Here is a 63224-nt window from a genome sequence, read left to right on the forward strand (position 1 = left end):
TTTCTTTTTCCTTTTTATTTAAATAGAGATTTCCTTGTAACTTGCTCAGATGGCATACTCAGTGCCTCAGGCAAGCCTGTGCAGCTGGCTCTACAGCTTGCAAAAGACTTGGCTGCATTACAAGTGTCATATTTTCTCACAGATAAATTGTTCTTGAATAACATTGCCTAAGTAATGGGATTTCCATCAGTATTACTTTGCATACCTCCTTCCCCTTTTTCGCCCCACTTTTATTGTACAGATGCTTAACTGTGACCACTGCAAAGAAGCTCTATTTACGCTTTATTTCTCCCAAGTCCCTCTTGCCATCAACAAGGGAATGGATGGCATATGGGATCATGTTCCATATTCCACCCTCATGTCTTTTTTTAGCACCTGCTTTAAAAAAATCCAGGGCCACGGTGCAATGGACAAGGTTTAGTGAGTATCCACAGCAGTTGTTATACAGTAGGCTAGTGACTGAAAAGAACTGTCCTCAGCCAGCATTCCCACTTCCAGGATCCATTCTTGCAAGTCCCAGGACTTGTGAGGACTCACTGGAGGCAAGGGGGTGGTGTTTGTGCATGCGTGAGTGAGAAAGGTGTCGGTTTGCAAATTCCCAGGAAGGAATTGACTTCAACATACCAACAGAAATACAGCTATTTTTGTTTATCTAAATAATCTCTCTTAGTTCACATTAAATATTTAATACGCATCCTTTCCTTTGCAGTGCTGAAAAGGGACAGTGTGACACTAATATATAGCCATTATTATCCTGAAGGAATTCTATCCTCCTAATTAAAATCTCTTACTTGGCCCAAATAGTCCCCCTGATGACACAAATTACTCATGGCATGAATGGCAGGACATCAGACTGTGTAACCTCCTGAAGACCATGGGAACAGCACAAAGCGGACATGCAAGGTTATTATTACATTTACGGACAGTCCACCCCACTCCCTGTTCCTAAACCTGCCTAAACAAAAGATTTCAAACTTGCATGATGAAAACAACACTTAAAATCCACTGCACCCTTGTCTGCAAGTAGGCAGCCCCTCTCTGTTCTCCGTAGCCACTCCTCATCCCGTGTGCCCCGCAGCCTGAGCTACCCTGCTCAGAGCTGCATCAGCAGAAGTTGCAGCTACTATTAAACCAGTAGCATGGCGGTCTTCCTCACCAGCCGTCAAAGCTGGACACTGAGAAACCTGAGGGATCCAGACACTGTATTTGATCTCTTTTTTAGGATAAATTTTGAATAAAAGGCAGACGTCTGCTGTTGGATGGGGGTAGAAGGGTTTGCTGTCCTACCCACACTTTCAACAAAAATTAATCTATGCTCTACCAGGAGAAGCGACAGGGAGAGCAACATGAGCTCAGGCTAATACTTATAGTATTTGCAGTACTGTGTCATCCAGCTGAAGACAGTAAGATGACACCGGATAAAATGCCAACAGCTTGTTCAAATTTTTCTGTGTTTCTGCTCCCAGCATTGTTACCACTGATGGGGGCTAAAGCGAAGGCAACAACCAGAGGAAATTTTAGCTAATGTTCAGTAACGTGGCTGCAGCCCAACTCACCATCCAGAATGTAATTCCACTCCTCTGAAGACTCAGCAGGGCTCATTGCAGCAGATAAACAAGTCACTCTGTTACCCTGAGGCATGACAAATACCACTGCAAAGCTGCCTGGATAGAGAAGGGATTGAGCTCAAGATCCAAGTGCACACTCCTACCTGGGAAGGTTGAAGAAAAAAAAAAATCTTAGCTTTCTGCTAGGTGCTGTCTTTTCACAAGCAGAGCACATATCCCATTTCTGATGCTGGGGCACCAAGGCAGGACTTGAAACAGAATGCAGCTTTCTCTCTTCTTGCCTAGGCAGAAAATGTTGAGGGTGCAGGCAGGGCCGTTCAGGTTCACTCCGCTGCAGTGCCATGGACATTAGACAAATCACTTTGGGTATGCCTGTATTAAAAGGGTAAAGATGTGGAAACCCTCTCCACTTTTCTGGGGTCCCTTTAGGCCTAGAAAGAGAAGTAATAGAGAAGCAAAGCACATACTGGCTGCCCTGCTAGAGTGCAGGAGCAGGACACCCTTCTGACACAAGAGCTCTGCACAGTTCTGCATCAACACTTTTGTATTTTTCCAGCCCCAGGCAGTCATACCCCTGCAACACCATTCAAATTTGCCTATTTGAACAAAAGAAGGAAAAAGAAAAAAAGAAAGAAAAACCCAAACAACTCAAACCAGTCAAACAAACAAACCTTTTGATGTGCTGAGGTAGGAAGCAACATGAAAGCCCCAAAGAAATATCTTGTATGTCATGATAACCAGTGAACTCTGCCTGAGCCTGTGACATATGCCTTCCATTAATACTCTTGGAAAATCAATGAAACTTGTGCTCCTAAGGAACTTAAGTATTCTTTTTTTTCCACAAACTGGAGACACAGGACTCCCAAAAGGTATCAGCAGCATCCCTGCACAGAAGAAATTTAATTTGTCAGACAACAACATTGTGAAATATTTCACAGCTGAAATTATATTGACTTGACAGAAATGCAAGCCAGTTAACACCTCTTATTAGAATTTTACTTAAGAATAATGTTTGGGCAAGATGTTCTTAGTCAAAAAAAGCATGTTTAACTTCTAACATTTCCTGAACCAACATAAATTTTACTGACTGCCTTTTTGCCCTAACATGTTCCCTGCCTCTTGAGAAAACGCAAAACCACGAGTGAAGATTTAAGCCTCTCTCTGACCACCACAGTTCAAGGCATCGACCAACTATACCATGCACCAAAACACAACACATATGGACTACCTGCAGTCATACGCTCAGCAGACAATGCTCCTCTTGGACTATTTATAATTCCATCTCGTGGGGAGATAAAACATCATAGAGATTAATGTGTGATCAGATTCTGCCACAGAAATCCGTAGTCATGCCTCTAGTTTGTTCCTAAGGCCCTACCTGATTTGGATTGAACAACAACAAATGTGCAGAAAGCTGCATATTACTTGTAAAAAGCTCATAAGCTGAAGAAGCAGCTAAATTCACAGCAAATCTCAAGCGCTGTGAATTATTCATTCAGTTTAGTTACTCTATGTGACACTCATCAGAAGAATTTTACTGGCAATTAAATGTTCTCCTCAAACAGTTACTTGCTGAAAAATAAACACTGTACAGTCAGTTAAGATGTAGTTGATATGTGTTTGGGGACTCCTGTGCAGCTCAATCCTATGCAGACTTTGGTCAGCTAACTGGAGTGCTATGCAGAGGAGCTATTAAAGCTCTAGTATTTACATTATCACTACCAACACTTTGGTTAATTCTTGCTTTTTGCTACATTTCTACTTAAAAGACCAGTCAAAAAATCAAAGTTTTGCAGCTTGTTTTGTTCAAACTGCAGATGGTAACTGCTGTTTTGTTGGTGCTGCCTGCTTCTTCACCAAGACATTACAAAGTCCTTTTACTTGAAAACAGCAGATATCAAATGAGACAGTGTCCAAGGTCGCTTCACGCTGTCCCAAATGCTTTCTCTCCTCACCTAGACTATCACATCTGCCTGTGTGTCCGGCACTCTGCTTCTGCCCAGTGTGTGCAGCCCTTAGAAGCACCAGATGTACAGCCGCTATATGGACACATTATATGGCATAGCATGTACACAGTGAGTCCATCACGTGTGGGATGGACAGGAACCACTGCCCCAGGGCTGCACAACCAGTCAGACACATCTGTGGTGCTATAGACATGAGCTGGGAAGTGATACTCAACAACTTGTTGTCTAGGATTTCTGTGTGTAAAACAGCCCAGATGGAGTTGCTCTTGCAGGAGCTCTGAGCAGAGCAAAGGAATTGAATCTGCTCCTCCTGAGCCCTGGGAAGGTGCCTCAACATTAGCCTTTGTACCTTGTACTTCCCACATGCTCACTGATGACCCGTATGTAAACTATTTGTGACACTAGCAACAGGACAAATCCCAAATCCTAAAAGAACTGTCACTTGAAGCTGTGACAAACCACAGCCATAGCTCTGAACACCCTCACGCCACCTCAGCCCACAGGGAAGGATGTGCAGGGGTGGATGGGCAGCAACACAAACCAGATGTTGGAACAGATCCTCCCCATACTTTTTGTTACTCTTCACTGGGACCTCAAAGAGTCTTTTTTGCAAGCAGCTGAGAATGGTTGCATCCATGTATCACTTTTCCCTTGCCAGGATGCTACCTGAAATGTAAAGACCTTCTTTAGCCACTTCCCATGGATCTGCATGGTGGATCCATGCAACAGTGAAGCAAGGGCGTTGACAGATGAAACCTGGCAAGTCTCCCTGAGCCATTTCAGGATTTCTGACCTCAGAGGCTTGCTCTGTCAGAGATAACCATCCCGCGGCAGAGTCAGCAAAAGAGATGTGCCTCGGCTTCTGCAGCTGGTGCCAGTGCAGCATTGCGGAGTGAAAAGGGCTGTCAGGCCCTAAGCAGACAGACCTTAAAGGCTTTGCCACAGTCAGTTTGTTGCTATTCTTTTGCCACCTCCCTGCAGAATTGCTTTTACTTCATTACGTACTTGTCTGCTAATAAAAAATTTCATTTTCTCACTGGACTAAGGATTGCTTCTTCTTACATATGCTGTTTACTCATGCGCAAAGAAACTGGGTATAGCGACCCACCTTTCAGTATACACTCTGTTCTTGCTACCAGGCACTCTGCCAAATAATTACTGAACTTTTAAATGAACAGGCAATAAAATGTAAGAGGGAAATGCAGGTGAATTTCACATTCACTTACCCTTAACAGTGATGTTATTATGAGCAATATACCGGTGTCAGACACAAAAGAAATGCTACGCTCAACACGCCTTTGAATTACACCTCCAGTCTTGTGTAACAAGGTTACTAATCCCCTTTGCAATTTAAGTTCCCTGCCTTTCCCCCCCACACCACACTTTAACCCATTGCTGGTGTAGTCCTGATACAAACACAGGAGCAACAGTGGACCATGAATGCCTGTACATCCCAATATATCAAAGTGAACCACTCCATCTCAGAAAGCAGCAACTGTCCTTACACGCAGAAGCTGAGAGGCTTAAACAGCAAGATGTAATGTTTTAGTAATTGCCGGTTTTCTCAGCCACATCAGGTGGAGGGAAACATTTGTCGCTGACTTGGAGACATCCCCAGCAATCAAAACCACTGACTGACAGTACTTGAGAGGTTGCAGTGGAGTCAGCTCTAGCCAGTTACTCCTACTAATGAGCAAACACTTGCTGTAAAGAGAGCTGGGAAGCAGCTTTTCCAGAACACTTTCAGGCAGTCTGCTTTCTTGCCAAACACCGAAGGACTGTAGAGCTTCTTTTTAGAAGGGAAAGGAAGCTATCCACTGAAATCCACTGAGCAGCTTTGGAATTAGCATATTTGACTCAGTAACTAGCTAGTGGTGAAACCCTTTTCTTTGAAAACCTAGCCCCTTCCATCTTCCCTTTTGTTCATATGAAGCAAGCAAAGTCAGGCAAGGCAGCCAGGACTTGTGTTGTGATTTGTAATTGTAGGACTGAGAATCTATTTTCATTGACTGGACAACAGACAGAAATGGTGACTCTGCAGCTGACTCCCAGGACAGTATGTAAGACATGCATGGCATGCTGTAAGCTTTGTAGTCTCCTTGGCAGAGGAAAATTCCCTAGATAAGGACAAGGGTAGGGAAGGGAAGGAGGAACTGACAGAAAAATCTTACAGCAGCAGAAGCCCTCAGGAAAAGCTAAGAGGTTTGGATTAGGATCTTCTCTTTCATTGATAAGAATACTTTTTTCTAAGCTAAAACAAGAGAAAGAGCAATAACATCTGCACTTGAATAATAGTGCCTAAAGTAAACTCTTACAAGCACAAATGCAAACAACCTTACTTCACCCCAGTCTTTCTGGATCAAGGCATGTCTTGAGGCAGATCTTCTAGCACCTACAGAAACAGTGACAGACAAAGAAAAGGCGGAAACTTTAACTCTTATCTGAAAGACTTAGATGACTTTTTTCTCATCCTCAAAGGCCAGAAGACAGCTCTTTCTCTTTAAAAATAATTAGTATTGTTAATTAAGAAATGTCTAAATCCCCAGTGATTTACACGTATCTTATGCTATGTATGGTATATTGATCTCATGCCTAAACTGAATAACCTTCAGTAATCAGAGACTCATTAGCTGAAGGAAGCAATATGCTGGTTTTCTCTTTCTCTGCCAGTTTTTCACCTGTGCCACACACCAAAATGTTATGGCCTGTTTGGATATCTCAGTTTAGAGGACAACATACTCGGCACATTAAACTTTATTTCAGGAGTTCATTAAGTTTAAAAAAAAAAAATCAAATGTGGCTCAATGCCCTTTGTGCAGACTAGTGTAACACATGAATTCTCTAATTCATCACTTAATTCATAAATTCTCCAGCTCACAAACTCGCAGATCTACAGGCAAAGCAGCTCCTAACGGATGATGAGCGTGCTTGCCCTTCCTCCCGCCTCGCAGTGCGGGCGTCCTTGTGCCACACCGGGGAGCACTCAGGAGCCTCAGCGGTCTGGCTGCTAACAGAGCCACTTTGGAGGCTTTTTTGGTAAGCTGGTCTGTTTCTACCTTCCAGCTTGGGAGGCTGGTCTATACATTTCCATAGTTAGTGGATTCTGAAGAAACCAACAGAGGACTCCTCTGCAGGAGATGGGAGCTGCAGGGGAGAGCAGGCAGCAGGCGACAATATCTGCAGTCACCCTTATCTCTTCTTCCCGCTGTGTCCTGCCCAAATGATGCTTTTGCTGTGCCCCAATGGCTACTCCACTACACATCAGGCTGTGGCACAAGCTGTGTGTTGGGCCAAAACCGGAGCTGAGCAGACAGTCACACTTTCCCCTGGGCATAGAGCAAACACACAGTGAAACTACTGCCTAGGCGAGTGGAGGTGCTGTCAGTCCTCTTGCCTCGGCGGGGGTGAGGGCAGGGGGAAGATATGGGCACTCACTTAAACCCAAATCGGGTAACAACTGGTGAGGCACGCTTTCAACACAACAAGATATGTGATAGATATAGATATAAAAACATATTAATAGCAAAACTAATAAAATACAGCACAATAATACAATGATCATAGGATGTAACATAAGATGTGATATGCCATTTGCAGATGGCACATATCTCATAAAACGTCATACCAATGATGTCCAGCAGTTTGTTCTATTTCTGTTGCAATTCTGACAATCCAGCCAGTATCATGTTTGATAGCAATGGTCACCTGCTTTTGACAAATAAAAGCCTTTTCATATTTGGTGCTTAAAGTTTCCAGTTCCTCAATTTGAGAATACACTGTGTCCCATATAAGTCCTAAGGGACCAACTGGGTGCAAGCTGTAGGCCAATGTTCCACCAGCACTGACATGAGGTTACCTTTACGGTCTCTGTAAAGTTGTCCACAGGTCTCTGGTGACATCGCATTGCACCAGCACTCTTGGACAGGAATGATGGCTTTATTCCGGTCATCCCATAACAAAGTTCAGAGCAGACATCATGTACTATCTAGATGGGTAGTACATCCATCTGTAGTATATAGGTTGAATGATGATTTTAGCTTGTTCATCCAGGAGGTCAGCAGTTCCTAGGGAGGAACAAAGAAGACTTAGGTCTTGGACCATATCCAAGCTATTATTAATTTCACTCCCACAGTATCAAGTTTCCCATATTCCTTTCCCTCAAAAGTGCTGCAAAGTAACACAGTGTCTTCCAAGTGATGAGCATCAAATTCTTAACTGCTCTCCTTGATACCACACTAAGGTGTTTAAAGCATCCTGGTGGTGTTGGTTCAGCACAGGGCATTCTTGAAAAAACTCTGTATAATGGACTACCGGTAGGAGTCTGCTGGGATTTCAGCGCTCGCACATCCTGCCATTAGGTTTCTTCCCTAGCCAGCATCGCCATTTCACCATTTGAGTTGCTGTTTAAGCAACACATTCCATCTTTTCTGATATATCATTACTCTAAGGTTGACAGAGTAAGTGGGAAGTCTGCTTAACACTATGCTTGAGTTATCATTCTTGTGCTATTTTATTTTTGATGACACACATTATCTGACTGTAACACTTGTGGCGTTGGCTGCTGTGTGTTGGGTTTATATGGCAAGGTTTTGGTAGTAGGGGGACTACAGAGGTGGCTTCTGGGAGAAGCTGCTGGAAGCTTCCTCTGTGTCTAACGGAGCCAGTGCCAGCCGGTGCCAAGACGGACCCACTGCTGGCCAAGACCAAGCCCATCAGTGACAGCGGTAGCACTTCTGGGATAATATATTTAAGAAGCTGAGAAAAAAACTTTGGCACAGAACCAGGGCTGAAGAGAGGAGTGAGAACATGTGAGAGAAGCAACTCTGCAGACACCCAGGTCAGTGCAGAAGGAGGCAGGAGGGGCTCCAGGGCCGGAGCAGAGGTTCCCCTGCAGCCCATGGTGAAGCCCATGGTGAGACAGGTTGTGCCCTGCAGCCCATTGAAGTCCATGGTGAAGCAGATACTCACCTGCAGCCCGTGGAGGACCCCACACCAGAGCAGGTGGATGTCCAATGGATGCTGTGACCCTGTGGGCAGCCCGTGCTGAAGCAGGGTGCTGGCAGGTCCTGTGACCCGGTGGGGGACCCATGCTGGAGCCAGCTGTTCCTGAAGGACTACAACCCTGTGGAAGGGACCCACGCTGGAGCAGGGGGGAGTGTGAGGAGCCTCCCCGAGGAGGAAGGAGCAGCAGAGACAGCGTGGGAGGGACTGACCGTAACCCCCATTCCCTGTCCCCCTGCGCTGCTGGTGGGGAGGAGGGGGAGAAATCGGGAGGGAAGTTGTGCCTGGGAAGAAGGGAGGGGTGGGGGGAAGGTGTGTTTAACATTTGGTTTTATTTCTCAGTATCCTACTCTGATTTTATTACTAACAAATTAAACTAATTTCCCCAAGTTCAGTCTGTTTTGCCCATGACAGTAATAGCTGAGGGATCTCCCTGTCCTTATCTCGACCCAGGAGCCTTTTGTTGTTTTTTCTGTCCCCTGTCCAGCCGAGGAGGGGAGCGACAGAGCGGCTTTGGGGGCACCTGGCATCCAGCCAGGGTCAACCCACCACTGCTGCATAACAAGTCCTTGGTTTAAACCTGCCACAGGATTAAACCCAATCTGGATGTGGTGAAGGTTAACAAACATTACCCAAACTGCTCACTACTTCAACCCCAATTATAACGAATTTCTGTCCTTCAGAGGTATGAACCATAGGTCCAATACAGCAAACACCCCAAAGGACTTTTTGTTTCCTAAGGTTTGCTTGCTGTTGAATTTGGACAATGTAATCCTTTTTTTTTTTCATTACAAAATCCACAAAAAAAAAAAAAAGCTGAGCTACTTCCTTGCAAGTCAAGTCATTAAGAGTACCAATGATCCTTCCTACAGAAGTAATTTAGTGTCTCCTGAGTGAACTGCACAGCTACTCTAGCAAGGAAATCTGGACTTGAGTCCACTCTAAGGCTGTAGATTTCACTACATTCTCCTTTTTTCCTTCAGCTTTCATCACTCAACAAATAGTCCATCCCAGTCAAATCACTTTTCTTCTGTCATGTGTGTATAAACCTAAGCAAAGCTTTATATACATAAGCGATGGAGGAATATTATTTTGTGGAACCCCTTTCTTCAGGTTTGACTTAAATTCATATTCCACGGAGTAGGCAGAAAAATGTGAAACACTTCAGTAAGATATAAGATCAAGAGTCTCATCACTGCTGGCTATTAAATAGATAGGGTAATGTCCTGTAAATGAAATGCTAACCTGGTAAGTCTAATAAACCACCTTCTCTCTTTGTTATGTTTTGCTAGCACCAACACCTTCACTGTTCAACAATTAACATTTTGTCACTAGCACTGCTATACAGTATTTTCTGAATTCTGTGAAAAGCTGCTTTACATTTTGTAGAGTAAAGGTTTCCTATTTGCTGAACAGTCTCCAAATTTGAAGCCCCATGCAACCCACAAGCCTGTAATTCTTTATTTCTTGGCACACAAGTTAGAATAAATACTGCATTCAGTTTTAACACTGACCTGTAGAGATGTAAAGCCTCAATTAAAAGAAAGCTGTTCAGGAATTCCTTTAGAGAAAGAATACATATAAAAGTCCAGGGGGACTACAAGGTACTGAAGTCTCATCATTCAAATAAATATTCAGTCCTGTTGGGTTACCTGTTACTCTGTTGTTCTGAGGAGACTCATCCAGCTAGTCAGGGCAGAGTTCAGTTCCTGTGCCTGGTCCGGTGTGGCCAGGGTGTTCTCCCAGGACAGCTTTCTGGTCTGCCAAACGTGCTTGAGACTGCTGACTCCCCAGTTCAGCAACCTAAGAAATGAAATTGTGATCTCCATGCTCTGCAGCTCTCTTTGCATGGCCATCATATGTAACCAGGTTCCCAGTGAAACCCCTTTCAGAACAGCCTGACTGGAGACCTAGCAGAAGAATTTCACATTTGTGGACGTCAGCTCCAGCAGGAGCATCACCCCCTGTTCTCCTGCCACATCCTAAAGCAGGCTTACGCTTGGCAGCCACATTCCCCCAGTAACACAGGGTGCCTTTAGCAGCAAATCTGAAGGACCACTCTCAGTCACAACTGACAGCAGTGGCAGCAGAAAGTTATCATCCTCAAACTAAAGACATCACCTTGGAAAATCACTGGGGTTTATGGAACTTCTTTTTCCAGATTCTTTGAACAAACATTCAGCTGTTCTCGGCACTTCAGTGAAGAATATGGGGATGCTTCCCTCATTGCATGGGATGTACAGACACTCTACAGCTGTAACAGGAATATCCTTGAAGTCCCACACCTGCTCATTAGCAATTACATAGCTTATTAGCACACAGGTGAGTGTGGTATTTCAAAGCTAGGAAATGAAAAGTTCTATTGCTGTAGGAATACTATTAGAATACTTTCTGCAGAAGTGTAAGTTTAGATTAATTTTTAATAATTTAAAAAAACTGTCCAAGCTCGGTTGTGTCAAATGGCTTCACTGTAGCTGCTGGAAAATCTTTCTGGCTCTAAGTAAAGTTAATGGGTTTGTATCAACTTCCACCACATGGAATTTTTCCAACAGTTGTAAAACAATAGAAAAAGGTGTGTTAATTCTTCAGTTTTGAACAGACCATGACCAATAAAACCAGACGTAGGAGCCAATTCTGAGAACCTCTAACAATGTGCATGCTCAAACAGACTGGCCTCATATTATCACCAGATTTTTCAACACTCTGAATGTTATAATACTCTAAGCTGTGTCTTAACACCTCTTAACACAAGGTACAGCTTGCAAGGAGAAATAACTTGTGCCAATTTTCCCCATGTCAGAAGTGTTTGGGATTTTCTTATGTATCTGCTTTTCATGACATTCAGAAAAGATTCAGGTGACCTTTTCTCTTTATGGATGACATCCACATCTGTGCAGAAGGGAAATGGAAGATATAGTGAGGGTCATCAGAACAAAAATGGCTTCCTCCCTAATAAACTCCATGTATTCATGCTGTAAGTGTAGTTGCAGTCCTGACAGAAATGGGGAGAGTGAAGGGAACACATTCAGCAAGGTGATTACACCAGGCTGTGCAGGAGTTTGAACTGCATCAGTTAGTGCTAAAAAGAAGCCCCAGCCCCTTTGCTATGTCCGCTGTCAAAGATTTTATATATACATATATGTATTCATACACACACACACACACACACATAATTTCTTTCATCAGCTATTATCTTTATTTCTGGGGTTTTTTTCCTTATGAAAACACATTTTGAGTGTCTGCTGATGAAAAGAACTATCATTTTTGGCCATACATATCATGTGCAAAAGCTGTATGCAGAATAAAATTAGTTTAGCAGTTTTAAATAGAAGTTAAAGAAGACATTTAAATAGAATAACCGGAGCCTGTCTTGAAAAGGAAGATTGAAAGAATACATAAGGGCATGTGGTTGATATGGGGGTTGTTACTGAAGTTAGTAGCAGAAGCAAGAAAAAAATGTTTAAATTTAATACTAGGCCTGTAAAAAAGGAATGGCAAAACTGCATCTAAAAATAATATTCATGGACATGCCATTCCAGGATATATTCACAGTGGTGTTCCAGGCAACAACAACAGCAACAACAAAGAAACACAACACAAAAAATTAAAGAAAATGCTTGTTAAATTAAATTATTAATTAAAAATTAAGGAAGACGTTTTCTCCTTTCACCAGGACAGTAGCTTTATGCCAAATGCCAGCACAGAAGTCACTTTGCACTATAAAATATCTTTATTACAGCAGCCATTGCAAAACTTAATGAACTTTTACAAAACAGGGTTTGGATTATTTGCTGTTATCTCTTGCTTTCTCACAGCACAAGCACATTAGGCTAGTACATAACATGAAGCACGGTTTTTAATTTGAATTGTTATTAGTTTCTTTAATATTCAAAGCAGCCCTGCTAGAGAGAGAAACAATAGCTTCAAGGCAACAGAAGCTGTTCGCTTCCCTTCCACTGAATAATAATCTTTCCCAGCCTTACTTTCAGGCTGATGCTGAAATGTGGGTGGAGGTGCTCACAGTTGTTGCAGACCCAGGTGGCTCTCCATTTCCATACCAACAGAGGAGACAGCCTCCTCTTCCTCCTTCGGTGCAAATGGGGGCTAGGGGAGAAGGTGAGAGGTGTTAAGGAGCCCAGACCTGAGTTGGTAGCTGCAGTGCAGCTCCAGTGCAGCACTAGCATGCTGGTGGGGCATCAAGCATGGGACATCTCTGACCTCAGTAGCAGGACACACCATTGCAACCAAGTTAGTCAGCTCCCTAGAGGGCTCACCACCAAGCTGTGAGGGTGCTTGAGCTTTCATGGACAGTTTTTGCCACTATTAGCATATAAACCAAGTACACTTCTGTGGACAAGGGACTCCTCACCACACTCTGCTGCATGCTTCCTCAGTGGCTCAGCATCACTGCTACTGCTTTTTCTTTCAACTCAACTAGTGTGATGTCAATCATTCTCCAAGTTAATTAGGTTTCAATTAGCAGGATAATTAACACCTAATTTAAAGCAATAAAATAATTCTCTTAATTTTAGCACTGTATGACTAAACTTGAGTTTTACCTCCAGCTCAACGGCTCCCAAAAAACTTGACCTGATAGTGAATCCACTGGAAGAGCTAACCAGGAATCAAAATCCCAACAAATTATGAAGTCACAATGACTTTCCAGCTCTGTTTATTCCAAATTTAGCAGGATTTTTCAGGGCTCCCAACCCAGTTTTCCTTCAAAGTATACCCATGGCTTTGCAAACAGTTTCACTCTACAACCACACAGAGAAAAACTCTGCCTGCTGCAGCAGAAGAAACACAAGTGGCCACTACATGAATTACCATCTTCATTTGGGTTTCTTCTCACAGGAAGGGTAGAAAGGTGCTGCATTGGTCAGTGGCCAATCCTTCAACAAAACCTTCAAAACCTTCGCCTGTGCATGGAGTTGAGTGACCCTGGGTCATCTGACTAGCAAAAACCCCTCTGTGTTGTGAGAGATTTTTACACAGTAGGTCTTTAGTAAGAGGAGGTAGGCAAATTTGCTAATATGTGGAGAGATCTGCAGAAAATAGGAGACCTTCAAAGGGACAGTTTCTTGGAGAATTTAAGGTAATAGAATTTGTCTTTAGGAGAGATTCTTGTTCAGATGTAAATCTGAAAGGAGTCAGATTTTTCTGTGGAAAGGCTAAAGGAGCATTTAGATCTCTTGTATTTCATTTAATGAAAGTGAATTACATCCCAGGAGGAAAAAACTATTTAACCTGTAACTAGCAATCACTAATATTCCTGATTGTATAAGGGATCCATATCCACTTAGTTTAAACAGGTATTCCTCCTTTCAGCTTTGGTATTTTAAATCAATCAATTTTCAGGAAGATATTTTCAGTACAACTGAACTTTGATCAAGACAGTAACCATGAACTGCAGTGCCACTCAAATGTGTGCTTATTTGTGTGTTCCCTTACTTACACTGCAATAAGCTTAGGGGTGCTCAAAAGCTGAATAAAGACTTCTGTTCAACAAAGAAAGATTTTCTGCAGATTTGGGGAAAATGCCTGTACTACACTGCTCAAAGGGTGATATGTGATTGGGTTATTAAAGTCTGAATCTTCAGGCTGTAACAGATAGGGGCACATTAAAAATGAGTGACAACCCTTCCTGATTTGAGTAATAACTATACGAGCAGCCTTAATATTCTTCTAGCATTGCTTGGAATTCTTGCATAAAATTTCTTGAAGCAGGGGCTTGTGGTTGCTTGACAGTTTCAAACCGACAGTCTACAGGTGAAAGGTTACTTAGTCTTCTGAGTCATTCAGGAGCATAGTGACAAGTGCATATTATGTGTAGGCACTTATCAAGGGCCAAGCTGTAAAAATCCTTCTAAAAAATTGCTTCATTGGCTTAGGTAAGTTTGTGTCATGCTTAAGGATGTGTAGAATTTGGTTCCAAGTACAGAGCTTCCTTTCATGTTTGATTGCTCATTTCTTATTCAGGAAGATAATAGCCTGTCAATCGTCGGTGACGATAAGCTCTCCTAGCACTGTAATTCAGAGATTAGAGCAGTTGTTGATTTTATAAAGTGAAGCAGGAACTTGCAGCCAACAACCTTTTTTTATTCTGGTCTTGATATCAACTCTGGAAGAGTTATTGAGAATTTAAAACCCAAACAGAGCATATTCCATTTCTTTCTTGAACATTTCAGTATTTATCTTACCTGTTTAAATCATCAAATATTACTTCTTTTTTTCCCAGCGGAAACGAGTAGAGAAAAACCAATACAAAGCATGCAGGCAACATTGTGCAGTTTCCTTTCATGTGCATCAAGATCTCCTGAATGGAATAATGCACTCTTGGCAACTCAAAAGATGTACCCTGTAGGCTAAGTTTCATTATTTAGCATATATGCATTTATAAAGTAACGGTCCCTGGCTTGTGTGAGAAACCTTGCTGTTCTGCAGTAATTAAAACACACCCCCAGTGACAGAGCCAAACTCTCACCCAACGGGGAGGACTTCACTTCAACTGCAAGTGTGCAAATTGCTTCACAGTTTCAAGGGAAGGAGGAAAATAGGACTACGACTTCATGTAGGGGATCTAAGATCAAGAACTAGGAAAGCATGGTAGCCTAGCAAGAGGAGAGTCAGCCTGGGTTTTTAACCCTTCAATATTTATTTCTTCTTGGTAGGAAAATTTATCATGTGTAGAAAATTGAGGCAACCACGCAACTGCTAGACTCTCTTTGTGGTACTATGCACATAACAAGACACTTACTGTGGTGGGTTTAGGGAATCAGATTAACGTATAAGACCATTCTACTTAAGAACCATACTGTGGTGAAGGGTCACAACCCTACAGGAGAGAAGGTGCTGAGCATTGGCTGGCAGCTGCTATCCCAGTCCACTGAGGAGTGACGCTGCTGTTCCTCAGGTCCATGAGTTTACAGTGGTTCCTGTGAATGACCTCTGATAAACTGAAAAACCACCCGGACCTGCCAAAACGCAGCAGACTGAAAGTTTTCCGCCTGACTACAGTGAACATTAGGGCAATGCACCTCAAAGTACATTGCTTTTTTTCTTGGTTTCTCAGCTTTCAGATAGAACCTGAAAATAGAGAAAACAATCACTGAAAGGCTCAGTGATTTGGTCTAGAGATTGCATTGATGTTCTCCTTGTGTTAGGACCTTGTTGATAACACGGCCACATACTTTATTGTAGTGGAAAATAAGGCAGTTTAGTTTGCCTACCATCTTATATTTCACAGAACTGTTGTCAATGTGATGTCCCATGGAAACTTGTGAGGTCACTGCAAAAAATGTTGATGTTAAATCCATGTGGCATCAGTTTAAACATCCAAACGATACATATGGTTAAGACCCATCAGAGTTGGGCATCTGCCTCTATTTTCCACTTGGTATTCCTTGTGCTTATATTCTGTTATATACTTTACTGTGTCATGCTATATGCTTTTCAGGCTGTTGATGCTTTGAAATACAAATGACAGTAGAAAGTGCATTGGAAAATAAGAATTAATTCAGTTTGTCTGCCATCCTCTGCAGAAAACTGTCTTGCACTGCACCGAACCAGTCCCTTCATTGTGCAGGATTTATGGGTTGCTTTTTGGAGATGCCAAACAATCTCACTGCAGAATTCAGGGATTCTGCATCGCTCTCTTGGGGTTAGGTGCTTAGCAGGTGCTTTGGAACTGGCCGTGATTAACATTTCAAAAAACCCTTAATATATTATTTTACTAATTTCATAAATATTTATACAGCATGCAGCAGGGAAGCAACAGTCCTGATTACAAGCTACTTATAGAAGGCACCACTGCATTTCAGGTCTTGAAACAGATCGTTGTAATTGTAATTGTTGAATACCTTGGGCTCATGGTAAATTTTAGCTCTTCTCACAGAGTTACGGTGTCTTAGTCAACCTTGTTGTATTGACAGAATGTTTGGAGAAAGTATCCTCTTTCAAATAAACTTAATATTAGTGCCTGACTCACTGATACTGCAATGTTTTCTCTATAAATATTTCAAACATTTTGTGTTTGATTGTATATTATATGTAGCTCTTTACCCCACCTATATTTTCTTCCCTATTTTCTTCCACATTTTCCAAACTGAAATTTTATTTATCATTTTATTCCATATTTTCTCCCCAGAACACTGTGATTTTTGGGCGAAGAAGTGGACTATCACAAGGATCGGCTGTACCTATTGATGGAGCAACAGTAAAACAGGGAGCAGTTGTGTTTCCACTCCCGTTGTGGTAGTGGCAGGGACTGGACTTTGCAGAGAGCTGTCCCTCTGAAGAGGCCAGAAGAAAGCATTTCCCCCGTGTTGCTCGCCTGTTCCATCCAGGCTCGGCAGGTTGAACAGAGTAATATTTGTATAAAACATTGGCTGTAGAACCAATACCAGTCTGGAAGGAAATACCTTTCCTTTATCACAGACTTCTCAGCTACACTTACATGAAATCATTTGTATTATGACTGTGCTAAGATTGGGATATATGAAAATATATATTTCTGTGTATGTCCAGCTCTGTTTCAGTAAGATTTGGAAATGCTTGACACCTCTAGTAGGGTTTATCAGAAGTTGGCATGTCAGGTCCAGGATGTCACTAAAATATGCTTTAACTTTTGGTCAGCCCTGAAGTGATCAGGCAGTTGGATAAGATGATCGTTGTAGGTCCCTTCCAACTAAAACTATTTTATCCTATTCTGTTCTGTTCTAACTTTTGGTTACCCTAGCCATATACTCCTAAAGGTGCATAAGGAGCAGGCATATCAGTTTATTTGTTCTATTTGTTATAACATTTGCTTTTTATAAAACCAAAAGTACCAAAAGAAAATAATAATTGACAAAGTTAAAATAGATGGTTTGATCTGTTCCCCCTGACATCCTGCTTCCTGTTGTACTGTTTGTAAAGTCGTGATGTTTCCATTTGCATATCAAGTCCTGGAGGAAGGCATATAAAGTCATTTAGAACTGGGCTGTGCACCTGTACCCTATAGGGCAACTCAGATTTTCAGGTACATACTAATATGAGTACAACTATCACAGCTAAACGCCTGGCTTGTTAGCAGAATTACAATGATTGAATAATGCCAATTCGTCAAAAACAAAAAGTAGAAAAATATTTTTTATTGGCTGAAGCATCTCAAATTTAAGTGAGTTGAATTTTTTTTTCAGTGAATATTTTTAAATTATTTGGTCAAAATAAATACACAACATTCTGAAGTAATCAAAACTATTTATTTCACACCACCACTTTTTCCTTATTACTCATCTGAGAATACTTATTCTTTATTTGAATATTTTGGATCGTCCTAGATAAGCAATTACTTTAGATGTTTTTTTAGGATCCCCTTTCCTCCGTAATTAGAATATTAAAACCACCAAAACTTTTACAGGTTAGAGAAACTTTATCTAGCCATCAGAGTCACTGGAATGTAACTTGGGGATTCAGAAAGGTGTATTGCTGCTGACAGTCTGCTTTTCTGACAGCTATATGCAAAACTTTCATTAATGATGTTCATTGTTCTATCCATGTTATATCTATGCTATTAAAGCATCTTTAATGCTTTAAAGATATAAGGAAAATTCCACTACATGCAACATCCAGTGACACAGGACAGATTGCTTCAGCATGATATATGATTACGAAAGATAACTACCAGTTACTGATACTCCAATGTGACATAAAGTGAAGTTGTTCTAAAACAGGTCAAATTAAAGTGCTCGCTCTTGTATGCATTATGTTTTGATTGATTATTTCCTTCTCTATGCACCTCATAAGTGAAGGGCAGATTTTAAAATTCTATTGCTTTCAGAGGACTAGTGCTAAAATTTTGCTTTTCTGTATTTATCTTTACTCACTGTAGGGTTGTGGGTTTGGGTTTTTTTTCTAATTTGCATTACTGAAATTGTTAAACTAAACTACCATATTAAAAATACAAAAAATGGTGAAAAGTCCAAATCGAATCTGGCTAAACAGAATGTATATAAGAATTAATCCAACTTCACAGTCAATATGGAGGTACTTCTTCAGGAGAGATGCCAAATCTCCTGGAGAACAAAAACCGCAGTGGATGTGCCCAGTTAGCAGAAGTTAAAAATTAATAACAAATTATCATTTGCTCTGTAGCGCTTGAAAATTTTGTGCAGGGCAGGAAGATGGGCAGACAGGAGCTTAATGCTCAGAATGAGTGACAGTTCCCTCCTGAGAGCAAAGAGACAGGTTTGCTATTAAAAGTTTTGTTTTCTGAGATGTGACAGTAAGAAATTATGTTAGCAAGAAATTTAAGCTTAAAACCACACCACCTGTAGCTAAGACAGCTGTTTAGGCTAAAGCCCAATAGAAAAAAAAAGGGGTTTTTTTGCAGGCAGAAGCTTTGGGAAGCTGTTATAAATTGTCTGGCCAAATACACATATGTGTATATATGTGTATATATATTAAATATGTATTTTTATATACATATATATAAGGTCTGTCTTTGCCAGCAGTAAAATGCATCTTGAAGAAAAGAGGTTATGGACATACCCATCTACAGCAGCCATGCAGCAAGGCCCCTGTGCCTGGGATCCACAAGACAAGCATGCACGCACAGTGACTATTTCCAGGGATTTCCAAAGTCCAATCATTTCTAACGCCAGCAAGGAGAGTTTCCAAATTTCCTTTCTCCTGCCCTCTCTCACCTGAGCTCTGCAGACATGAGCTGTCCTCCCTCCCCTCCCTCCCTCCCCGCCTCCTTCTCCATCTCTCCCCATTAGAAATGTCACTATCCCCATCTGCTGCCCCTGAACTCCCTATGCTGGCAGGAACACACAGGCAGAATGAAGCAGCTGAAGTCATTCAGCATAATATGTGCTACATTGACACTTCAAAGGCAATTGCTAGCATTTTCCACCCAGAAGAAAATTGTGCAAAAGGCTTTAATGCTGCCATGTTTCTCTTTTGATGCCTGTAACACAGATCAGGATATATCTCCTGCATCAGCCAGCCCAACTCCTTGCTGCAGGCACCATGTAGTTTATTTGTTCAGTATGACTGTGCATGCTTTTTACCAGTTAAGCTTACTAACTGGTGCCTGAGGGATTGCTTACGCCCCCTGGTACATACCTGGATCAAACTATGCTGTCATAATACCTGAATTACGTGGAATGTTCTTCGTGTGTCTCTCTCAAATGGTGTTACAATTTCAGCCAGCAAATGTGTGCGTTATTGCGGTCAGCAGGACTTCTCTCATTTGAAATTATGCATGCCTTACTCTTTTTATCAAATTAAACTGTAATAACAGCTCAAAAAGTGTGCGCTCTTACTGGAAAACCGTTTTACAGGAACTGCTTCTTCTGATAATTACATATTTGACGACAGAGGGTGAGGGGGTGAAGAAAAGCTATTTTCCCATCTGCAGTAAATCCTGACAGCCGCTTCAAAACAACAGTAATGAGGGAGAGAAAAAGAGATATTTGTGAAGGCTTTAGATAGCAGTTTCAGATAAGCATGCCACACACAGACAGGCCTTCCTTGACTTACTTGGGTTTGCAGGAGAGGGGGCTCTGCACAGCTCACTAGGAGTCCTGGCAAAATGCAGGTATCTCAGGATGTGTAGGTCTCACTGAATATTTTAAGCAAGAAATACTTAGTGAATGGTTTGCTTCATAGCATTCACACCATTCAAACTCTGGACAGAGCCAGGAAATGAAGAAGTAAAAAATGGATTCAAGTTTACTGAGCCAATAAATTGAAGAAAAGGGAAACATTCAGGTCTGTCTTTACTGAGCCCAAGTAATTCACTTCATCCTAAGTAGACTCCTCTTTGCTGTAGAGCCCTGAGTATGGGCTCAGGAAAGTTTGGAAAGGATAAAAGTTAAATGATAACTGTTGTCAACTCTGGACAACAGCAGGAGAAAGAAAAGCCCTGTAACAGCTCTGTCCTGTCCTGGGAACAAGCCACGCTGAGCAAACCTCTGCCTTCAGCTTTCCTTTTCACCCTACAGTACTGCAGCGATTTCAGAGTTTTTGCATGTTTTCATGCAAAGATCAGCTGTTTGCGTGGTCTTACACCTTACAAAAACCTGTCTCCTCTTGTCCAGGGGGAACATGGCGCAGCAGCCACCAGCACGGCAATAAGTGGAAACCTGTCATGTGCAAGAGAAAGCTTGAGGCTTTTGAAAGGTCTTTGCTTTATAAAGTTGTGGCTCCTGTGTTCTGCCTCGCAATCCTATCTGCTGGCATGTGTAATCATAACCCTTCAGCTAAAGATGTACACTATAAATGTCTGCAACGCAAGCTACCAAATACATATGTTTATCTGTAAATGTCCCTATTTAGATACAGAAATTCTATTTCTACCTTTACATATACTGTAAATTTTCTGTAACACCTATGAGGCACGAAAACACATGCTTATGAAAAATAGAGCATATGAATGTCCTTGATTTTCTGGAGCTGTCAGTCTCTCCTGCCTGCAGTACTTGCTGCTTAATAAACAAAACATTTATTCTAACACCCTGAACAATTCAGGGCAGCAAAAATCTCAGAACACTTTGTCACTAAAAACCATTTTGAGACTTTACCTGGTGCTTGCTGGACACTGTGAAATGGGTACACAGGAACATCATACAGTAAGACTGTTCCCTAGATCAGCAATACTATTTGAAATGAGCAAAACAGAAGAAGGAAAGTACTTAATGGCTATCAGTCTCTCTGGCTGCTTTTGATTCATATTTTAGATTAAGAGGAAACTGATTGCAACTCTAGTAACTTGGTTCAAACATAAGCAGGAGCTGCTGTGGTACTCCATCACGGACTGTTCCTGGAACGGTGCATAGATGGAAGATGGAAGGCAAGGACAGATGCTTTGCCATTGCCACTTGGGTGTAACTGTGGCTTCTTGTACCCAGCCACGATGCAGTTCTACTTCTTATATTTTTACTGACTCAATGATTTTGCTTTAGATTGCCAAACTAGCTATACTGAAACCAAATTTTCAATGGAGTATCTATATACTTGGGGAGGGGGGGTTTGTGGATTTTTCTGATGCCAAATTTGAAAAACACCTTTACGTGTAAAGTAAGATTAAAAGCTTCACTTCTGCTAATCTTCATGCTTGGTATTTAGCAGTCTGAAGGAGGGATGGTTTGTTCTGTTTTTTCTTTTTTTCCAGGCGTTTGGAAGCAATTTGCTAGACACAGCACGACCTAGCGGCCAGCGCAATGTGTAACTTCAACTCGGGCCCATTCCTTAGAGAAAAGCTTCTGAACTCACCAAGCAACCACTGGCTGGGGGCTGAGGATGAAAAGAGGATACGGCATCCACAGGGTGTAAGGAGGGTATCTGTCTGAAGGCAGCAAGCACTTGCACACTGCACCGGTCAGCTGTCTTTCACCATACAGCAGCACCAAAGCACCACGAAGCATGAAAGGATGCCACTCTCTTCCCAAGGACCAAATCTTGTACTCCATCAAAGTCTTGCCAAAGGCCTTGGGTGCAGAGATGCAGCAAAGTAAGACAGTGCCCATGGTCAGGCTGCCCATGAGGCAGAAGCCACAGCTTTAGACATGCTTTTGATCCCTGAGGAATAGATCAACCTGTTGGGCAATGACAATCCTGCTGCTTCTGAAGGAGACAGCTTGTGTAGCCTCTGCTCCTCAGACCCTGAGCAAGAGCTGAAAACATGTTAGGGGGTGGCAGATACAGCTCTGGACAGCTAAATACAGCTGTACTATACCAGTGTAACTGGAAACATGTTCCACTTTCTATGTTATTCACATCAGCTGATACCACATAACAAATCATTACTTCTCTGGTTCAGCTCAATGCAAACGGAGTAGAATATTAGGAAACATCTAAAGATAATCACAAAATAACAGGAGAATAACAAATATTTCTCAAATTGATTGTACAAACAAGTTTTATTGTTAAAAGGGAAAAAAAAAAAAAAAAAGAAACACAACAGAGTTCCCAGTTTCAATTGCTGTTTTATTTCAAACTGAATACTGGTGAACTTCTGATTCTTGCACTTCAAAACTTCCTATATTAGTTTCGTGCAGTCTGAAGGACTTGGCATTTTCATAACTCAAGGCACAGCACCAAAATGCAGTCCTCAGCCTGACATCCAGTCAGGGTTATTCTGTGGGTTAATCAGGATTCTTGATTCCCAGAGATTTTGTGCACACTGGTTGAGCATCTGATTACAATGGTGCTATAAATGGGTAAGACTATCCATCAGGTAGCTTTCCAGACAGTACATGATGTATTCTACCTCAGGAAAATTAGCGTGCTTATTATTTCACAGCTTGGATTCCAGTTGCTTGCAGAAGTGACCTCTGTGTTCTGGAATTATTTGAAATGTTTGTCACATTCAGTAAATGTCTTGTTTTACTATCATGGTGATATTCAAGCATATGAACATATTATTCTCAGAATCATCAGAGAATCCTTGTAAAATAATGTCATAATTGCCCTAAAACAAGCAAGAAAAAAAATATTAGTGCATAAGGCTGTTCACTCTTGTCTAAATAGCTGCTTGGAATAGTTCTGGTGATTTCTGTTAGGACTGAAAAAGAAAGATTCCCATTGGGGACTGTTATCATGGGTATATTCAGATATATGTGTATATAAAAAAGTAGCACTCATCTTTCTTCCCATGACCTGGGTACTAAGGAACAGCAGTAGGCTGTGGTCCAGCTTGCACTTGTCAGGGTCCTCTCTCAAACCAGAGTCCTGTGCTCCTGAGGGCACCTGCTCCTCCTTCCAGAGCTGTTCTCTTGAGTAACATTTCTGACTCCACAAATGGGAATTAACTGAGTTGATACACCAGGATGCATTCTGCAGCAACCAGCTTTTTTGTTGTCAGCTATAATCACATACTGGATAACTAACTGCTATTCACCCTCAGTGGTGTTTACCAAAATCATCAATTCATAGTGAATGTATGATGTGAATGCATCAAATCTCTGCTTGATGAAAGCTAAAGCAACTTCATACTATTATTGGTGGCAAAAAGTTTGTCCTGAGTTTGGACGTGATGTCAAGATTAGGATGAACTAAGTTAGAGAGAGGAGAGTAGGAGGAAGGAACCACGTGAGAAGAGTGCTGTAGCCATTCTTCAGTCCCCGATCAAAGCAGAGCCAGTGCTTCCCCTAGTGTGAGGTCTTAAGCTGCCTACTTCAATCATGCTGTCAGTGGCCAGCTCACCTCCCTGCATGAAGCATCTGCTCCCTGACTAGTGGGATACAGCTTGCCTGTACCTTAGACATAAGCCTGGCTCTGTCAGTCACACTTTCTCGTGGTGCACACTGCTGTAAGCAACACTAGTACTCACATCAGCTCAGCGTCCCTTCCAGACCCACCACTGTGCTCATTCACATCCAGCAGTCTGATTCATAAAGCAGCACCAACCCAGGCTTAGCTGTTGTCTAGCTACCCACCTTCACACTCTCGCACAGACTTTTGTAGGTACCAGGACAGAAGACAGCTTGGTGGCCCCTACTGAATCCAGGTCTTACCTTACCTTCTTTGACACCTGTCACCTTCCTCTTCTGATACGGCAAACTGGAGATGAGTACTTGGGAGCTGAAGGGCTCTTAGGACCAATCTAAGGACTGGGAGGCTTGCAAGTGTTTCTAGTTTACAGGGAAGGCTATGATTAGAGTTAGCTCCTGGTCTGGAAGAGTCCCATCAGGAAGTGTCAGGTCTGCCTCATCTATAGGAGGACTGTTTATGGCAGAGGATATTCCTGTCTACTACCAGCTCTGGGGCTAGAAGAGATGCTGTGCTGGATGGAGTTCAACACCATTGAAGGCCCATGAGCTTTGAGTTAAGGAGAAGCTGGAGATTTTGTACCAGTAGAAGCTCCTTAGTAACATTTATGGGAATGAATAGGGATGGTAAGGGTCTTAAGGCTCAGGCAGCTGATGAGGCAGGTGTTGGATGAGAGTGGGCTAACCTGAGGACCGATGCTCCTCCTGGTTTAATGCTGGAGCATTGCTTTTACTCTTGGATATGGTTATCCCTCTTCAAATCTTTGAACAGGATTTCAGGGAGGAACAGATGAGCGTGTGAAGACAACATACCATAAAGAATGAAACGGGCAAGAAGAGTATGGATGGATTTACTCAAAAAGGTTAAAGGAAACACAATAATTTACCAAACAAAATTGAATGATTAAGGTGACATTAACTGATATCTTTGGTCTTTTCTTTTATAAAATAAAGGAGGAATAATAAAGGAATAATAACGTGAGGACATCTAACATTTCAAGATGCTACCATTCTGGAGTCATAACTTCAGGCATGAGAAAGTTTTCTGACATTTCCTTCTGCTGTTTTCTACAGTTTGAATGAAAATCTCTTTTCAGAAAATATATACCTGTAAGTATGTGATTCTGCTATTGCTATTTTTTTATATAAAATGCTGAAAAGTACCTTTGGAAAGTTTGTTCTTGAACCTTTAATGTCAAATGTTGTTTCAATTGTTTCTGTAAAACAGAGATAATGATAATATAAACGGTTACTTAAGCATAAAGCCATCAATCAAATTTCTTAAATAACTTCAAAGCAATACGGCATATCTCTCAGCAGCAGTGCCCATACCATTTACTCTTCCACCGATAAAGCCCTCACCTGTTTCTCCTCCCAGAGCTCTGCCTATTTGTCTAAACCACAAAAGAAAATAGAAATTAAGCCCAATACTCCTGCAACATCTCCTACAGACCCATCCTACTGTGATAACTCAAATAATGTAACTTGTAATAGTAGTTCAGTTGAATGATAACCGAAGAGAGCTGGAATTAATCTTAAAACAAAGGAAAACACAGATTTCATATTTTAACTTCCTCGCAGGTTTCTTTGGCCTTTAGTTTGACATCCTGCCTGAATTTTCTGGATCTGAGCCTGTGTCATGTTAATGTTGGTTAGCCCTTACAACAGGATTGATGCCTCTCTAATAAGAAGAGCGTTATACATGGGCGTAGAGAATCTCTTTAAAAACACATCCAGACACTTCTAAATGAATTGTTTTCTGTATATTAGTAGTGCCCCTAGCTCCTCTCAAGTTTTCTGTCCAGTCCAGTCAAATGTACTCTTTCTGGGTAATTTTAAGAGATGTTAACAATAAGTGTCATGACAAGATGAAGGGTATTAGCAATCCTAATTTATAGAGATGGAAACTGCAGTACTGCAGTGATAATCCTAATTTATAGAGATTAGTAATCCTAGTTTATAAAGATAGAAACTGAAGCACTATTAAACGGCAGGATATTAAAGCATAGAATATGGAAATTTTCTATTTTAGCGGGGTTCTGGCACTGGAGGACTGCCTGCTTTGAAGTCTGCTGCCTGTCAAGCAAGGTGAACAGGTCTAGATTGTGGAGAGAAAAATCCATCTGCATGGGTTGATCAATCAGTCCTTTAAGAGATCTGCTTAGTGAGGAAAAAGGGCTGGCAGGATATGGCCCTGTTGGGGAGGGAAACTGCCAGGCAAGGGAAAAGCACTGTATGTTTTCCTTACTGACCTCCTTTCAGCCTTCTGCACACTGAATATTCGTCGTCAGCGGCTCCACTACAAAGGACTTCTTTCCAGTGAAACGCTTTGGCTCCGTCAAACCAGACATAGAAGATGACCTTCAGGAAGGTGATGTCACTTCCTAGTTAAGACATTACAAGTAAGAAAATGGTAGCTGGTGGGGAGGAGAAACATATATGCAGACGTGCTATTTAAATAAAAACTATTTTTCTCTGAAATACAGTATTTTTTAAATACTCCCCCCCCAACTAACAAAAATACATATCTTGAAAACTGTTACTTCCAGAAAAACAAAAAGCTGGTTTTCAACAAAAAGCATCAGTCATAAAAAACACTTGAGCGAACAATTTCAAAATCAGTTTTAATTTCTTTAGCAAAGATATCGAAGTTCACTCAGCTCCACAGCTAACCCAAATAAAGAGTCAGATGAGGACTATGTTGTTTTAAGCCGGTGTTGCAAACAAACTGTCCTGGATGCTGGTAGCCATGATAAAGACACCTTTCTAGTGAAGCAAACTTAGTCCAGCTCCAGCATATTTACTCAGAAGGTAAAGTTTATCATACAGCCATTTCATAAGTAACTCCACCTGCCAGCTTAAAGATAGGTTTAAAGATTAAAATTAGGTTTGCATACACAATCCAGTATCATTTCCAGCCTCTGGAACACACATATTCTTAGTAGGAGTCCTGCCTACTTGGATAGCCTAATAATATTCTCCTTCCTTAAAAAGACTTGGAAGTTCTTCAGGCCAGAAGAGTTTGTGTGCTGCAGCTCCTGCCTGCTTCTTCCAGACAAAGGCACGTGCACCTAAACTGTCTCAGATTTGCATGTACCGTGGCAGCCAGCATGCACAGTTCTGGTAAATGCCCCAACAAGCAAAATTCAAACATGCTTATTTCCATAAATCATTTCTGTCCATCAATATAATTTACCTATTCAATTTTTAATCACAGAAACTAATCTCCTAAATAATTTGTCATTTAGGATGAAATGTCAGCTTTTTGCTTGTATTCCATTTTCTGCATTGGCAGAATATAATTGTCTAGTCAAGGGGGACTCACGTGGAATCCAGGTAAGTGCAGCCTTCCAGACGAAATTGTTCATAATGCTGCAAGGTGTCAGGTTAAACATGAAAATATGAGCTATGGAATCTACAGGAAAAAAGTATTTCATATTGGTAGTGTGACTAGGCTTCTCCAGGAAAATAATAAAAATATACATATATATACACACAATAAACACATACACAGTATTTAGTATAAGGTATATACTATAAAATTGCCTCATCTAAATATCCATCATAAGTATTAGATAATAAACATCTATTTTTAATTACAATTTTATTTATTTATATGCTTAGAGGTAAAAATAATGTATTTATTTAAATAGCAAGAAAAGTCAATTATTTGGTCAAAGATATTTTGCACACAAAACATAAGAGGCAAAATTATTTTTATTCCTCTTCTAAAGTTAAACAAACTTTTTATTAGCACTAAGCCAGCGTGGTCCTCTGCTGAAAATATTACTACTAATGCTAACGATGGAATCTATATAAACTTGCTGACAACAGCTGAAAATGTTTTTAAGGTATCAGCATATTTTCCAGGATAAGGTAAATGAGCCTTTGAGCAGATTTGCTTTGTGTGACCCACCTAGCGCTGTACAATGCACAGTGTCAGAAGCAGGGTGATAAAGCATCATACAACCTGTATCTAACCAAATGTAGACCCCATTAGCTGATATTTTAATTTAAAAAAAAAATAAAATTCAGTGACAGCCTTTGGAAGGGTTTTCAGTCAGTGTTTTTATTTTTATTTTAGGGAAGATGTCTGTTCAGATGTGCGCTGCGTGCTGTGGCGGGGAGGCGGGCTGGGGAAGGGGTACTCCTGCACAAAGGGGGCGGCAGGGACATGTACAGGGAAGGGTTCTGCCTTGTGTTTCAGGGATTAAAGCGAGGGCGTGCAGAGGGAAACTGTCTGGCTCTCTGTAGCCATCAGTCAGCTTCTCATCTTAGGCACAACTATGCATGGGGAATTCCGATGGGAAAAAGGACAAACAAAACCACCACGGTCCCAAAGGTTTGGTTTGCAAGCTTAAGCACTGCCACTTTTACCCTTGTGAAGTTTTTGAGTATTAATATAAAGCAAAGTACCCCAAAGAAACATGCCTTCCTGTGCCTCATTTTATATAGCTATTTTACAGTGATGTACAGTAGGGATGCATGCAGATTTCTGAAAGACATGGGCTTTTCCTTGCAAAGTGTCTCCTCCAGTGCCCACCTTCAGGCCACTGAGCTCGCCTGGGCTCACAGAGCCTGGTCGGCACAGACAGAGGGGGGGTGCCACGTCGTTGAATAATCAACCAAAACTCAGTGAATGATATGGATCCAGTAGCCCACAACACAGGCGTGGCAAGAAGGGACACGCCACGTTTCCCCAGTGCCTGAGCAGGCCTCCAGCCCAGCAGGATATCACATTCCCCCTTTCCTTCCATATACTTAAAGCTTTTCATTGTAATACATTAGTTAAATCGATGTGGATAATTTATACAGCACAGTACTTGCAAAACACATTTAAATCACTTGTCTTCTAATATTTCCTGAATCAAAACATGCCTGCTTTACCTGGGAGTAAACTTAGCTGCTGCAACCAGCATTGTGGTAATATTTACACCTATGCAGTATAATTCTTATAATAAGGTAATTAATAACAGAAATATACTTCAGCTGAACTTCTTATTTTGCTGTATTCATCAAAAAACAATTCTGAAAGAAAGCTCACATTTCCTCCGACTACAACAATTATTGTGCAAACACCAGTAAGAAAAGAATAATCTATGTTTTACTTACCACAAAAAGTGTAAGACAGTTCTAGATCTGATGATATGCAAAGAAATTCACTGACTCCAGGGGCAAATAAAATTAAAAAGAAAAGTCCAAACATAGTTACTTTTTTTGCTGAGTATTCAACGGAATAAAACTTTGGCTGGGGGAAAGAGGAACAAAAATTCAGCATAGTCATGCCCCGTCACATGTCTTCAGGGAATATTCAGTTGTTTTGTCAAATTCTCTGCAAGCTTAATTAATCCTACTACAGCACGATCAGTTATCAACACAATAAATTTTGTGAAGAAAAAGAATTTCTGCCTTTGTTGTTACATTTTCATCAGACAACGCAGATCAAGCCACGAGTGAAAAATGAAAGAGAGAACTGTATGAAATGGGGAAGTGAGGAGAAGTAAAATTATGATCACTAGAAGCACGTAAAGGGCAAGTTTAGTTGACTCATCAGATGTAACATTTGTTAAGGCATAATTTCAAACACTCACAGTGTTTGCTGTGCATACTGAAGAAGAGAAAAGTTCGCAATTTATGAAAACCAAGTCTACTCTTTTTATTGATATGGTAGCCAGTAACTCTCACAAGTTTTCAGAATGAATTTCTTACAAAGTTCACCGTGCTTTAAGAACACGCCAGCACTTTGGAGGAGCATAATTAGATGACACATTTCCAAATGGAGGTAAGCACGGAAGCTGAACGCAACTGTCTGACACATTATTGAGTAGCACCACCGATATCCTTCACAATGTCAGCTGCCATCTTCAAAGCTGTATCTATCAGTTAGACTACTTAGTGAAAAAAATCTTAAAAATCCATAAAATGACAACTGCCAGCGCAGCGCTCAGGCGTGGGTCCAGGCCAACACCGAACACTAGGCAACTAATCACAAAAGCTGTTGGATTTTGACTGAGATGTTTCTGTAAGAACAGAGAATCTACCTGCCACAACTGAAGACGGGTTAGGAGGCCGATTTTAACCTAGGATGTTGAAAACAGTCCAGGTTGCAGATTTTGATACCTAAGTTTGAAAACGCTTTTGGTATTAGATATACCCCCTTATTCTGTCTGTTAGTGCAATACAAAAAAGAATAACATATTTTGCCTCTATGTGCTATATTAATTCTGTGGGATCATTTAACCATCTAACTGACAGGAAACACAATTACATTTTTTTTTCTGAATGTAATTAAATACACAAAGTTACTGAATTTACAGAACTTAAATTATTTTCTCCTGAGTTACCTTCTTGATTTGCATGTATGTCTGTAAGGTCCTCTTAGATCAGAAATTGTATTCGTTTCATGAAAAAGAAGCAGTATATACAATAGACAGGTATTTGGTTTTGTGCTAGGCAGGAAACTCAATAAAAATTACTTAGAACAAATATAACTTAATCAATTGTTCTGACTCTCCCCACTTCCTATCACAATTCTCACAAATTGTGTGCACACCAGGGCAATATTTTACCAATTATAAAGGTGAAGTTGCAAAAGATTAATAAATTGGTTTTCAGAAGTCTGAACTTGTAACACAAAAGGTGATTTAGGAATAGTGGCATGCACAAGAACATGACTAATTGTGCCCAGAAGATGGGGGAGTTCACAGTCTAGTTAAAGAAGGTGAAAATTCAACCAAAAATGCTTAAAAGTACCAACTAATGAGCTAATACATGTAATAATTCACAAAATAAGTTAAAAGTTTTAAAATTTAATATGGGTAGACAATTCTTTTCATTATTTCTGTATCTTTCTACAGACCACAAGAAGAATCCCACTGGCCTGGCAGAGTTCAAGACTGAAAGAAATTTCTGGCATTTGGCTTTTATGTGGGGAATTAAAAATGATACAAATTTCCTGACAGATCTCCAGAGTACATATATCACACGATTTTTGCTGTTGTTTAATTGGAGGCTATAAAACATGCAAACCCTTTGTGATCACAGCAATAATACAGTCCTGTTTCAAAATGGCCAAATTTTGCTTAAAAATAGTAAAATATGTAGTGACATTGAAATAAATAGAGAAGGGCTGTAATAGTTGGAAAAAAGAAATGGAGTAATGAGACAGCCACTAAGGAGTGATGAAGCAGCCACTAAAGAAGAGCTACCCTATGCACATACGGTCAAATAAAGGTTCCTTTCAACCCCAAAGCCATGGCCGCTGATGTGGAGCGAGTCTCATCAGTGGGAAGCCAAGCCAGGCTCTCTGCTGAGTCTTCTGTCAGCCCAATAGATTTAGCAAAAGTCACAGGTCAGTCTGAATCAGGCACGAGATGGCACTGGCTGTACCCTATTGACGTATGCGATCACCCAGCCGAAAGCACGTCCCTCGGCAGCCAGACTTGAACTTGCTTTGCTGCACAGTGCGTTGGGTGGCTCACGGGCAGAGTGGAAAGAGCACTGCAGATGTACAAGGTTCTATATCAAAGCTCTTTAAGCAAAACTGAAGACAAGCTCTCTGCTGAACTCCGTGACTTTCTAGACCTGGTTCAAGAACAGGTGGTTTTTTTCAGATACTTGACGCAGGAAGTGATATAGATGAGGAATGAGTCCCCCCTGGTGGCTTAGACAGACACATGGTGAAACCTCTCTCCTCTCCTGTTCCTTATTGCACTTTTATTGTACAAGACGATTCCAATGCTTTGAAAGATCTGCGTAATGGGTTCCATTTTAGAAGGATCTGGCTGACTAATGGGAAAATAGGAACAATACCTGTTACCGGTATCAGGGCTAAAATATCATGTAGGACCACGATTATAAAGTCTATAGCCTTGACCACTGTTGCCTGATCATTTTTTCCTTAAATCAAATTAACCTCAAACATTTTAAAATCTTTTCAGCAAATTCAGTTTTAGATGCCTGTGGCTTTTGATGCCCATATCTGTGCTGTTCATAGACGTGACCTCTTGTGATGCTCACTGAAACCCCAAACCAGTACACTAGAGGTGTGAGGAGTCTGCTCTGTCCCTTTCAAGTCAGTGTGAAGGTCACTGGAAAAGAAGGATATAAACTTATATATACTCAATTTTTACTAAATACTCTTTCCTTACTCTGATCCAGAAGGAAGGTGAAAAAGAGAAAGAGAAGTGGAATGAGCTACACAGCAGTGTTAGCTCACTGACGTTTTGTGACAATTTACTTAATTTATTTTGAAATCTTTGCAACTACATTTGATATGGACCAACTTTCATATCCAGTTAACAGTACACAAAATAAATCCAAGTCTGGAGAATTTAGGACTTCATACTTCTGACACTTCATTTTACCTACATCTGAGATGCTGAGAGTAGAAGCTTAACTCCAAGCCTCCTCACTGATTTGTAGTTAAAATCCTTAAACTAAACTATGGTATTTTTATCTTCTTTCCCAGTACAACTAAAAAGTGCTTAACTTACTTCTGACTGAATTTCAAAATAATAATTTTGTATTTGGATTGTTGGCTGCAGATGAGTACTTTGACCAAATAAGCACTTCTAAGTCACTGAAATCTCCCTCAAGAAAGATTTATAACATACATTACCATAATATCCCATCACAGAAAAATAAAGAACATTATATCAGTACAGCAAACTACTCTGTTTCAAAGAGTTAGTCAGAGAGAATTAAAAATTGTGTCCTAGTTCTTGGCATGTACCAAACCCTCCCATTTATGGAAAACTCTTTTAAGATGTTCAGCACATTTATTCAATAAAGAAAGAGGCAATAATAATTTAATTTTCCTTGCAGGACCATTTGTGACAGTTTTTGAAGCAGACCTTTTCACAGCTGGAAGGAGACATGTTTATTACTTCTGATCCTGGATTTAGGGTTGCTGCTGAAGACACTCCAAAGGGGTTACATATAAGGCATGTGTTCACAAAACAAAAAAACGTTCAGCCATCAACATGAAGAATAGAAAATTGTAGCAATTCATGAATAAATCTCTCTTCTGAACTCCTCTCATCCTATCTTTGACAACGTGTTTAGTGGAAGTAGAAAGTTGTGCCCAGGGATACTAGAGAGAAGTTGAGAATTCAGCTCCTCTACATGCAGCTGATGAGTGCTTGAGGGTGCCAGGGGAGTCTGACCGGAGAGCAGTGCACCAGCATGTGTCCAGTGGTGAGTTGGTAGTGTTTGAATAAGACACCAAATAGTTGTGGAAAGAAAGAAAAAGTGATGTGCATTATTCTGAATGTACTTTTTAAATGCCGAATGCACTTTGGCTTAGTGGTTTCATTTGAATATATCACATTAAACCACTGGAAACTATTAAAGTGAAGTAAATACACACCAGGTGGTTTCCTGTGGAAACAATTATGTTGGAAATAACTCTCTGCCTGTTGCCAGTAGGCTTATGGTTTATTCTTTCCAAGCCAAGTTTAGGATTAAAGCTTATACTTATAAAGTATACAGTGAAACATTAAAGTCAAAAAGAAAAGAAAGCAGAGGGTGAAGGGAGAAGGGTTGTGTCCTACCTGAGGCTGACAGAAAGCACACCACAGCAATACTGCCCACCCTGGTATTCCAGAAATGGAGACAGCTGGAGATGTTTTGTGGCCATTCGCTCTTGTTCTCTGTTTTTCCCTGCTTAAAATAGCTGCTCACTGAGATCTGTATAGCTGTGGGATAATCTTATTACAGTGGGTCCAACTCCGAGCTAGCACACTTGTCCCATTCCTCAGCGGGGCTGTAGCAGGCTATGTTGTACATGTGGGCATGAAGAAATTTGTGGTATGACCACAGAACTTCAGAGCAACAAAATTACAGCAGCTTACCAAGTTTCCACTTATTAAGTTATACTGAGCGATTGTAATAATTCACATGTGTGCTTTTAATTTTTACAGCACAAATAGAATTTCATGACGTTTGCACCACCTAAATTAGGCCCTCATGGTACCATGCAAAAATCTGCACAGACTTTCTTCATCTTTGCCAATGCAATGACTTTGGTTCATAACGAAGCAAGCTCCAGTGAAATTAGTTACCTTTTAGTTCTAGAGCGTGCTTAAGATTGTGAAGTACCTCAGAGCTTTAACGATTTCTTTGAAGGATCAAAAGGAGTTAATTTTCTCATCAGAATTTTTTACATTTGCAAGAAAAGGCTGAGGGTTGTGGGAGAATTTAATTTTAAAAATAACATTAAAGAATGACAAGAAGCATTGCGCTTTATAATTAAGAATGGATAGGGACCTACATAATATTGTAGACAAAGCCAAAAACTTGAGAAAAAGGCAGAGGGACGTCATCAAGAAAATAGTACATAGTCAAAGACTAGAAAGAAAAATTTGCACGTATCCTGTCTGTTTTCCTAGGAAAAAAAAGCAGTCATCTGTGATCTTTCGTGGGAGCTTTTAAGGCTGGAAGAGGACATGAAGCATGTGTCTAGGAAACAGGCTGGAGTCATTTTGTATATTCCTGCTCTTCACACCAGATTGAGTAAAACTGGCTACCAGGGTAAGATGCGAGACCCAGCTGCCAGGGACAAGTCATTGGCTGATGCTGGAAAGGCTGTGGGAGCTGGCTGCCTTCGTAGTAGCTATAGCCTTGCAAATAAAACAGCTTGTAAATCCCGTCTTTTAGAAGACTGGGCTTCTACATCAGTATTTCCTTCAGAATCTCCACATGTATGAGCACATTCTCTAGGTCTTATAAATCAATTGTTTCTTCTGTGTCAAACACAACTTACCTACACCCAAAGAAACATCAGCTGTTTCCGGGGATGAAAATGTTAGCGGGTAGTAATACTTCTGCAATTAGAACTGTTTTTCACCTAGTGTATAAAACTGAAGAAAAATAAACCAGAAGAAAATAGTAGTTCACAAAATCAATAGGATTGTGAAGGATATGGAGCTAACATAACCAGGCTTCGGGAATTACTGTTTATTGAAACACTCACGCTACAGTCAGTTCTCTTGCAGGATTTGTGAGCAGCAAGAGGTCCTGTTTTGCTCTGTGCATATTTCCTAGCTTAGGACACCAAGCATTTCAGAGCTCCCCACGTGGAAATGCACGTAAAACAGAAATGCATCTAGAAGTCTTTCTGGATTACATTTCCATTCCTTTATTTTGTTTCTGCCATTAAGAACAAACTACAGTTGTCTGAATACTAGTCTCTGCTGCTCTCAACAAATTCCAGGGATCTAAACCTGCCAAATACATGCAAGTATACTCGAATGCCGTGTGCAGGTTTGGGCCCCTCACTGCAGGAGGGACACTGAGGGGCTGGAGCGTGTCCAGAGACGGGCAGTGAAGCTGGTGGAGGGGCTGGAGCACAAGGCTTATGAGGAGCGGCTGGGGGAGCTGGGGGTGTTTAGCCTGGAGAAAAGGGGGCTCAGGGGGGATCCTGTCACTCTCTACCACTGCCTGAAAGGGGGTCGCAGCGAGGTGGGTGTCGGTCTCTTTTCCCCAGTAGCAAGCAATAGCACAAGTGGAAATGGCCACAAGTTGTACTAGGGGAGGTTTAGATTGGATGTTAGGAAAAATTTCTTCACCAAAAGGGCTGTCAAGCACTGGAACAGGCTGCCCAGGGAAGTGGTTGAGTCACCACCCCTGGAGGTATTTAAAAGACTTAGGGACATAGTCTAGTGGTGGATTTGGCAGTGCTGGGTTAACAGTCCAACTAGATGATCTTCAAGGTCTTTTCCAAACTAAATGATTCTATGATTCTAAGTACACACTGTAAGTAAAAATTGTAAAAAAGCCAGACCTGAGAATCCTAGGATCATATACAAGGACAGGCAGAGGTGGAAATGCTAACAGGGATGGGGCCAAAGCCATACATACTTGGAAACCGTAACAAATATGATGATTGGTTGTTTCCCAAACTGAGTTAGAGAAGTTAGCAGCAAACAAGGAATAAACAGGCAAATACTGTGCAAATCTAGTAAGTTTGGTCTTCCTTTTCTTTCATATAAAAATGCTATTAAAAGAAACTATGGAATCATAATTATTTTCAAGTTGCACATTGGAAATACGTTTTTCTGAAGACTACATCATGGCTAGAATCATCATCTATCTTCTGGTAGAAATCTGGATTTTTAAGTATTTTCTTTTTTAAATCATCTATGTGTCAGAAAGCCATCTACTAGCTTAACTTGCATTTCACTGCCACATGACAGAAAGAAGAAATGATATTTAACTTCCATACTTTTTTTGAGAAACTAGCCACTGGGATGGAAATCTCTTACTATTGCTTCTTAAATCTGAACAAGCCAAATCTCAAATTTAACAGTGACAATTCTCTGCAGTCTAAAGAAAAGGCTGAGGATTTTGATATTGCTCGAGGGGTACCTAAATATAATTACTTAAAGAGAATTTTGAGGCCTTTCCTCTACCTTCTCTTGCAAACTCTTCCTGTGCTCCCTGTATTTGGCATTTAAAGATGAAGTTAACTTCATCGGCAAGCACAAAGAGAGTGAACGCATCAGACAGGGAAAGAATGGAAAGTTTTTTAATTAAGTGTAAAACTTTATTTCAGCAAAGACAAGCAGTTCAACCAGGTTATCAGAGTTGCTTGTTACTGGCCTCACATCTTCAGTGTCACTTGTGGTAGTATGAAGTGATACTGGCTTAATGGGGCTAGATCAGGTTTATAAAGTTATAGCTGTGCCAATACAAAATAATTGCCTCAAAAATATCTGGATGAGATGTTTTGCTTTTTAATTACTCAGCAAGTACGTCAAGAGCAATTTCAACAGTCAGGAAAACATTTAAAAACACCGATGTTTTAATATGATCTATAGTGTCATCCTATGACAGGAAAATGAAATAATAGTCTTGGAAGATATTTAAACTTTAAAATACATTTTTTCAGTTAGACTTGGTAAACATCTGGAAAGGCAGCAATAAGTATTTTCTCCTTACTTGCAGTATCAGGATGACCTAATTAGTAGCAAGCATCAGATTTACTTACTACGAAGGGCACTGCTAATAGAAAAGGATTATTCTGATTTTTGCTTTTTCTTTTAAGTCAGCAATTTTTAAGTCTCAAAATATTTAGGCCCTTCATTATTTGAAAACAAGTATCTGTCAGTTTATGTGACAAACATCTCATTGGGCTAAAAACATTTAAACCCAGTTTCTGCATACCTGGAGTGCAGAACTAGTCACATGAAAAGATCTAATTCTCTTTTTACTTGAGCTAACAGTTATTTTCTTTGCAGTGCTAAAAATCAAGAGGCTTGTTTTTTAAAGCCACGAGATCTGAACAGTACTCTACAGGAGATTCTTTTTTGCTTCCTCACCTTACGTAAATCCTAACAGAATCCATTTTAGCTGCTAGTATTTTAAGTTGGTTCCAATACAGCAACTGTTTCCAACAGGATATTCACAAAGCAAATCCTATGCTAAGGTGCTTCTCCCCACCTAACTGAAGAGGCTTCTTGCTCTCAGCCTCTAGGGACAGGGCTGCTCAGAGTGGGACTCTAGCTTAAGAAAGCATTCAATAACTGTGAGTAGCTCGAGATTACCGTGATGCAGCCACCCTCCCGATCTTCTCCAGAGGCCTGCAGGCCTCTAGGAGGCTGTAGCAGGAACTAGCAACAATACATGCCTGCTATCTGAAGACTCCTGGCTACCGATGCTCTCACAAAGGGAAGTGAAAGCCAACTCCATTCCCTTTATACTGCCAGCAGCATTGATGAAAAAGCCCGGTCTTTTTGGATTAAGTACAATTTATCTTTAAGGCTTACAATCTTAATTATGTACTTGACAGGGTAATGAGTATTGATGATTTTTCTTATACAAATGGTATTTGAAATGGAGATGGTGAGATCATCGCACAGCCCATGCATTTTACAGTCCTCTTGCATAGTTAACAATAAAAAAAAAACAAGCACAAGACATATCGAAGCATATTTTTTTTACTGTTTTGTGTCATTAATTCTGAAGAAACCTTCACATCGTTTACAAGTTTTAAAAAATGGGTTTTTTTAAAATACATTCCAAAATGCATTTGGGGAACTCTAGTTATCTGATACTTAAGGAAGTGTAGAAATTTTACATTCTTTCACATATATAGCACTGCACCACGAACAATGATGGTGACATTTGTTATCTTCAAATTATTTCCTTTCATCAGCTTCCTTTTCCTCCTCTAAGTTAAAATAAAAGGATTTGTCATAGCCCATGAGATGGTTATAATCCTGAGGATTCGGGAAAAGCGTTGGATTAACAAGCATTGATTTAGTTTTAGCATAAAATGTTGTAAACATCTTGGTGATGTCAGGAATCTTTACATCTTTCTGATGGAAAACAGTCGCTTTTTCTGCCAAGATTGCATTGTATGTAATGGCTGTATATGTGTCCATTTCATCTTTATAATAGAGTCGAATCACATAGCCTTTTGTAAGTACATGCAAAGTAACCGGTGTTACAAACGTAAAAAATCCGATCAACCCATAAAACGCAGCTTGTATAACCAGACTTTCAAACCCAATACCAGTTTTGAGCATGATGTAGGGCATCATGAACAGGTTGAATACGCTGGTGGAGTAAGAGAAAAACCTCACACCTACATAAAACAAAACAAAACACAAAAAGGAACCAAAAGTTAATATTTATGAGTAGAATTTTTTCTTTAAGTACATAATGTTCTGCTACTATATATCAATGGTATTACTTGAACAGCTGAAGTAACTGAAAATCCACTTCCTTTTTTTTAAGCTCACAAAGAAACCATTTTAAGTTCAACCCTGTCTTGCCAGTGTTCTGGTTTGTTTATATGTTCATGTTGGGTTTATCAAAGCTGATAGCTGGCTCTATTTCTATGATGAAACCAGCCATTAGCTACTATGTAGCTAACTGACACCTCTGAAGCTTTTACTTCACAGATAGGAAACTGATTTCAAAAGAAACTTGACTCCAGTCATGGACACACATAATGGTAATCACCACAGATATGACTGGGAATTTCTTCACCAACGACTAACGTTGACATTCAGTGTGAGTTACAAAGAAGCTCGCTTGGTCCCCCACCACGCATAACTTGACAAACCTAGGTTATTCCATATTAGCAAGTACTCCACAGCCATCCTGCATGCAGCCTGAAAAACAGTAGTCAGTGTTGTGGATTACCCACAGTCCTTATGCCACCATGAGAACCTGCAGTCTAAGATGCTTAACATACTAAGCTACACTTCCTCCTTCTTTAAGACACATTTCAAAACCCCGTATCAGAAAACATCCCATGGATTACTTTTCAACAGGTCTTTGTAACATTAACCAGTCAAAGATCAACAAAGTCTCATTTCATCATATCTGTCTAGCTGGAAAGCATACAGAATGTAAATAGCAGGCACAGCTAGTCTTTCTTTGCTTCTGGGTCGGGTAATGCGCACTGAAGGCTGCAAGAGAAACAGAAGAAGGCTGTGGGGTTACAGAGGTGCACTGTACCTACAGAACTCCCTGCACACCTAAGTGTGGAAGAAGAAAGCAAGCATCATAACATTTTCTGCTGTACAGAGTATCCAGGTTTCAGTAGCATTGGAAAAGAGAACATTCAGCTTTATAACATTCCATTTTAAAGTTATTAAACACTACTAAATAAATACAAAAAGCAATACAACTCATTTCAATTCACATACCTAACACTGCCTTTGCCATATTTCCTTTATAAACTAATCTTCCATGTTCTGGGTGTTCATAAGGGGAGGATGTGCAGAGGCTGCGAAGAGCCACTCCTTGGAAAGATGCAACCTGAAGGACAAAAGCAGTACATGGCCAAGGAACATCAGTACCAATCTACACTTTATATATATACATACACACACATATATATATATACACACACACACGCAAAGCTTCTCCTTGCCTTGAACCTATTCCCAGATCTTAAATTAGGAACTGACATTAGGTTATACTACAAAGCATGCCACAAACTCCAACTAGTATACTGCTTGGCTATTTAGTAATCTTCCATCTAGATATGCCAAATCGGCACTAAATATTTGCAATCCCACTGACGAATACTAAACTTGCAATCATTTTACGTAGGGCTTAGCAGGGAGACATTCACAGCCCCCGCGCTTGCCAGGTCTCCTTTTGATCTCAGGTATGCCCTGAGGGGAACAGCAGTTCCCTCCTTAGATTCGCATTTTTTCGAAGGAAAAAGCCGCGAATCCGAGGACCGCCGCCCTCCCTCCGGCCGGCTCCTCCTGGGGAGCGGGACCGCGTCCCCTCACCGCCACCCCACCCCCCCACAACCTGCTGGGCCCTAGCGGCGGCGGGCAGGGCCCCCCGGTGGCAGGCGGCCGGCAGCCCGCGGTGAGCGGCGCCCCGCAGCCAGGCGGTGGCGGAGGCGGAGGCGCGCCGGCAACCGGCAGCCCGCAGCAGCAGCAGCATGTCGGGCCGCGTCCTGTTGCACCCGGCGAAGGGAGAGCGGGGAGCGGTGCGCCAGGCGACAGCCCCCGCCGCCCCGCAGCCCCGCGCTTTGGTTCCGCCCGCAGGAAGGGTCCGGCCTCATTCCACCGCGCCCCCGCCAGGCACCTGCCTGTAGCCTCCACCCGGCGACGCAGCACCCCGGCCCCGCGGGTGATGCGGTGGGTTTCTCAGACGGATCCCCAGTGATGCCACTGGCACTGCATTCGTAGGGGCATCCGGGCGCAGCAGGACCCGAGACCATACGCCCGCACAGTTAGGACCCGCGTGCAGCGAGTTTTGCACCCTGCCCGCCCCGGGCGCCGCCCGGTAAGACAGGCCCTCGGACGCCTCGGGTCCCGTCAGCCCCGAGGCAAGAAGCGCCACCCGGGCAACCCTGCCTCAACATCTCTCCCGAGCCGCTCCTAACATGGCGGACAGGCCCGGCTCCCCGGAACTACGCGCCCCAGCATGCATCACTCCCTGCCCGCACAGCATGCCGGGAGCCAGGCGCCGCACGCCTGCCAAGGACAGGGCGCGGGGGGAGCGCTCGCGCTGGGCCGGAAGTGACCCGTGACCTTACCGGAAGTTCTTGGGAGGCAGCTGGCCCGATACCGCGGGGGCCCTGCGAGCGGGGCGGAGGGAGCGGTGCTGACAAGTGAGTGGCCGTGGGGGCTAGCGCCGCGGGGGGTGGGAAGGCCCCGCTGCTGTCGTCGTCTGGGGGGGCTCGGCGGGTGGAAAATGGGGAAGGGGGACCCGCCGGGGCCTGCCCCTCGGAGGGAAGCGGCCCTCGCCCTCCGCGTCGCGCTCCCAGAGGCGGGGAGGGGGGAGGCGCTGGACGGGAGCTGGCCGCGGAGCGGGGAGACGTGGAGCGGCTGGGGGAGCGCGGGGAGCCGCCGGGAGGTGTGTGGAAGGGTGCGGTGCCAGGTCGGGGTTCCCCCGCCGGGACGGTGGCGAAGGGTGCGTTTCCCTCCTGTGAGTGCGGGAGCGAAGTGGTCTCCTTGAAATCCAGGCGCCCCCAGGCAAGGAGCTTCCCGGAATGGTGTTCTAATTAAATGTCGCTCTTAAACTTTCTCCGCCACAAACGACGTTTACCCTCTTCCCACGCCAGGCCCTAGAGAGAGGGGAATAAGGCCGAAAAAATTTAGGATGCACCCCCAGGGGTTGTTATACCAAGGTGAGAAGTGCTGGTTAACGCTCTTTAGCTGTAATGGTCGACGAGTATAAGCAAAGCAAGGTTGACGGAAATGGTGATACACTTATCTGTAGTAAGAAAAAAAGCTTTTGAGTACTGTGTGTTCCTCAGAGGGAGATTCTGCTTTAACATAAAGGAGGAGCTTGAGTATTAGTAAGTTGCTGATGGTTTCATATATATGCCTGAAAATGTGATGGGATGTTACCAGTTGACTCAGATGACCAGTTTAATCTTACACTATGTAATACTATGTGCAGAAATGTTAATAAAGATGTTTAATACTGTAGATTCTGAGTTAAGCTTTGCACTGTAGGGAGTCTGAGGTAGCCATATGCCATTTGTTTACTTGAGTTTGCTGAAGATTGTTTGCAAAAGTTCAATTTGGAAGCGAGCCAAAAAAAAGTAATAAATAGACAGAAGAGAGACCGTTAGAATAAGAATCACTTTGTGCACTTATTTCTGAATAATCCCTTATGTGTTCCAGTTTCCTCATTTTGCTGTACTAAGGAGAAAAAAATATAATTGAGAGAGAAATAATGTTTATTAACCTAATAGTTACTTAGAAGGGGAGTAAGTGCTAATTAGTTTTTCTGTAATACGTTGGCTCCCATCTTTGCACATATGTAGTACACACCTTATACCTTGAGATCTGCCTCCTAATGTGTTTAAATTATGCCAATAACATTTTCACTAACATTTCTCATTAACATTGGGAGTTTTAAGATAATCTTTAGAAACCTTCTGCACTTAATCACTTAATTTTTTTCTTGCTGTATCAGAGAAAGGTTGTTTGAGATTTCTTTTTTTATGCTAGAATGTGTGATGGTTTAGGTAGTCTTAATGTGAAGACGTAATACTGGTCGTGAGGAGATCCAGTTGATTCTCTGAAGTACCTTCTTCTGTCTCTCAACTTCTTATTTCTCTTTCTGGTATATTTGTGTTCATGTTTCTGTCCCTTATGCTTTGTGTGGGGATAAATGAATATCCATCCAAAGTATGCTTAGCTTTGTATGTTTTACTGTGTTTTAGCAATTCTCACTGTATATTACAAGAAACCCTTAAGTTTTGTTGTAAAAATACGGGGTTTGTCAGATTAAAATAAAGGAATTTTGATGTATTTTGACAACTTTTCTTGTACCTAGAAAGGTTCAAAGATTAATTATCTTCATTATGGGGTAATTTGCTTAATCAACTTTTTGATGAGTGCTTATAACAGTAAGGCAGAAATATATGCCCAACAAAATTTTGCATTGTACTAGCAGCTTTTTTCCCCCCTAATGGCAAAAGGTGTACAGTACAAGCTTTTATTGTATATTAGGAAGAAAACAGTAATAGCCCCCTGGCCATGGATTTTCTTTTGGGTTTCTTCCCCCCACCCCCTAAACTTCCTTGGGAATTACTGAAAAGGAAAATTTCCTTAGATAGAAAAAGAACATCTTATGTGAAATCCATATTGATAATCCATACACGGTATCCTACTTCATCTACAGTTTGTCTTAACTAGCATTCAGCTGTAGTATAATTTCCTGTCACACTTCTGTGTACCCCTGAACATTTAAATTTTAGTGCCCATAAGTATGTAATAGTGAATCAGCTGATTTGGAAATCGTGCTGTACCAGTTTTCCCTCATGTTTTTTCTAAATATATGTCTATCCTTATTTTCATTATTTTTTTGATGCATACTACACAATGAATACTAAACTGAAGAGCAGTGTCATTTTTAAACAAGTTAGTGAATCAAGAGTAGGACTAGAATTTAGGACTGAACAGTAGGAGGCTATGGTTTTAACACACAATAGCCTTTGTTTACTGATAAACTCTTACTAAAATGTGACTCAGAAAACATCACATTTGGCTTCTAAACTAACCTAGTAATTGTGAAGGCATTTGTGTTATTTGCCCCATATTTTGCAAAAATTTATAGTGTAAATACAGAAATGTCACCAACTGAAGCATTGAAAGCCATTGCACAGCTAATGAGTTGGAAGCCATCTGAGTTTCCTTAAACCAGAATCTGAATTTTTAAAGTGTTTTCTGTGGGATCAGAGAATCTGAGTGCTTGAATTATTGCATAGGTTCAGTTTCCTTGTGGTAACCAGAATAAAGCAATGGGGTTTTGGAATCTGTACTGTGGTTGCATGTGTCCAGTTAAATTAGTGTGTATCCTTCAGGTCTATTCTGGTCTCATTGACATACAAGATGTACAAGGAAATGATACTCTGGAAATTGTGGAAGCTTGGGAGATGAACACACAGCTGTGGGAGTAAGGTGGGAGGGTGATGGATATGCTTTGGGGTTTTTTTTCTTGCATGTGGTGCTTAAGAGAAGCAGGAAAGAGATCAAACTAAATTCACTATACCATAGGATTTCTTCTTAGAGTTTTAAGGAGGAAATTGAGATGTTTAAGTATGCTGGCTTATTTACCATGCCTTGTGTGGGTTAATTACCATGTTTTATTATGATGCTTTGCTCTATTCTGCCTTGTAGGTGTAAATATCCTAGCCAGTTGTAAAAGTTTTCAGTTCTGTAACATCTAATGAGAATTTTACACTTTCTGCAGCAAGAGCTTCCTTTTGAGACTGGCTAGAAAGTGTCTGTGCCAAATGTGCTAGTTTTAGTTGTATTCTCTCTCATTGATTAAGAAATGGCATGTCCTTTTTATGTAGTCTTTCTCTTGATGAATACAGTTTTTGCTCATCTCTTTTGTTTCTTTTTTTGTAGTTTGTGTTTGGTTTGTTTTTTAAAGAGGCAAGGCAGGAGAACAATAATGCCTAATATATGTGCTTTTTTGAGATTAAAGGCAGGGAGCTGAGCTACCTAATTGGTAATGCCATGTAAGTTTCTTGAAGCGGAAACGGAATCATGAATGTACTTCAACAGAAATTGGTGGTTCTTTGTAGGAGTCTGAAATAGTCAGGTCAGAAATACATAACAAAAAAGGCAAATGTTTGAGTGTCCGGAAAACTTGGATTGTTCTCTTCCCTACTGCTGCATTGGTGTAGTCTTAGTAAAACAAGACAGGCACTATAAAATCAGGAAAAGTAATTAAAATGTAGGTAGTTATCAGGCATCTTCAGAAATCACTTAACCTCTTTCTTCATTGTTGTCTTGGCAAATGATGTAATTTCTATTTTTTTCGCTATAGAGAAGAAAAATAATAGTGATATGTTTCACTATAAATAGTGTATTCAAAAATACACTGTAAGAAAAGAATTTCTGGTGAGAGAACATACTGGGTCACTAGACTTTTGTGTTTCTAACCCATTTTTTAAAGGCTTAAGGACATGCAATTATCAATTTAAAAAAAAATTGTGCAGAAGTTTTCCCTCCCTACCTTTTACTGTATGAACAAGTGATAACTTCTGTGTGGCAGCGATTTCTACATCCTTCATCTGTCCTCTTTCTTTTCTGTGCGTGGGTTTTTTTTTTCTGGGTTTGGGGGATGTCAAACAGCAAATTGAGATTTTTATCAAAAATATATAAAATACTGCATGTTTTCTGTGCCAGTTTTTCAGTGTATTTCTTCTGTTGTTCCCACTTATTTTTATGTCAGCTTATGAACCATTAAGATATTTGACTGAAAAAATAAGCTGTGGCTTGTGCAAGATCATGTTGATACTGGTAACATGAGTGTCGCTGTTGGGAAGAAGATGCTTTTCACAAAATAATAATTTTGAACTGCAGTGTGTTCTAATCTTCCCAAAGTGTCATGACATACTGAACATTTCTTGATCCAGAAGAGGAACCAATACATGCTAACAGGTTATTATTGGGGTGTTTTTTAGGTTTTTAAGGTTTCCCAGGTTGCTTGATTTTCTTTTCTTCTCTCCTTTTTTGTTGCATTGACTCTCTGAATTTTCAGTATTCTCTGCCATCCATATTTTGTCAGGAGTAAATCTGTACTTCTGACAGTATTTACAATTATCTTTTTAGATATTTTTTTTTCCTGGGTATTACTCATCTCAGAATAGAAAGTGAGTGAAACCAAACTCTATCCCTTGCTTACATGTCTAATGGGTCATGTAATGGAACCTATGATGTCTTTTTCTGAAAAGCAGGTAGACTTTCTCTATCTTTTACTCTTGACAATAGAGTGTTAGTTTTGTTCTATATTTGGAACCAAACTTGGATTCTGAAATAGCAGATTTTTTAAATTTTTTTTTGTTTACGTTCATTTGTTGGACTTAAACTGAGGAATAATGTTGGCATACTTCTCCTTCTTGATGTTTATCCTTTTAATGAATTGTTATATTTATCTTAATTTCAATTGTATTTTGCTGAGCTAAGTGTGCAAGATTATTTTTCTTTTATGCAACAGGCTCTTTGGTAATATGAATAGTTCCTTTCTGTAGTTCTTGTAACTAGAACTTTTTTCTTGAAAACAGGAATTTGGAATTGCATGTTGTATTCCATACAAGTTGTTGATAGTGTCCAGCAATGTTCGTATTTCCTATCTCTGTTGCAAAGAAAACCTTGATGTGCGTTTGCCTCTTCCCCTGCCTTTTCTTTTTCGCCCCTACAGAGCTGTATCAGTTTATAGTTGACCACAAAATGAGTATACTCCCAAGTGACAAGCCCTGACTACATGAAAGAAGCTTGTATCTGTCCCTAAGTGCAGGAATCTTGCATTGCGTATGAATTATTTTCATGTGACATCTAGTATTTTACTTTTCAAGATGGGTCACTTGTGTGTGTGATACTCTGTGCCCCTCTTGGTGCAGTGCTTTCCACTTCTGTGGCATGTACATCTACCTATTCTTTTCTGGCAGCACTGTTTTAGAAAAAAAAAAATATAATTTTTGGAGGAACTAGTAATGCTTTTCTAGTCCAGTTATTCCATGTTTGCAATGTGGTACTGTATTCTTGCAGAAAGTTTCTTTCTCATTTTAAGATTACCCTCTTACCACATTTCATTTAACCTCAGTTGATTTACTGAGTCCAGGTTGCATCTCGTTTGAGTTTCCTGTTCTCAAGAAAATGATTGATTCATTTTTTAGGTGTTGGATTAGTCGAGCATGTCCTATGTCTGCTAATGCTTGCTGCATTTTTATCAGGTTTTCCTTTTTAATACAATTGAATTCAGACCACTGAGCCTGATAGGTTTTTTTTTTTCTTTAAGTGTTAACTACTGGGTTTTGTGTTTTTTCCTGTCTAATCATATGATAGCACATTTCATGTGATTTTATTAAAATGCTCATTGTGATTTTTTTTGAACAGCTGTAATGTTTTGGTGTAGACATTTTTTCAGTTCCTCAGCTTCATTGTATTAGCCTCTGCAAGTCATGCTTTTACCTTGAAAGGTGTGAATATATTTGCATTCCCTCCAACTAGCCTGTCTATCCCTGTATTTAGTGGTATTGTTTTGTAAACCAAGGCACATCTTGGAGTCACCAGTACATCTATAAAATGGTATCGCTTCTTCTGTGTGTTTTTTTTTTTTTAATTATTATTTATAAATCAGAAGCGGTTTCACTACTCTCTTGGAATGTAGGGAAGGGTTTTGTGGCTACAGAAAGAGGTGGCAAAAGTGATCCTCTTCTGCAAAGTAGAGGTAAATAATGTAAGCTATCCCTTCAGTTCCTGAGCAACAGATACTCTCCAATACAGTGCTTAATTTCCATTTACAAACTGTTGAAATACAGTGAAGGGTTTCGTCAGTGTTGTGCTACAACTGTTCCAGCACCCAAATAATTACCTTGGATGAGTTCCTGGAATTACTGAAAATGGCAAAGGCATTTAACACTTGATTTAAGGTATCTCTATGACAGTGTACACAGCTTAACTCTCAAAGGGCATCTTGAATGTGCCTTACACTCAGGAACTTTTCACCTGCAAGAGTACAGGTGAAGGTGTTTTTTATACCTGTGGGGAAGGAAGATATTTTATAAGCTATTTCTGTACACTAAGGATCACTTTCAAAGACAACAATGTAAGTGGGGGCTGCTTTTTGCTCAGTTCTCCACAGGCAACTAAAAAAAATCGGTTATGCATGTAGTTTGATTAAGTGTACATAACAAAGTGCCTTCTTGTGAAAGCTTGAGGAAACATTTGGACTTTTTCATATTTGTAGCTATGAAAAAAGGGAGATAGAACAAATCGGCACCAAAGTGCTGTTGAGAAGTGAAGCTATTGGCAATAGTGAAGAGCTGTATTTTCTGAAGAGATGCAGAGATCTCTGTAAAACTTCCTGCAGATCTTGCAGCTCCCTCCCCAGCTTGCTTGCTTTTCTTGCTGAGCTTTTACTAGACAGAGAGGAGGGAGGGGATGGTGGGAGTGGTCTCTTCTGTTTTTTTTACACCTCCCTCTCTAGAGTCCTTTTCTAGTGAGTAATTGCAGTTCATGCCTCTTGTTCTTTCTTTGTTTTTGAAGCAACAACATGGATTTTCAGAATTCTTAACAGTCTCTTTGCTGCCCCTGACCCCGTATATCGGCTGGAAAGCCACCCAGAATCACTGGGGCTCTTTTCTTGAACCTGTGGGCACACAACAGTAGTTCATTGATTTGTACCCGGTTAATGTTTGGAGAGTAGCTGTCGATGTGAAAGGAATTTCAGGGCAGCAGATACGTGGGTGGAATCTCTCTTCTGAAGTTTTCTCTTCCACAACAGAGATGCAGTTCAGCATAAAGAAATATATGTTGTATCTGAACGCATCAGATATGTTTTTCAAATAAGTACTTCCATTTCTCTAACTCTTTGGATTCATTTACAAGGTGAAACACGCATGCAGCAAGCTGGATGTCAGTTTATAAGCTGTGGAAGCTCCTGGTTAACTTATCATGTGAATACCTACATTAAATGTTTGAAGTGGATTCCCTAAATGACGTTGGTGGTGGCTGTATCAGGAACTGTCAATCTTTTGGGAAGGACAGGTTGAAGGCCAGGTATTCAGCATACACTGATTAGACTGATCCCTGAGCCTTCTCTTCTCCAGCCTAAACAACCCCAGTTCTCCCAGCCTCTCCCCATATGACAGGTGCTGCTATCCCTTGTTCATCTCTGTGGCCCTACGCAGGATTCAGTTCATTTTGGAATGTACTGGGGAGTCCAGAGCTGGACCCAGCACTGCAGACATGTCCTACTAGTGCTGAGTGGAGGGGCAGGATCCCTTGCCTCAGCCTGCTGGCAACACTCCTAATAGAGCCCAGGGTGTTGTTGGCCGCCTTTGTTGCAAGGGTACATTGCTGGCTTGTGTCCAACGTGGTGTCCATCAGCACCCCCAGGTCTTTCTGCAAAGGTGCTTTCCAGGTGGTCAGCCTCCAGACGGTACTGGTGCCTGGGGTAATTCTTCTGAAGGTGCAAGGGTTTGCATTTGCCTTTGATGAACTTTACAGGTTTCCTGTTGGCCCCTTTCTCCAGCTTGTAAAGGTCCCTGTGAATGACAGGCCAGCCACTCATCTATTCACAGCATAGTGGACTGTTCTCAGACTTTATTTTTCTTTTCTTTTTCCCTGTAGACAAACCATTAAATCTCTGAAGTGCCTTTTGCAGTGTGGCAAGATTTGTTTTCTTTACCTCCCCAATACCATAGCATGGGTGGTGTCCACAGTGATAAAAATTGTGAGGCTCTTGAAATAACTCTGGCTTTATAGTCAAGGGTCTTCAAAAAGCTTAGGGGAACAAGTTCTTTACAAACTATGATAAAATTTAGAGTTTCTTGAATATTGTAGGGATCTCTGGACAGCAAAGATATGTTTTAAAAAGTAGTATTTTCAGAATGTAATGCTCATCAACTTGCATGGAGTATTATATATTCTTTTCTGACGAGCATTTATGATAACATAAAGGCTAATAACTAAAGCTGACTTTAAGAAATTGTACTGCTGACTGAAAATACTGCCTCTTGTGTTTTTTCAGACACTCCTATTGCAAAAGCTGCTGTTGAAAAGAAACAATTTTTTTAATAAGAAGAGAATGGGTAAGTTCATCTTAGAGTTTGGATTCTTTTGTTTCCTATAATGTGAAGCATTTTCTCTCCTACATGAGTAGAGGAGGTAGATTGGAAGACTTTAAATGTTGATCTTGTCACTGTTGTAGCTTTAAAAGTTAATGGAACTTCATACAAATGTTTTTTAGGAGGACTTTCTCAAGTGACTGTTGATTTGTTGAAAGACTTGTTCAGAGTGCATTTATCTAACAATAAATTTCACTTGCTTAATATGCATAGTGCTGAAAATGTACAGACTAAACCAGGATGCCTTTAGGCTTTTACAGCCCTAAACTTTTAGACAGTGGACAGGAAAATTTCACTATGTACTGTTTTAAATATTTTTTGTTTGTTAACTAAGGTCAGCCTTTTGATTTCTGGTTAAGATCATAATAAGGACTGATTTCTGATAAATAACATTGTATGTATGATCTGACAAAATGTATCTGCCTCTACAAATGACTGATTTATGAAATGTGATTGGACAGGTTCTGGTTTTATCTATACTATTTCTGAATGTATTCTAGCATGTTTGGCACTGGCACTGCTTTGTCAGAATTGGCAATAACTACATGGTAACTAAGATACTGCAAGGTACTTATTCTAAGATAATTAATATAATTTCTATTCTTTGTTTTGTCAGAAGGAGAAACAATACTAACAATCAAATGTCAAGTTTGTAGTCTAAACCTGTTTCATCTTCCATACTTCAGCATACAGTCACGAAATACTGGCAGTATATTACTTTTCTAGAAGTGTACAGATATGTTTCCAAGCTGAAAGAACTTCCAGGACTTTCATTTTTAACTTTCTGTCCAGACTAATACTGTTTTGAAAATCAAATTCTATATGCAGTGTCAAATTCAAGTATTTTTTAATAGAATTCTAGCAATGCTTGCTATATTAGTCCCTCAGAAAATCCAGTATTTGAAAGAAGGCATTTACTTTCCAGTTTGAATTTGATAGGATTGCATATTTAGTGGGGTGGGTGGTGGGTTTTTTCCATTTTTCAGAAATATTTTAATACTGGCACAGTCTTTATTACTTGAGAGTTTACAAGAACATAACAACCAACTACAGAGACAGTCTCCTCTGTGTGTTGGTGTCCTATAGCGTGAGCACTGTGCAGGCACAAAGTAGTCAGTGGTTCCTACCCCAGAGAGCGTGCTGTTGAAACTAAGGCAGGTGCAGGGTGGAGAAACTGGTAAGTTCTAGAGAAATGAAGCAGAGTGGATATATATATTGAGACAAAAAGGAAACTGGAAAAGCACAGTCAAAACTGCTGTGGGGAGGATTTCCAGATTTTCTTGGTTTTAGTGCTTTTGCACTTTCCCTGTTTTCCACCAAAGGTCACAATATGGGTATGCGCAAACACTGTACAGTTCTGGGTCTGGCTGGGCAATGGGGGACGATGACTCTTACTTCATGTCATTTCTTCAGTACAGGAATACTGACTGCTTTTATTCTTATCTGTGTTTCAAGCTGTGCTTTTTTTTCCCCTTGCAGTCTACTTTTAAATATTAAATATGTATTTAGATAAGCTCTAGTAAAGTACTAGTATGATAAACATGGCAGTAGCCTTATGGAGGGAAGCAGTAGTGTGTTCAATTCAATTGTTCTCAATTGTCTAAAGGAAAATTTCATCCCTATGTAGATTGTAGAAATCATGTCAGAATTTGGCAGAGAAGAGATGTTAATAAAAAAATCCTACTTTTGCAAAAATTTTTACTTTAAAACAGATTTCTGAGCACTTTGGAGTCATCTTCAAATATGCAAAATGCTGTTGTCTTCTGGTTTTATTGGGTTCTTTGGTCTGCAGACATAGTCATAGAAGAGACTGCAGCTTGCATTCTTAGCAGTGTGAATCAGTCATTGTGTTCTGAAACTGTCAAATCTGTTTTCCTTTATAGATGGAGAAGAGAAAACATACGGTGGGTGTGAGGGCCCAGATGCTATGTATGTGAAGTTAATATCCTCTGATGGCCATGAGTTCATTGTAAAAAGAGAGCATGCATTAACATCAGGAACAATAAAAGCTATGTTGAGTGGACCAGGTAGGTACAAAAGATTTAGTACATTTATGTCCTTTGCTTTCACATTCAGACAGTTTGAATTTATATCATGCAGTAAGATAAAGTTGGAATAAATGATAGCCTTTCAAGATCCTGCCTAGTTCCTGTTTCCAGTGGTATTGTGCTACCAGTCATATAACTGGACTCTGTCTGCTTAGGACAGTTAGTGATCTTAGTGTCATTACTACTAGCTTCGCATGGTATGAGAAGTTGAGGGTATTAGGTGAAATGTATAGCTGTCAAGTTCAAAACAAAAACAAGAGTTGGTAGTTCTTTGTTGCCACCTCCATGGTGGAACTTAAGAGTATTCTGTACTGGGTCTAGCTGGTATGGACTTAATTTTCTTCATAACAGTTCATATGGTTCTGCGTTCTAGATTTGTGACCAAAACAAAGTGGATAACAATGCTTTAGCTATTCCTGAATGCTTGCACAGTGTCTAGGCCTTCATTGCTCCTCACTGGTCCCCCCTCCCAGTGAATAAATAGGGGGGTGTATGAGAGGCTGGGAGGGATCATGACCAGGCAGATGACCCAAACAACCATGCCATATAATGTCATGCTCAGAAGTAAAAAAGAAGAGTGGTTTAGGGAGGTTAGCCATCCTTTGCTTGGAACTGGCTGAGTATCAGTCTACCCATGGGAGGTGGCGAGTGATTACCTTTGCATCAGTAGTTCCACTTGTCTTTCTCTTATTAAATGATTTTTTATCTCAATCCATGAGTTTTTTTGCTTTTACTCTTCCTTCCCTCTTCCCTTGTTCACTGCATGAGGAAGTGAGCAGGTGGCTGTGTGGTGCGTAGCCACCTACTGGGGTTTAGGCCACAACATGTTCACAAGACCCTAGAGCAAGGAGTTTCTGAGCTCAATGACAAAAGTTAGCTTAAGTTTGAGATGGGGGTAGATAATCTTACAGATGGAATGAACCTTATGTGTTACTGCATATGTAAGACTACCTCTGGTTTGAGAAGTGTCTAATTCTTAAAAGACCGAAAGGGTGGAGGAGAGAACAGGAAGAAGTTAATGTGTGTGCTTTCCCTCTTCCATACCCTTATCCTGTATGTTTAACTTCGGTCACTTGGGTGGTGGGGGTAGGCTACGTAGAGCCCTGGTTTAAGTATGGTCGTTCTTATGTTCTCCTTTGGATTCTGGCAAGGGGGATTACTGAAGAGATCCATTTGCTTAGCATATTTTTAAATTACTTTGTAATAATTGGGTAAACTGAACAATTAAAATTCTCAGCTTATTGTTCTGCTAAATGTCACTGTAATGGTTGCACTGACAAGAATGTAGCAGGTCTGCTGTGTCTGATCCACTCTGTATCAGCCTTCCAGACACGTAAGGGGAAGAGTAGTTACAAGACCTGCTCTGAACTTGTTCCACAAACAATGTCAAGGAATAAAAGGCGAAGTACCCTGCTTAGAGGGCTAGAAACCTGACTCTGTAAGGGCATCAGCATTCAAGAATATTTTCTATAAAAACTAGCAAGATAAATGGGTTCACAAGGAAAAGTTCTCTTGCTGTCTACTTCAGTAGGTCGTAATTTCACTGCGGTGTAAGCATTCTCTATTTCAGTACTGTGACATTGCCAATATGCTAATATTTCTTCTGTTGCTTCCTACTGTTCCTGTACTAGAATTCAAGCCAGATTGGCTTCAGTACATGCAGATATTTCTACATAAATGTGTAGACATTACTAAATAGGGACTCCTATAGAAATAGTGGGAACCAAACATTCCAAGTGTCCCATAAATATGGAGTATGTGTTATTGGGTTTTGTATTGTCTTTCAACTCTAATGAGTTGAAACTTTGTGTCTTTCAATGTCTTTCAACTTAATGAGTTGAAAGTCCAGAGAAATGAGAAAGAGGGACAAAGATAACAGTAGAAAGGCTGTGGAACTAACCACAGGATGACTTCCAATCATCCATATTTCATGCCTAAAGGCACTATAGAAAACTAATGTCAAATGTACTTGTATTTTGAGGTTTGAGCTTTGGATAAATTCTTCAATATTTAATATGGGTAAAGTTGTGCTGTATGTAAGCTTTCCTCTAGTACAACTAGGGCGTCCCTCTCCCTCCTGCCTGCCTGTTTTCACAGCTCATCAGATTAATGTTTCATTGATGTTTCAACCCTCTGTCAAATCTACCTGAAACTGACTTGGGAAATCCAAAACTAGGGGGGTCACAGAAGGGACTACTGCTAAGTGTGCATATGTAGATATGGAACATCTATAAACCATTTTTTTCTTGGATAAGACAGCTAGAAATTTGGATTGGTACCTTTTTTTTTTAAAACGTTGCTGTGACATTTAGAGCTGAGCACACTACAACTTTAGAGCACCTATCAAGCAAGCATCAGAATTAAACCTACATTTCTGGTGTAGTTGTTCAGAATATTGTTAGTAGGCTGCAGCCAAAGTAAACATTTTGTAACAGGGGAATCTTAATATTCTTGGGGGTTGTGAATGTGGCACATTGTGCTCTGCACTGCAGAATCTAATACTTGGGAATATGGGATTTAGGCAAGTCTATTTAGAGTGTGTTGTATTAGAATGGTAAAGTGTTTCATTTTGCAGTGAATTGAGATTCTGACTTTTGGTTTGGTGTTCTGTGTTTTCTCGTGTTTGTTTTTCTACAGGACAGTTTGCAGAAAATGAAACAAATGAGGTGAATTTTAGAGAGATCCCATCCCATGTCCTATCCAAAGTATGCATGTATTTTACCTACAAGGTCCGCTATACTAACAGCTCTACGGAGATTCCTGAATTCCCAATTGCACCTGAAATTGCACTGGAACTTCTGATGGCTGCAAACTTCTTAGATTGTTAAATAAAATAAATTATAATAAAAAATGTAAAACTTTTTCCAGTATTTAATACATGTAGTTCAGTTAGTAACTTTTTTCAGATAGCATGTTGCGTGTGTGCTGTTGAGAACTGTAAAGTTCACTGCAGAGGCAATTGCCTTCAGTCCTTTTGCATATAGCAATCATTCAGTTGAAGTTTGTTTTGCTGCTTACACAAATAAGGACCTTTTCACAAACTTGAGACAAATAAACAGATATGCCAATTAGTAGATGGCTATGCCTTATCCTTTAGGTGTGGTAGAACTTTCCTTTAATACAATGACCATAGAAAATACTGGAGTTTAGTCTAATGCTCTCTAAAATGTAATTATAGTTAAATACGAGTAGCTGTTTAGGATTTCTAATTTTCTCTTACTGTTAAAGTTTCTAAACATCTGAACTTAATCTCCTTTGTAAGATAGCTGTCCTTTAGCATAGTTAATACTAACTAGATTAGAAGTGCCCTCCCTAAGGTTTGTATACTGAGAGCAATATTCCATTTAGGTTGAAAGTGGAATATGTAGGAGAATGCCTAAGGCTTTTAATTTAAATCATAGTATAGACGTGTAACAGTGTACTTGATACATTTTTCTTTTATAATCTAAATTTTTCCCATTAGTAGTTACAGTTAAGTCACTTGTCTGCACAGTAAAACTGTGATCCTACTGACAGTGGCTTTTAAGGGGAAAAATAATTGTTACAATCTGTGTATATTATCTTCTATATAACATATAAAGTTATTCATAATGTACTGTCACTTGACCCGATATGGTTTTTATATGGTTTCAGTTATGGTTTATTTCCATTGTTGTGATTGGTTATGTAAAGTCTGTATTTAGAGGGGTAGTCATATAAATTTTGTAACATAGCAACTGAAAAGACAGCAGTTATCCTATCTTTTATCTCTTCCTCGACCTCTCCCTTGTCCACAGAAAAAGACCGTGAAAGGTGGAGGTCTTTTATATTTGGAGGAAAGGGCATTAAGCAGATGTTTAAGGAGCTGTTTTATAAATTTCATAGGTGTTTCCAATGTTTTTACAAATATTTTAGGGGAAAAGGATTGGCAAGCCGCTGAGTGACATATTACTAGAGTGGAACACATCATCTCTGGGTAGTTCCTGCCGGTAGTTGCCTATGCTATCAGTTCTTTGTTCAAAACAGGTTTCCATAAAGAAAAAAAAAACAAACCACCAAAAACTTGAGACAAGAAGTTGCTTTTGGTTCAGCTGCAGCCTGAAGAACCCTTCTGCCAAAATCATTTGTAAATGAGAATAAATCTAGTGCATCATAAAAAATGATGCAAGAACAATGTAGTTAGCATTTCCATCAGCTGCCACTGCTTCAGCTTTGTTTTGATCAAGAAGTGGTTTGGTCTTTCATGGAAAAATCCCATTGACAGATGGTGGGACCTCTATTGATGTATTGACTCATGGTGAATTTAGAGGGCTGAAACTCTCCTCTAAACCTGTTTGCCAACAGAAATACAACTTTGAAGAGATTTTTCTTGGGGAAAAACCTAGTAACTTACATAGACTATGCAGTCTGCCCATGGAGGAGTTCAGTCCCGACAAATGAAATTTTACTCTGGGCTTGAACAACGCTTGATAGACAAGCTGATATTTGTTGATGTGTTGATAGATTAGCTGACATTTATTCACATCACATACTTTGGCACAATTTATTGTGTTTAATGTGGGGATGTTTAAGACTAGATTGGTTTTGCACGATAAAGCTGAAGTGCATTGCAAGGTGATTGTCTGAAAACCTGTCTTTAAAGCGCTCTGGTTAGTGCTGTTAGTAGTAACTGATTGTCAAGAGCACTAAAAAGGTAAACATAAACCAGAGATAACCCTGCTATGCTGCTTTTGTTAGAGCCACTAGGAATACCCTAAAAGGTCAAGTAATACTGACATGGATATTTTAGTCCCAACTACATTTCAGTCTGAGTGTCTTAAGTTCTTTGGCCATTTTTAATAGTCTTGAGGTTAATGACTTGAAGTTGAAAATTAGTTTAAAATGGAAGTTAGAAGGATGTAATTTTTTTTAATTTTCATTCTGCACCACCACCCCCCTTTTAAGCATTCCAGAACAATCTCCTGTTAAAATACATTGCATTTTATGATACCATACTTCAGCAGTAAGGTAAAATAATTGATTTAGTTCTGAATAATAATTTTGTTGGTTTTTCTTCAGCTTAATGTATCATACAGTAGCTTTGAACACTCAGGAAATGCAGTAGTGTCCTAGAGCACACTATTGCAAAACCACTGGCTGTTAAAACTAACCCAATTTCTAAGGGGGAGGGGGGCAGAGGGAATTAGTGCAATTTCATGATAGTACATGGGTATGCTATTATCAGACAATTGGAAACTTACCACGCTTAACCCCTGAGTTCTAAATAAATTTCAAGATTGAAAATTTTTAAACCTGTGTTTCTGTTGATTTATGATTTCTCAGAGGAAGTATTCCTACATAGCAGCATAATTTTGATGGTTCTGTGGTGAGCAAGTTGCTAATAAGTATTTGGGTAGTAGGTTGTGAAACTGCGTACATAAAATTAAAGTTGTTTTTTTTCACAGCACTGAAGAATTTAATAGATTTAATGTATTTTGTTGTCTTTGTGCTCCTCTGAGTTACAAGTATGCACAATTCTCAGAAACAACCCGGTACTAAAAAAGGATGGTATTTCTGAACAGCCTTGAAGAAGATATTTTTGAAGACTTCAAGTGTCCATAATACTCCTTTTTACTTAGTAAGCTAGTCCTGTATCTGATGGTTCAAATTTTGAACAGAATCACTAATGTAGCGATAAAAACTTCCAGATTCTTCACTAACTATGCAATGAGAAAAGTCCTGCTGGGTTATGGTATTTCATCATTTGAGCATGTATAAGATGCTGAAGAAGTCTCTGATGGTCTCCAACATGAAATGGTCTGTGCATCTGGAATGATCAGAGCTCCATTCCGCAAGACATTAAATTCTTTTTTTTTTTTTTTGTTTTGAGGTCAAGGAGAGGCAGATTCACCATGAAGATTCACCATGCCATTACATTCAACAGCTGTGTTGAACGTGATGTCTAAAAGGCATTTCATACTTAACACTACTAAGCGTGGAAATTTGGTTACTTCTGTCTGCGTTTGTTGTGTGTATCATAATTCACAGGCCCAAGTTGCAGCAGTGGCTGTGTTTTTCACCCTTTCTTGTTTTCACTTTTCCTGTTGAAAGGGGTTTCCCAACACCTGCCTGAATCTGTTTGTTTATGTGCTATGTAAAGTGGGCAAGGAAATTAACTGTGCAGGTAAGTTCTTTTCAGTCCATGTTTTATGTCCCCAGTTTTAATTATTTTGTTGTGTCAAATGTTGCAGTATAATTTGAGAGAGTAACAGCTGCAGAGTCAACAAAGCAGAGGTGTTAGTGTGTAGGTACTAACAAGAAATTGCAGCTTTCTAGCTGAAAACTAAGGGTGGAGACTGTGGTATAAACTTAATTTTTACAACGAAATGGGAAGAAAAATAGCAGGACACTTATTATTTTAAGACTGAGTGGATTTGGAAATGAAACTATTATGCTGTTTTTTGAAGACAGGCCAAAGCTTTGCAATTAGCAAAAAAGGCATTAGGTAGTTTTTCTCATGGAAAAAAGTCAACTTTGAAGGATTTTTTTGACACATAATAACTGGATTGGAATTGGATTTCTTTTTAAATGTAGCTTATTAGGTGGCAATTTTATTGGAAGATACCAATGCTGTGAGCTCGATGTGTTGAATGATTGGAAGGGGCTAAAGAAGAGCACATGGTAGATTTGTGATTATCAGCCACCTGTGAGGCTTTCTTCGAGTGTCATCACTAGGGCAGCATGAAGAAAGAATGGTGGGGTTTTTTATCAGTTCAGGTGTTTAACAAGTGTTATTGGTCATGAAATAAAGCATGAGTATGTTTACATCTAAAACAAGGTTAGGTGCAATCTCCTATGGAGAGAAGGTCACTGAGATAAAAAAAGATAAAAGAAGATCTTCACTTTGTCATTGCTATGTTTGTGTTTACAGAGTTCTGGATTTCCCTCCCACACTATGTGGAGGAGAATCAGAGATGCAAGATCACGGTTGTTCTTTGGACAGTTTTCAGGATTTAAATCATGTAAATATTTTGGTGCCTCACTTGTTCAGGGTAGAATTGGAAAACTAAGTAAATTGCTGCTGAAATACATACTGTCTTGTAGGTTGGTGGCAAGTAAAAACTTAGAACTTTTAGATAATTAAAATTTTTACCAATACAGTGCTAAAGTTACTGCTTTTGGGGATAGTTTTGAGGGGAGTTTGTATGGGAATACAGGCCATGGATTATGCCACCTCAATCTATTGTTGCCCATTTCTTTCCTCAGTTACGAGTTACTTGAAGTTCTAAAACCAAATACTGTTAATTCCTTTATGATTAATTCAAATTCAAAAACAGTCTCTTCAGATGAGAATTCATAGCTAAGGCTTTCTTCCCATGAAAAAAAATACTACTGGTATTCTATTTGCACTTAATAATAGAAAAGCTTTATCTCCAAAAGTCACCACCATACAAAACCATAAGTAATACATGACTCATGTTTTAGGTTGCTATAAATTTTTGTTACTCTGTAGTAAAACAATGGGATGCTTGTTTTGCAGGTTAATTTAATTCACTCTTACATAAATAGTTCTCATTTTTGGTTGGTATCTCTAAATTTGAAAAATACCTAGAATCTAAATGCATTTGGCACAAAGGATTTGATTTTTTTATACAGGGAAGCACTTAAATAATGAAAAATATTTGACTTTTAATAAACAACTATGACTTAACAAGAGAACTATCTGAAAACATTTAGCTGAAATAGTTAAGTAACTGCTCATCCACTGTGTTTTACATAACATAGCTTTGTTTCACTGTAGACATATCCTACATGAAGTCTTGTCTTTCCCAAGGGACATTAAATAAATGCAAATCAACAGGCTGGACCAATGTTGTTGGGGTGTACAGGCCTGCAAAATCACTTTCTGCAAGTTCTGCAAGTAGTGTGCAGGGTCCGGTGATGGCAGTATGCAGTCTGATGTGTGCGTTTGTAGGATTTGCTTCTCATCCCTCAGGAGCTGTGATAGAAGCTTACTGCACAGCTGTATGTTTACCCGAGAAGCCTCTTCGCTAGCCTAGAAGCAAGATAAAATTGCTGGAAAGACAGCTACTTAATTTTTTTAATTCCTTATCAGTATCATCTTCATTGATTATGAAGTCAGAGTCCCTTCTGTGTATTCCTAACAACAAAAGCAACCAGGTATTCACTTGGGGGCTTCCCTGAGAAGCCTTCAGTTCAGTCTTTATAGGTAAAATAAAATTACTAAATGATAATTATATTTGAATCTTACTGGTATTATCACTGAGCAGCATTGGAACCATTGTATTTGTTAGACACAGTAATCTGCCTGCTCACATGGGCTCTGGAAACGGATGTGTTTGGTGTGGAAGAACTTTTATTATATTTATTATTTAATTATATATATCACCTTATAAGGTTATATATAAGATTATATAACCTTGCATTTTTTAATGCATTCATCTGTTTAATGGAGTATAGCTCCTACACAATCCTCATTATTTTATTTTTTTTACAGTTTTTATAAGTATTTATCTTTACAACATTTAAAAGAGTGAGAAGACTACTGGCACCAAAACCCGTGGCTTGACAATTACTACAAATCTGTAATTATGGCATACTAACTAAAACAGGCAATTCCACTCCTTTCCCTAGGCACGCCCTCCTCCTCCCCCTGCAGTAACTGTACAACTGAGTCCCCATATAGTAAGACAGAATCTGATCTGTTGAAATTATTTGGTGGTTTAGTCTTCCTATGATAAGCTGAAAGCCACAGATCAGCCACTGGCGGCAAAACTGTGGTCCTATACAAGAGAAGAAAATGGAAGCATACAACATCTGAGAACAAGATTACTCTCTTCTGCAGGCATTGCACTTGCAGTGGATCAGGAATAAGGTGAAACTTTTCTTCCCCTCCTTTCATCCCTTTGAAATGCCTGGGGTGGAAGTGGAAATAATGCCTGTTACTATTCAGAACTAATATGAAAAATAGTATATGCCATTGATGGAAGACCTACATCATCACTAAGGAATAAAACAATAAAATCTCCAGAGCTTAAAGACATCTTGGAAATGTAGGGTATTTTTAATTTTTAGCTATGTGTGCAATTTACTACTTTTATATTCTTGATATAATCTTGTCTTGGTTTGAGTCTGCATCTTTAGATGGTGTTTTCTGCAGGTGCATCAAGCTTGTGGTTTATCAAAAGTTCTCCATTCCACAGACTTTTTGAACTCGGCGCCCTCCTTAAACCAGCAGGCAGGAGTGAACAAGTAGTTAGCACAATTCCTCTGAGTGGTAGGGAGTCCTCCACGCTCCTGAGATGTGGTCTCCTGGCACTGCAGATTATGGTTCCTATGCCAGTGGAGTGATAAGGGGAGGTTAACGTGAATGTACAGCTGACTTCTGTGTGTGAAGGAGACAACGTGGAAAGCTAAAATAGGGCAGTGGACACAGAATCAAATTTCAGTTTATAGTGCAGAAATTGTAAAGTGATAGTTCAGTATGTAGGAAAATGAAACAAAACAAAAAAAGACAGCAGAGGAAAAAATGTTTGGTAATGCTTGAAAACATCATGGATAATGTAAGGAATGGAATATAAAATTATAGGGACCCTAATTAAGAAACCTTTGTGAAAGTGGCTAAGTATATCAGAAAATTATCTAATAAATGCAGTTTGAACATTAGTTGCATTTTTCCTGTAAATGTGAGGCAATGCAAACTGAAGAAAAGTGGGGTTTTAGATCAAATTGATAACTATTTACAGAAACAATTTTAGAAGAAGGTACAATTTTCCTATTTTGACATATATTTTTGGTGAGTCATAATCATGTATTTGATCAGATCACTGCAAGATATCTTTGTTATTTCAGAAGCTAATGGAGGAAATTCCTCTTACTCCTAAAGTTTTGTATATTGGGACCTGGACTCTGGTTTCTGGCAAAACTTACGTTGACTGGTACGGATCAGGCTGCATTAGCCAAACACTAACCTTTCTTTTTTTTGAAAACTAAACAACTGTTGTGCTGGCTATTCTACACCTGCAACAGATTAGGAAGGGTTAACTGCAAAAGTGATTTCTTCTATGTTTTGCATAGGTAAAGGTCAAGGCTGAAATGAACAGCAAATTACAGTATAACCAACTCCTTGTGAAATCTACCCACTCTGGGATTTTGGGCCTTTCATTGCTGAGATTACTGAATAACTTGGAACGAAGAATACTATAAGCCATCACAAAATCAAGAATGGAACTGTATTTAAGGAAGAAAATACTGATACTCATATAAATTCTTTCTGGGCATCTGCTAATAGTGTTTGTTTTCTTACTGTGCTTAAGGGACTGAATCCCTATAGCATTCATTATGCACGGTAAAAAACCACTAAGAAGCACTCACTGCAAGCCAGGTTACTGAGACATGGGGAAATGGGGAAAAAAAACCCAAACCAAACACAGGGATAATTCTCCAGCTGCCCATATTCCCATGATGAGGAGTTCCCATGCACGTATATATTAGGCAGTTGCATGACATTTTAAAAAACAAAGATGCAACAACAGTGATGAAAGATACCTTTGGTAGTCCTGTAAGAATAAACTCTGCTCATAGTGAATTTAGGGATGGGAGGATTCTGCTCACGAGTTTCCGCTGCAGAGTAATACTTTAGTCTCTTACATACCCAGTTAAGATAGGGTGGGTAGTGATTCATTTGTGATCTATTTATGTGAAGGGCAAACTGCCTCTTGCTTTTCATGCCTGCTATCCTCAGGAATGGGATTTGCAGCATAGATGGAGTTATATCAGTAAACAATATTTTAGTCCAAAATGTGGTAGGTGCCTTGCTTTTAACATTGCAAAGCTCTGTGTGATAAGAAAAAAAGACTTCTTAAACATAAGGACAGTTAAAAGCTTTAATTTTTTTGTTAAAGTGGCTTTTTATCCAGAGATATTTTTTTTTTATCACAGAGTAGAAGTCATATTCATACTACACAAAGTAGTTAGCTTAAGACTACAAAACTGTTCTTTCCATGCAAAACTAGCCTGCAGTCTATGAAGTGTGCTGGCACCCATAAGCTTATGCCTTTTCGTATCTTCTGACCTTCAACAGGGTTTTCTGGAACAGAGTTAAGAAACTGAATATAATGGATTTATATCAGTTTTATCTTACTGTGATTACATCAACATGGATAGTCAGTATGTCCATGTTTATAGCTGAACACATGTCCGTTGCTTAAACTTGATGTTCTTGCCATCTTTGTGGCATATGGCATAAAGAAATGTATTTTAGGATAAACATATGTTTGGATTATGCAAAACGACAGCATCTAGTAAAACAGAAATAACGACATTCCACTTAATGCTGTAATGGCCTCAGTTAGTTCTGAAGACCTGCAGGAAAAAGAAACCTCTACCAGGTCTTAATGTCTACTTAATGCAATAAATCCTCTGCAACCTAAACAGTGTTGCAAAATCATATAGTATATAAATACTGACTTCAGGGAAAACACACAGAGCAAGACTCTTCCAACTTCAGTGTTACCAGAGCAATGCCAAGTTGGATGGCATCAGGAACCCAGTTTGTGACTGAGAATTGAGGCTGATTTAGTGAACGAGACCTATGGGATTCATCTACTTGGCAATACTTTTTGCATCCTTACCTTCGGTAGGCTCGTCTGCTTCAGCAAATTCCCACAAAGCCAAGAGGCTCATTCCCTTCTGCAGCTAAGTCACAGGGCAAGGATACTCCTGCTGCTTTCTGGTTTTCCCTTTAAGCAAACCCCAGAAGTTTGTATGCTCACTTTAACATCAGCAACACTGCTGACACAGGATGGAAGTTGGAAGCTGAT

At 40.1% G+C, this 63224-nt stretch overlaps 3 protein-coding genes across 6 annotated transcripts; 1 reads left to right on the forward strand and 2 right to left on the reverse strand.

Moving 5' to 3' along the window:
* Nucleotides 1-22489: 22489 nt before the first annotated feature.
* On the reverse strand, nucleotides 22490-29278 carry LY96 (lymphocyte antigen 96). Of its 2 annotated transcripts, none has more exons than XM_037381854.1 (5): nucleotides 28906-29278; nucleotides 27119-27208; nucleotides 26046-26177; nucleotides 24958-25010; nucleotides 22490-22864 (listed from the first exon to the last, which is right to left on the reverse strand). In XM_037381854.1, exons 1-5 carry the CDS (start codon nucleotides 29075-29077, stop codon nucleotides 22790-22792), a joined length of 522 nt encoding a protein of 173 aa, XP_037237751.1. In that variant the 5' UTR covers nucleotides 29078-29278; the 3' UTR covers nucleotides 22490-22789. The 2 variants fall into 2 exon arrangements, with proteins under 2 accessions (XP_037237751.1, XP_037237750.1); XM_037381853.1 differs by having other exon boundaries at nucleotides 22490-22994; nucleotides 28906-29277.
* Nucleotides 29279-37717: 8439 nt separating this feature from the next.
* Nucleotides 37718-40687, reverse strand: TMEM70 (transmembrane protein 70). Of its 2 annotated transcripts, none has more exons than XM_037380082.1 (3): nucleotides 40361-40687; nucleotides 39456-39567; nucleotides 37718-38383 (listed from the first exon to the last, which is right to left on the reverse strand). In XM_037380082.1, the coding sequence occupies exons 1-3, from the start codon at nucleotides 40490-40492 to the stop codon at nucleotides 37935-37937; spliced, it is 693 nt and encodes a 230-aa protein (XP_037235979.1). In that variant the 5' UTR covers nucleotides 40493-40687; the 3' UTR covers nucleotides 37718-37934. The 2 variants fall into 2 exon arrangements, with proteins under 2 accessions (XP_037235979.1, XP_037235978.1); XM_037380081.1 differs by lacking the exon at nucleotides 40361-40687 and adding an exon at nucleotides 40075-40268.
* Nucleotides 40688-40786: 99 nt separating this feature from the next.
* On the forward strand, nucleotides 40787-56693 carry ELOC (elongin C). Of its 2 annotated transcripts, XM_037380083.1 has the most exons (5): nucleotides 40807-40885; nucleotides 41339-41404; nucleotides 49279-49339; nucleotides 51259-51402; nucleotides 54061-56693. In XM_037380083.1, the coding sequence occupies exons 3-5, from the start codon at nucleotides 49336-49338 to the stop codon at nucleotides 54249-54251; spliced, it is 339 nt and encodes a 112-aa protein (XP_037235980.1). In that variant the 5' UTR covers nucleotides 40807-40885; nucleotides 41339-41404; nucleotides 49279-49335; the 3' UTR covers nucleotides 54252-56693. The 2 variants fall into 2 exon arrangements, with proteins under 2 accessions (XP_037235981.1, XP_037235980.1); XM_037380084.1 differs by lacking the exon at nucleotides 41339-41404 and having other exon boundaries at nucleotides 40787-40885.
* The last annotated feature ends 6531 nt before the right edge of the window (nucleotides 56694-63224 follow it).

Source organism: Falco rusticolus, chromosome 3 (assembly GCF_015220075.1).
Source record: "Falco rusticolus isolate bFalRus1 chromosome 3, bFalRus1.pri, whole genome shotgun sequence".
NCBI classification, from domain to species: domain Eukaryota; kingdom Metazoa; phylum Chordata; class Aves; order Falconiformes; family Falconidae; genus Falco; species Falco rusticolus.

Excerpts from the sequence above, each read along its gene's own strand:
- LY96 (XM_037381853.1), bottom strand. The coding sequence starts at position 29,077 with ATGACTATGCTGAATTTTTGTTCCTCTTTCCCCCAGCCAAAGTTTTAT. Across the intron at positions 27,209-28,905 it reads ACTGTCTTACACTTTTTGTG|ATTCCATAGCTCATATTTTC; the intron begins GTAAGTAAAACA and ends TTTTTCCTGTAG. Across the intron at positions 25,011-26,045 it reads GTGCAGAAGGCTGAAAGGAG|AAACAATTGAAACAACATTT; the intron begins GTCAGTAAGGAA and ends TCTGTTTTACAG.
- TMEM70 (XM_037380081.1), bottom strand. The coding sequence starts at position 40,212 with ATGCTGCTGCTGCTGCGGGCTGCCGGTTGCCGGCGCGCCTCCGCCTCC. Across the intron at positions 39,568-40,074 it reads CCGCCGCTAGGGCCCAGCAG|GTTGCATCTTTCCAAGGAGT; the intron begins GTTGTGGGGGGG and ends TTTGTCCTTCAG. Across the intron at positions 38,384-39,455 it reads TATGGCAAAGGCAGTGTTAG|GTGTGAGGTTTTTCTCTTAC; the intron begins GTATGTGAATTG and ends TGTTTTATGTAG.
- ELOC (XM_037380084.1), top strand. Across the intron at positions 51,403-54,060 it reads AGCTATGTTGAGTGGACCAG|GACAGTTTGCAGAAAATGAA; the intron begins GTAGGTACAAAA and ends GTTTTTCTACAG.